This window comes from Monodelphis domestica, chromosome 1 (genome assembly GCF_027887165.1).
Source record: "Monodelphis domestica isolate mMonDom1 chromosome 1, mMonDom1.pri, whole genome shotgun sequence".
In the NCBI taxonomy this organism is placed as follows: domain Eukaryota; kingdom Metazoa; phylum Chordata; class Mammalia; order Didelphimorphia; family Didelphidae; genus Monodelphis; species Monodelphis domestica.
Genome location: NC_077227.1, coordinates 590,450,099 through 590,511,633, shown reverse-complemented (window position 1 = coordinate 590,511,633; position 61,535 = coordinate 590,450,099). Strand labels below are relative to the sequence as shown.

Sequence of the window (61,535 nt, the reverse complement as noted above, 5' to 3'; positions counted from 1 at the left end):
TTGACTTGTAGGCCATTTTCTAGAGTAGGTGAAGGGTGAAGTTACAAGGAGTTTAGAGTCACAAGGTAGTAGAATATTAAACCAATACCAACTTCACTATGTTTTTTTTTTTTAATTCAAAGATATTTTATTTTCCCAGTTACTTATAATAATAATTTTCAACATACATTTCCCAAAATTACAAGACCCATACTATCTCCTCCCCTTCCCCCATTTCGATATGGTAAGCAATTTGATCTAGACCATACATGTATTATTATGCAAAACGCACTTTCATATTGGTCATTGTTGTAAGAGCACACTCATACAAAACCAAAAACCTCAAAATAAAACCATAAATACACTGATGTGGAAGACAGTATGCTTTGATCTATCTCCATGTGACTCAATAGTTCTTTCTCTGGAGGTGAATAGCATTCTTTATTATAAGTCCTTCAGAATTGTCCTAGATCATTGTATTGCTGAAAGTAGCCAAGTCCTTCACAGTTGATCATTCTACAATATTGCTGTTACTGTGCACGATGTACTCTTGGTTCTGTTTATTTCACTCTGAAAGAGTTCATGTCAGTCTTTCCAGCTCTGTGTGAAATCATCTTGTTCATCCTTTCTTATAACACAATAGTATTCTATCACCATCATATACCACAATTTGTTCAGCCATTCCTCAATTGATGAATATCCCATCAGTTTCCAATTCTTTGCCACCACAAAAAGAGCTGTTATAAATAATTTTGAACAAGTAGGTCCTTTCACTTTTTTACTCTCTCTTTGGGATACAGACCCAGTATTATTGTGTCAAAGAGTATGCACAGTTTTGTAGCCCTTTGGGCATAGTTCACAATTGCCCTCCAGAATGGATCAGTTCACAACTCCACCAGCAATGCATTAGGTTCCAATTTTGCTACATCCCTCTCAGAACTTATCACTCTCCTTTACTGTCATATCGGCCAATCTGATAGGTGTGAGATGGTACTTCAATGTTGTTTTAATTTGCATTTCTCTAATCAAGAATGATTTAGGATATTTTTTTCATATGATTATTGATAGTTTTGATTTCTTTGTATGAAAATTGCTTGTTCATAACCTTTGACTATTTGTCAATTGGGAAATTATTTGTATTCTTATAAATTTGACTTAGTTCTCTATAGATTTGAGAAATTAGACCTTTATCAGAGAAATTCATTTTTAAAAATTTACCTGTTTGTTGTTTCCCTTCTAATATAGGTTACATTGGTTTTGTTTGCACAAAAGCTTTATAATTTAATAGAATAAAAATTATTCATTTTACATTTTATAATGCTCTATTTCATGTTTGATCATAAATTCTTCCCTTCTCGATAGATCTTCCAGGTAAACTATTTTATGTTCCCCTAAATTTAGTTATGGTATCATTCTTTATATCTAAATCATGTATCCATTTTGACTTTATCTTGATATAAGTTGGGAGATATGGGTCTATACCTAGTTTCTACCATACTGTTTTTCAGTTTTCCCAACAGTTTTTGTTAAATACTAAGTTCTTATCCCCAAAACTGGGATCTTGAGGTTTATCAAGCACTAGGTTGCTAAGGTCATTTACTTTTGGATATTGTATATCTAATCTATTCCATTGATCCCCCATCCTATTTCTTAGCCTGTACCAGATTATTTTGATGATTACTGTTTTAAAGTACAGTTTGAGATCTGGTACTGCTAGGCCACCTTCCTTCACATTTTAAAAAAAATTAATTCCCTTGATATTCTTGACATTTTGTTCTTCCAGATGAATTTTGTTATTCTTTTTTTTTTAGTTCTATAAAATAATTATTTAGTAGTTGTTTGGTATGGCACTGAATAAGTAAATTAATTTAGATAGAATTGTCATATTGATTATATTAGCTCAGGCTAATATAATTAAATGAGCATTATAATATTTTTCTAGTTGTTTAGATCTGACTTAATTTTGTGAAAAGTGTTGTAATTGTGTTCATATAATTCCTGTGTTTGTTTTGGCAAATAGATTCCCAAGTATTTTATATTGTCTACAGTGATTTTAAAATGGAATTTCTCCTGGCTAAGGAATAAAAGGATGGATAAATGGGATAAACTAGGGGTAAATGATCTCAGCAATCTAGTGTTTGATACAAACATCCCAGATTTTAGGATAAAAACTCACTGACAAAATTGGAAAATTGGGGAATGGCTGAATAAATTGTGGTATATGTTGGTGATGGAATACTACTGTGCTCAGAGGAACAATAAAGTGGAGGAATTCCATGGGGACTAGAATAGCCTCCAGGAATTGATGCAGAGTGAGAGGAGCAGAACCAGGAAAACATTGTACATAGAAACTGATACATGGTGGTACAATCAAATGTAATGGACTTCTCCATTAGTGGCAATGCAATGACCCTGAACAACTCAAAGGAACCTCTGAGAAAAACCACTATCCACATCCAGAGGAAACACTGTGGGAGTAAAACTACCAAAGAAAAACAACTGCTTGAATACATGGGTTGAAGGCATATTGTTGGGGATGTAGACTCTAAATGAACATCCTAGTGTAAACAACAACATGGAAATGGGTTCTGATCAAGGACACATGTAATACCCAATGAAATTGCATGTTGGCTGCTGGAAGAGTAGGTGGAGGGGAAGGAGGGAAATAATGTGATTATTATAACCAAGGAATAATGTTCTAAATTGACTAAATAAACTTATTCAAATAGAAAAAAAAGTAAAAAAAACTCATTGACAAAAACTGTTGGGAAAATTGGAAAACAGTATGGCAAAAATTAGGTTTAGAACAATATCTCATATCCTCTACCAAGATAAGTTCAAAATGGGTATATTTACAAGTGGGCTATTATAAGTAAATTAGGTAAATGTAGAATAGTATACCTGCCAGATCTATGGAAAGGGGAAGAGTTTAAGACCAAACAAAAGACAGAAAATATTTCAAGGTGTAAAATAAATAATTCTTATTATATTAAATTAAAAAGTTTTTGTACAAATAAAACCAATGCAACCAAAATAAGAAGGGAAGCAACAAACTGGGAAAACATTTTTATAACAAATTTCTCTGATAAAGGTCTAATTTCTCAAATATATAAATAACTAAGTAGAATTTACAAGCAACCCAGTCATTCCCCATTTGACAAATGGTCAAGGGATATGAATAGGCAGTTTTCAGATGAAGAAATCAAAACAATTCTGAGGTACCACCTTACACCTAGTAGTATTGATAGATAGTAGATTGATAAATATGACAGCAAAGGAAAATAATAAATGTTGGATGGGATCTGGCAAAATGAGAATACTAATACAAAATGAGAATACTAATACTAATACTAGTGGAATTGTGAATTGATCCAACCATTCTGGAAGGCAATTTGGAATTATACCCAAAGGGCTTTAAAAGAATGCATGTCTTTTGATCCAGCAATACCACTACTAGGTTTGTACCCTCAAGATATAAAAAAATAGGAAAGGACCTGTTTGTACAAAAATATTTATAACTGCTTTGTAGGGTGGCAAAAAATTAGAAAATGAGGGGTTGTCCTGTGACTGGGGAATGGCTGAACAAATTGTGGTATATGATGGTGATACTATTGTGCTATAAAGAATGATGAATTGTTTGATTTATATAAGAACTAGAAAGACCTACATAAACTGATGAGGAGTGAAATAAGCAGAACCAGGAGAACATTATACATAGTAACTGAAGCACTGTGGGATGATAAAATGTAATAGACTTTGCTACTAATAGCAATATATTGATTCGGGACAATTCTGAGAGACTTATGAGAAAGAATGCTATCCACAGCTAGAGAAAAAACTATTGGAGTAGAAATGCAGAAGAATCACTTGTTTGTATGGGTATATGAGTTGGGGTTTTGGTTTTAAAAAATTACTCTATTACAAAAATTAATAATGTGGAAATGGGTATTGAGTGATAATACATGTATAACCCCATGGAATTGTTTGTCAACTCCTGGAGGGGGTAAGGAAGATAGAAGGGAGACAATGTATATCATGTAATCATGGGGGGAAAAAATAAATGGAATTTATCTTTCTAACTATTGCTGCTAAACTTTGTTGGTACTATATAGAAATGCTGATAATATATGTGGATTTATTTTGTATCCTACAACTTTACTAAAGCTATTATTTCAACTAATTTTTAGTTGATTCTCTAGGATTCTTTAAGTATGTCATTATATCACATGCAAAGAGTGATAGTTTAGTTTCTTCACTGTCTTTTTTAATTCCTTCTATTTCTTTTTCTTTTCTTATTGCTAAAGCTAGCATTTCTAATACAATATTAAATAATAGTTGCAATAATAGGCATCCTTACTTCACTACTGATTTTTCTAGAAAGGCTTCTAATATTTCTATTGTAGATGATATTTGCTGACAGTTTAAAAAAACTTTTTTAAAACCCTTACCTTCTGTCTTGGAGTCAATACTGTGTATTGACAAGGCAGAAGAGTGGTAAGGGCTAGGCAATTGAACCCAAGACCTCCTATCTCTAGGCCTAGCTCTCAATCCACTGAGCTACCCAGCTGCCCCTTGTTGACAGTTTTAGATAGATATTACTTATCATTTTAAGGACTGACCCATTTATTGACTGTCTTTAAAATTTAAATCAAATTTCAGTTTCATACCTCTCTCAAAATTTACACATCACTTTAAAATATTATTTTACTTCATTCATTGATTTGTTTGTTTTTATACATCTCTTTGATCTCCTCTCTCTCATGTACTTATCAATGAGATCATTGGTACAATGGAAGAAGCCCCAGATTCAGATTCAAATGATTCAGGATTAAATCTTGCCTCTGTCATTTACTCACTGTGTGACTTTGGAGAAGATATTTTCATTCTGTGGGTCTTAGTTTCCTTATTTGCAAACTGATGGAATTGTGGAATTGGTTTAGATAGCTTCTAAGTCATATATTATTTTTATTATAGTTATTTATTTCCCCCACAAAATGCCTCCTCTGATGCCTAAACATGACATGGAAGTGACCCTGGGCTCTTGAAGGCTAGGCCAAACTCTGGCAGGTCCAACCAAGCTACTAGAGCTATTTTGAGTGTCAGTTAATAGATACTGATTAAGGGGACAGTTATGTGGCTCAGTGAATTGAGTCAGGCCCAGGGATGGAAGGTCTTGGGTTCAAATCTGGTCTCAGATACTTTCTAGCTATGTGACCCAGGGCAAGTCCCTTAATCACCATTGCCTAGTGCCTACCACTCTTCTGCCTTGGAATCATTATACAGTATTGATTCCAAGACATAAGGTAAGGGTTTAAAAAAAAATTAAAACAATAAACACTGAATTAAGCACCTACTATGTGTCAAACACTGTTTAGCACTGGATATGCAAGGAAGGGTTTTTCAAGGAGCTCATAGTTTAATGGGTGAGCTAACACATGCAAACAAGGACGTGTAAACAAGATAGATAGATAGATAGATAGATAGATAGATAGATAGATAGATAGATAGATATGAAAAATTAGAAATAATCAATGGAAGGAAGGGACTAGAAATAAAGATCATGAAATGCTTCTTATAGAAGGAAAATTTTTAGAAGGGATTTGAAGGAAGCCAGGGAAATTAGGAGTCTGAAATGAAAAAGGGAGGACTTTCTAGGTATGGAGGACCTGTGAAAATGCATGGAGTCAGGAAAATGGAGTGCCTTAGTGTGGGGTTTTCCTTAATGGACTTCCCTGACCAGCAGGGTCCCACAAGGGAAGGGGCTCACCTTTGTGATGGGACCCGAGGAGAGGTAGGAACCGAGAACCAGGGTGGAAATGAAAGACACCGACAAATCAGTGATTGGATAGGGCAGGCAACCCCTATGATTTTCCTTAAGGCGGAAAATGAGGATAATGGAATACAAGGTGGTTGAGGAGATTAAGATAGAGAATGCAGGCCGAGATGGTTCCAGCCTCGGGGAAGGAGAAGGTCAAGAAGAGAGAGACATAGTCATTGAGGAGCCCAGTGGAGCTCCATGGAAGGGAGAAAGGCCAAGAGGAAGTTCATGGGATTGCCTCTGAATTTATTCATGTCCTGCTTGGGCGGTACTCCCAAGGACGTAGTAACCACATCACAAAGTATAGACAATTAAGATTGGGTGGCAAGGTAGAGGGAACACCTTTGGGCGTGTAGATTGCAAACAGTGCTTTCCCGGGGAATTGACTCCGAGCATGCTAATGAGTTTGTCTTAGCCAAGGGCCACATGGCCAGTTCAAGGTTACATTCACAAGCCTCATTGGTATAACCTTATGCTTGGAGACACAGTAATCATACAGTCATCTATATTTCATAGATGTGAATATGCTTGGGATGCTACACTTGTTTCAGCAATAACAAGATCTGTGCCACCAGATCCCAGAATACTGGGAAGCAGGGTGGTAATATAAAGTCTAAGACAGAAAAAGGAAGTAGAGAAAGCTAATTATGAAGCACTTTGAATTAAAATAAGAATTTTGATATGAATTTCAAATGTTATTATCTTTTCCTGAAATCCATCCCTCTTCCTAACTTCTCTATTACTATTGACTTTGCCACTATTCTTGAATTACAAAACTTCCCATTCTTGCTATCTCCTCATATTACCTTCACCCCACATATCCAACTGATTGCCAAATCTTATCCTCTTTACCTCCACATCTCTTGAACCAATCACCATCTCTCTACTCACATAGCTAACCCCTTTTCTTGTTCCCCTTCATCACTTTTCATTTGGACAACTGAAATAGTCTCCTACCTCAAGTCTCTCAACTTCAATCCATTCTCCATACACCTGACAAAGTGATTTCCCTAAAGCACAGGTCTGTTGATATTACTCCCCCATTCAATAAATTCCAGTGACTCTCTTGTGACACTGGGATGAAGTGTTATTTCATCATTATGTCATTCTTTTTTAATTTATTTTTCTTTAAACTCAATACTGAAGATAATTATTAATACATTAGAACATGGATATAATTTTTAAAATAGCTAGTATTTAGATCATGCCAACTATGTGCCAGACACTGTGCTAAATGTTTTACAAATATTATCTCATTTTGTCCTAGCAACAACCTTAGGAGATAGGTACCATTATTATCTCCATTTTAGAATTGAGGAAACTGAGGCAAACAGAAGTTGAAAGATTTACCTAGGGTCATACAGCTTGTATGTGTCTGAGACTGGATTTGAGATTTTTCCATCTACAGGCCCAGTGCTTTATCCACAGTTTGATTCACTTAGCAGCTGTGTGTGTGTGTGTGTGTGTGTGTGTGTGTGTGTGTGTGTGTGTGTTTTTCTGAAAAAGGTGCATGATTCAAAAGAGAGGGCAATAGAGTGACCATTGCCCTAAAAACCACAGTAAGTTTTAAAATAAAAGTTTACAAAATTAAATTCATTTGAATTTTAGAGCTAGAAAATTTTAGTGCAACCTTTGCCATTGTATGTCCATCAATGCTCTTTCTCAAACTTGATTCTTTATCTGTTATTCAGCACCAGTCTGAATCCTAGACCTTTCCTTCTACCAGCTCTCAACTTAGATCTGATTTTGACTCTGCTTTCCTGACTTTTTCTGCTCTAATTCACTTAATACCTTTCCGGTTCCTAGTGTTGACTTATTGTACTGTTTCCTACTTTTATTTGCTATAGAAGTGCCAGGTTTCCTACAGGCTTATTCTCATTATCTTTACCTTCACTTTCAAAACAAAGAAGGATTTAATCAGCATCATAAACCCTGACAGAATTAGCATGGCTTATATTCTCTCTGAACCCTTCAATTTTTATCAAAGCCAAACTGGTCTCAATCACATCTTTTTCTCTTTGCCATATCTATTTTACTGATGGACTAAAACTATGGAAAGAAAAATTATGGACCTTTACCTAACAGGAGTTAGGATAGAAGACTATAAGTGAAAGAATTCTTTGAGAAAAAGCCAAGCTGGCTCAGGTTCTTTGGGGGATCTGATACAAGGAATAAAGTGAACAATTTTTGAGACAATATCTCCACCAATATTGATGCCTACCTGAAAGCAGGACCATTGCTGCTTATTCACAGGAATCCTGAAGGGGTGACAATGTAAGGAATAACTAGGTTTTCAAAACTCTGAAGTGGTTTTCCTGTAAAGTTCTTCATTTAGCAAACACCTCCATAGAACTAGCTGATATCAAGTTTAAAATGGAGTCACCAGAATTTCTGTGAGACAATAAAGGTTCTTGAATAGACCTATTTGTATTGACCATCAGTCCTCCATAAGAAGGGAATAACTTTAACTATAAATGGAAAAGTATATCAGATACTTTCCTTCTTGTGAAGAGGGAAGATACAATTTTTAAGGATGGTGGAAAGCTAAGAGTGATATGAGCTGTTGTCAATTCAGTATGATGATATCTAGTATGATTGCATGGTTGGAAATTCTCTAGATATAATATTGCTTATATGAAAGACTGGCAGATGGATTGTGAAAATTGAAGTCTTCATGACAAGATTTCTGCTTATTGATTATGGAAACTTCATGCATATGCCAGTGTAAAAGAGAAGAAAAGGGGGGATTCTTTCTCTCTTTAAAATGGAAAGGGGTGAGTAGGTTGTGTCCCAACTGGAAAGATGTAACTCCAGTGAGAGGTTGAAAGAAAATGTGGTGAAACAGAAAGGTTGAGGAAAAGATGGCAGTATCTCCTCCTTAGGATTAGTTGACACCAGGGCTTGACGCAGTCTTAGAGAGGCAGGAAGAACTTCTCTGACTCTCTCCCCAAAGGATAATTTAACTATCTATTTCCTTGAGCACTGTATTGACACAAACTGGAAGGAAAGATGTCAGGTTTCCTTGCCAGCAGTTCAGAGCAAAGGGTTTTTGATGGAGAGTTGTGACAACCCAAGTCTGGTTTGCCACAGACGTGGACAAGATTCAGCTCTGTATCTTGTCTCTAATATGTCTAATCCCTTCTTTTATTATAAAAATAGGCCCAACTCCAAATCTGAACTTAACTAAGGATTTTATTGAAAAGGAAGAGGAATGGTAGGGTTTGAGGAAATAAGGGAGAAAGGGTGGTGGGAGAGGTTGCCCTGCAAAACTATATATCCACAGTAGTTGGACTTCAAGGGTTCAGGCTTGAGGTTTCTGGCTCTCAGTCCCCTTCTTAACTGACTGCTTCTTATTCATCTCTACACTATTATAATTTAACCTAAACTCTATAGTCAATTCAAGGAAAGGCAAGAGAGAGTGAGAGAGACCCAGAGGGAAGTGAGCAGATTGGTTCTGGTCAAAGAGTTCAATCAAAATCTTTCTGAGTCTCATGCAGTTGTAATCCAATGAAAGAGGGATCGTGGGAGGATATCCAGATGGAAGCAGGTACACCAAAAAATAGGAAAAACAGGCTCTTTTCCCTTTTGTGGCTTCAGATCTTCTCAGTCACATAGGAAAAGCTCCTCTCTGTTTTCCTTCCAAGGCTGGAAGTGTTGAGCTGGTCAGAATCCTCCCTCAGCTCACAGTTCTCTCCCAGAATCCTTTGCTCACTCCCCCCCAGCTGACACTCAGGCTAGCTTGTCCATTAAACAGGGTTCTGTTCAGAAACTCATCTCTTTTCCATCCTTTACACCAGAGATAAATTAAAACAGCCAAAGAAGTGATTTATTTATTTGTCACTGCTTGAACTTTTCAGTGTATTCAAGGTGCCCCAGGTTTTTGGATGGACCACTATGATTCCTTATATCAAATGATGGCACCAAGTCATTATTTTGTCTTCATTGATACTAGTTCTTTCCCTCCCCAAATCATATACTTATTTTTGACTGTGGAAAATTTCTATGAACAAGATATGTAGGATAAAATTTCATTTGGAAAGTTACTCCTACTGATACTATTAGATCCATTTTCTTACAAGAACGACTTCAGTGGTTTTTTATATGATAGTGTACAGATAGTGGTGAGCCATCTTTTTTTTAATGCCTTAAATGTAATATCAGTAGCAGAGGTTCACAGAAAACATATTTGGTAGTACAGAAAATCTATAAGGGCATATAAGCATAAAATATAATGATGATAGATGCCTACAGATCCTAAAATGCTGTAAATCCTTCATAGTCATGGGTGTCCGCTATTGCCAAACAGGCTTCACTTGTCTTGAGTCTGCACCCTTCTCCATATTTTTTTATATGCTACAGGGTCTCTATATCCCCTCACTCAAACTTTCATTTCTACAGTTTCATAGAGTTGGCTCTCTTACTGCTCCAAAGTTATTGAAGCACAGTTTTTTAATCAAGGAAATACACTGATTGGGGTTCCAGTATTAGATCACAATTCAAAGTAGTTTACAATATAAAAATTTCAAAGAGAAACTCTCTCTCTCTCTCTCTCTCTCTCTCTCTCTCTCTCTCTCACACACACACACACACACACACACACACACACACACACACACACACACACACACACATGATTTTCCTCAAACCTGGGGTAATGTTTGCAGGACCCCCAGGTGAGAGGGTTCCCTGCTGCAACATGTAAAATTGAGTTCATGAAGTCATTAAAAAAAAACAAAACAAACAACTCCCCCCTCAAAAAAACCCCCAAAACTCTATTGGCACACTGCACACTCCAAATAGCAGTGCTCTAAGCAGAAACTGAGAGTTCATTCCACTGAAAAGAAGCATGGCCTAGAGAGTGAAGTTCTCTCTCTAGAATCAGGAAGACCTCAATTAAAATTGCACTCATGAGGGGGCAGCTGGGTAGCTCAGTGGATTGAGAGCCAGGCCTAGAGATGGGAGGTCCTAGGTTCAAATCTGGCCTCAGACACTTCCCAGCTGTGTGACCCTGGGCAAGTCACTTGACCCCCATTGCCTAGCCCTTACCACTCTTCTGCCTTGGAGCCAATGCACAGTATTGACTCTAAGACAGAAGGTAAGGGTTTAAAAAAAAAATTGCACTCATGCATATCTATTCAACCATGGGAGAATTGTTTACCTTCTGTAAATTTCAGGTTCTTCATCATAATCATAAAGATGATTATAAGAGCTGTTGTAGGGCTCAAATGAAATAATTTATGTAAAGTACTTTATCAACTTTAAAGGGGTATATAAATGTCGATTATTCTCATTATCACCTTCCCAAATCTGAAAAAAAAAATTAAGGTCTCATTTAGTTCCAGTTTAGTGAATCTGATCTTCATGTACCTCTCTAACCAACGGAGGATAAGAGGCAGTGTGTGCTGAACTTTCATTATCAAGTCATTGTGAGTCTGATAGTCAGTATAGAATCAGTATAGAACTTCAGCTATCTGGTCTTCCTACCCTCACCCCTACTAATAGCATGATGGACCCAGAAGGGGAGATAGACGGACTCATGAATCCATTTTGCCATTTTCTCCTACAATCCCTGGCATGCTTCCTTCATAGGCCTAGTTAAGGGAGAAATAGAATTTGAAGGGATACAAATTCCCGAGACAAAGTGAACAATTTTAAAAGTCAGCGGTGTCCAAAAAAATTGAAAAACACTTTGAATTTCCAGAAGGGTAGAAGATTTACTTTTTAGAGATTTGCTCCATCTTCTTTGTCCCTTAGATGAACATGTAACTAAATAGTGTCTGGGAATATGGCAATATAAGTACTCCTCCTTTGCAATGTACTGGGTCTATTCTGTTGGTGTCTGAGCTCAGTACCTTCTGGGTTACACAGTTTGGGGGGGGGGATGAGGAATAGATACCCAATACCCATTAGAGAATGTAGTGGTAGTGACCCTTAAGGGAATATGTTGTTGGTCTGATTAGATATTGAAGTGGGTCTAGGTTCTAGTATGATATTTAATGAACCCTAGAAAGGTTTTTGCCAGTGTAATTCTAGGTAGTCCAATTCAGATGATATTGGCTAGATCCTCCATTAATTGATCCATGAAAGCTGATGTGTTCTAGTGGAGATTACAAAAAAACTCTAGCAGTTATTAGAAAAATCCACATTAGTGCCCCATGGAGTTTATACATCCATTGATTAAGAATTTCTGAATAGAAGGTACCATAGAATTCTATGGAAATACACACACACAAACACACACATGCATGCGCACACATCCATAGAAGACTTGTATAAACTGATATGGGCAGTTAAATGGTAGATAGAGGGTAGTGCCTGAATTCAGGAAGATCTGCATTTAAATGCAACCTAAGACACTTATTACTGTGTCACTTATTACCTGAACAAGTCACTTCCCCCTGTTTTTCTCAGTTTCTTGATCTGTAAAATGAGCTGAAGAAGGAAGTGACTTTGTATCTTTGCCAAGAAAACTCCAAAAGGGGATTTGAAAAGTTGGAGAAATTTATTATTTTATTTAAGCAAGGTTTTTTCAATTAACAAGTGTCAGAAAAACAATTTTCCCAATGACCACAACAATGTAAAGGAAAACAACTATGAAAAACTTCAGAATTCTAATTAATATGGTTACTAATCATGACTTCAGAAGACTACTGATGAAGCAGGATTTCTGCCTATTGGCAGAGGAGTGATATACTGGAGGCTTAAGATAAGATAAAGCGCTTTCAGATATGGTCAATGTGTTGATATGTTTTGTTTTACCATACTTCTTAGAAAGTTGGTTTCTTTTGGTGGTTCAGATAAATTAATTGAGAGAGATAGAGAAGCAAGAGACAAAATAAAAGAGCACCAATAAAGCATTAAAACTATAGTGGAAGGGGGCAATTAGGTGACTTAGTGGATTAAGAGACAGGCCTAGAGAATTCAGTTCCTTGGTTCAAATCTGGTCTCAGATACTTTCTTGCTGTGTGACCCTGGGCAAGTCACTTAACCCTGGTCTAGCCCTGATTGCTCTTCTGCTTTGGAATCAATGTACTATATTGATTCTGAGATGGAAGGTAAGGATTTTTTTAAAAAATATAGCAGAAAACAAAAAAGGAACTTCAAAAGAGGGAAAACAGTACAATTTTACTACTACTTTATTTAGTATCATATACCCTTAAAAAACAAATCATGTAATGGAAGTTCCCCTGGTTCATCGATGCACAATCCTTTTCTGTTGTTGCCCCTAAAAGACTGTTACTGTAGGATAAATTCATCAACTTAACTAATGTCAATAAGCTTAATAATTTTATTGCAGGTTATTCATAGTGAAGGTAGTACTGGATAATGCTCATTATACAGTACCTGCAAAGATATCATAGCCTCTTTCATGCCATTCAGTTATATAAGTCATTCAAAGGGATAGCTTCAATGGAATTTTAAGGATAGCAGAAGATAAAGATTTCAGCATTGTGAAAAACAGGAAACTAGCCAGTTAAAACTGGAGCTCTCATTGTAGTCTCAAGCTTGATACTGCAAACTTTAGCAGGTTACATAATGTGCTCTTTAAGCAAATAGCAAAGGAACTTTAAGATAGAGCCCTAGTCAAGAGCTTTTTCTTAAACTACTCATGATTTTCTAAGCATTGTGCTAAGTCCTGGAGATAAAAAGGAAGGGGGAAAAAAACAATAAAACCAGTCTCTGCTTTAAAAATATCTCACAGCCTAATGAAAGAGACAACATGTAAAAACTATAATATTTATATGGTGCTTTAACCTCTGCAGAGTGCTTTGCAAATACTATCTCATTTTATCCTCACAACAAACCTGGGAGATAGGTGCTATTATTATCTTCATTTTATAGATGAAGAAACTGAGGCAGACAGTGAATCTAAGAAGGAAGGCATTAAGGTTAAAGACTGGAAAGGGCTTCTTTCAGAAGGTAAGACTTAAGCTGAGAGTTGAAGGAAGTCAGGAAAGCTAAGAAGTAGAGGTAAGGAAGGAAAGAGTTCCAGGCATAAAGGACAGCCAATATAAGAATGCTAGAAAGTTGGGAAAGGGGACAGGTCATAAAGACTGAGAGCTTTAAAAATGAAACAAAAGATTTTCTACTTGATCCTGAAAGTAGTAGAGATTCATTGGTGTTTGCTGAACAGGGAGTGACCTAGTCAGACCTGAGCTTTAGAAAAATCTTTTTGAATGGAGGACAAACTGTACAACAGGAAGAAACTTGGGTCAGGGAGACCAACAAAAAAGTAGTATTTCAATCATGAAGGGATTAGGATTTACACGAGAGTCATAGCAGTGTTAGAGGCCTGAAGGTCAAATTGAGGAGGCTTGGCAACAGACTGTATGTAGAGAATGAGAGCCAGAGGAAGGGGTTGCAGATTACATCTATGTTGTAGGCCTGGGGAACAGGAGAATGGATAATGGTGCCTTCAGTAGTAATAGGGAAATTAAGAAGCAAGAAGAGATAATCAATACAGTTTCAGATATGTTGAATTTGTGATGTCTATGGAAAACCAGTTTGAAATATCCAATAAGTATTTGATATTAAAGTAAAGGCTAAGAGAGAAACATGGGCTAGAATAAATATATCTGAAAATCATCTATATAGACATAATAATTACATACAGGTTCAGTGTCTCAGGTCCTTATATATAAAATGAAGGCGTTAGACTTGATGGTTTTAAGTCTATGATCTTCCCAAGTACACATCTAAAATACTATAATTATTAGGTTTTATTTTTATTTTGGTGATTTTTGTTTTCTTCCTTTTAAAAAATATATGTTTTCTTATGGGCTACATCAAAATTCCCAGATATCTCCTTTCCTTTCTCCTCTTTCAACACCAGAGAAGATATCATGACTATCTATCTATCTATCTATCTATCTATCTATCTATCTATCTATCTACCTATATATATATATAAACTACATCTTTCATATTTCTATTTATCAGTTCTTTCTCTGGAGGTAGACATTCACAATTTATTCTTTTTTCTGGGTTACACATGTATTCTCATGCAAAACATTTTGATATTGTTCATTTTTGTAAGAGGTATTTGTACATTGATGAACCAGGGGAACTTCCATTACATGATTTGTTTTTTAAGGGTATATGTATTTGTAAGAGAATAATCATATAAAACCAAAACCCCCAAATAAAAACCCAAATAAACTAAAGTGAAAAATAGCATGCTTTGATCTGCATTTCAACTCCATCAGTTCTTTCTTTCATAAGTCCCTCGGTATTGTCCTGGACCATTGTATTGCTAAGAGTATCTAAGTCCTCAGTTGATCATTCCACTATATTGCTATTACTGTGTACAATGTTCTCCAGATTCTGCTTATTTCATTCTGCATCAGTTTATGTAGGTCCTTCCAGGAAATCATCTTGTTTATCAGTACTTATAGCAAATAATATTCCATCACCATCATGTCCACAGTTTTTTTCAGCCCTTGCCCAATTGACAGACAATCTCTTAATTTCCAATTCTTTGCCACTTCAAAAAGGGCTACTAATATTTTTATACAAGTAGATCCTTTCTGCTTAAAAAAAAATCTCTTTGGGATACAGAGCTAGTAGTGGTATTATAGGAGTAAAGGATATACAGAGTTTTATAACCCTTTGGCTGTAGTTCCAAATTGCCCTCCAGAAAGGGTTGGATCAGTTCACAACTCTACCAACAATGCATTAGTGTCCTGATTGGTCACATCCTTTCCAACATTTATCACTTTCCTTTACTTTCATATTTTAAAAGTTATTCTTGGGGGCAGCTGGGTAGCTCAGTGGATTGAGAACCACTCCTAGAGATGGGAGGTCCTAGGTTCAAATCTGGCTTCAGCCACTTCCCAGCTGTGTGACCCTGGGCAAGTCACTTGACCCCCATTGCCTAGCCCTTACCACTCTTCTGCCTTGGAGCCAATACACAGTATTGACTCCAAGACGGAAGGTAAGGGTTTTATTAAAAAAAAAAGTTATTCTTTAAACATTAGTTCTGTGGTTGTATATAATGTTCTCTTGGTTTTACTTGTTTTGCTTTTCATAAATTTCATGTAGGTTTTTCCATGTTTTTTTAACCTACTCATCATGCCACAACTTATTCAACCATTCCCTAATTGATGGACATACCATCAATTTTTCCTACCTTGAAAAGAGCTGCTATTGTGACATATAAGTTCTTTACCCCATTTTTCCTGATCTTCTTGGGAAACAGATCCAACAGAGGTATCACTGGGCCTATGATATACAGTTTTATAACTCTCTAGGCAAAACAGATTTTTCTCCAAAATAGTTGAATTAGTTCACTGTCCCATCAATAATGAATTATTATATCCATTTTCCTACATCCCCTGCAATATTTATGATTTTGCCCTTTTATCATTTTGGTACAATATGATGGATCTCAGAATTGTTTTGATTTCCATTTTTCTAATCAGTTAATGATTTTGAGCATTTTCTTAGTATATTCATATATGGCTTTTATTTCTTCATCCAAAAACTTTCTATTCACATCTTTTGATCATTTCTCAATTGGGGAACTTTTCATATTCTTATAAATTTGAAAAGATTTATATGTGTTTTAGATATGAGACCTCTAAGAAACTGAAATTTCAACCTACTTTTCTGCTTTTCTTCTAATCGTGGCAAATTAATTTTATTTGTACAGAACTTTTCAAGTTAATGTAATCAAAATTATCCATTTAACATCTCACAATGCTTTCTATTTCTTGTTTATTCATAAATTCCCCTCCTATCTGCAAATATGATAATTTGTTCTCTGTTCTAATTTTTTTATAGTTCCCTTTATGTCTAGGTTGTGTATTCATTTTGATCTTATTTTAGTAAGTGGTATAAGATATTGGTTTATACCTAATTTCTGCCAAACTGCTTTGCATTTTTTTCCAACAATTTTTACCAAATAGTCAATTTTTATCCCTCAGACTTGGATCTGTGCTTTTTTCAAATTCAAAGTTGTTATAATCTTTTACAATTGTTTGTTATATGTCTTTTCTGTTCCACTGATCTACCTTTCTATTTCTTAGTACCAGATAGTTTTGGTAATTACTACTTTTTAATGCAGTTTAAAATCTGATATTTTTAGACCTTTAGATTTTTTTCATTAATTCCTTTGATGTTCTTGACCTTTGTTCTTCCAAATTAATTTTATTATTTTTTTCTAGTTCAGTAAAATAATCTTTTTGGCAACTTAATTGGAAAAGCATTGAATACTTTAGTTTAGATTAGATTGTCATTTTAATTATGTTGACTTTGTCCACCCACAAACAATTAATATTTCTCCAGTTATTTAAACCTGACTTTATTTGTGTAAAAAAAGGTTTTATGATTATGATCATATAGTTCCAAGGTTTGTTTTGGCAGGTCTATGGCTATTATTCTGTCTATGGTTATTTTCAATGGCCTATTTCTGTATATATCTTCTTACATGTCTTTGTTAGTGATATAGAGAAATGTTGATAATTTATGTGGGCTTATTTTGTATCCTACTATGTCACTAAAATTATTGATAGTTTCAACTAACTTTTTAGTTCTATTTCGTATAATCATCATATCAACTGCAAAAAAGAAATAACTGTATTAACTCTTTGCCCATTCTGATTCCTTCTATTTCTTTTTCTTCTTTTATTGCTATGGCTAGCATTTCTAATACAATACTAATGATAATGAGCATTCTTATTTCACTCCTAATCTTACTGGGAAGGTTTCTAATTTGTCCCTGTTACAAGTAATTCTTCCTGATGGTCTTAGGTAGACAGTTTTCATTTTTTAAAAATAGGTTTTTCCTATGCTTTCCAGTATTTTTAATGGGAATGGGTGTTGTATCTTGTCAAAAGTTTTTTCATGGTCCATTTATTTAGTCATATGATTTCTTTACTTTTGTTATTGATATAATTAATGATGTTGATAATTTTCCTTATACTGAATCCTCCCTGAATACCTTGCATATCTCCTATTTGGTCACAATGTATAATCTTTGTGATATATTGCTATGATGTTCTAACTAGTATTTTATTTAGGTTTTTTTTAACCATATTCATTAATGAAATTGGTTGATAACTTTTTCTGTTTTTGTTCTTCCCGGTTTTGGAATCACTTGTTTCATCTAAGGAATTTGGTAAGGACTCTTTTAACTATTATTTTGAATAATTAAAAAAAAATTTTAAATACTGGAATTAGTTGCTTTGTTATATGTATACATATACACATATATACATACATATACATATATACATATATATACATATTAAAACCCTTACCTTCCATTTTAAAATCAATACTGTGTTTTGCTTCCAAAGCAGAAGAGTGGTAAAGGGTAGACAATGGGGGTTAGGTGACTTACCCAGGGTAACACAGCTAGGAAATGTCTGAGGCCAGATTTGACCCTAGGACCTCCTGTCTCTAGGCCTGGCTCTCAGTCCATTGAACCACCCAGCTGCCCTTGTTTTGTTATATTTTTAATCTATCAGCTCTTCTACCCAGAAAGAAAAATCCCAGACTACTCTAATGAATACCATTTAATTTTCTTTGAAGTACTTAATTCACCTCCTAGATCCCCCTTCCTCTTCTGATACAGATCCACATCCATGACGTCAGTGCAACACAATGTCACATCACCTCAGTCCTCCTTCCGGTGGTCAAAGAAGGAAGCTATCTTTTGTTCCTCACATCCACTGAGGCTGGGACATGGACATCTGCTTGCTGATATTAAGGGGAAATCTGAGCAGCTGGCTAAATATTTGACTAGCAGCAGCAGGAAGTAATAAGAAGCTACAGAGTAACTCCTGATCTAAGCCAGATAGTCATTTACTCAGCAAGCCTTGGCAGAGACGGTTCTCAATTATAGCTAGAAGTGAGTGTGACCCAGTGGAACATGTTGCCAGGCTTGGAGGGAAGAGCCTCATCTCAGGATACCACATGAATTACCTCAGCCACCCAGACATCCAAATCACTCCACCTATGTGGAGGACTGTTAACTGAGCATCTGAACTTCCTCTCCCAGGACTAGAATCCCTAACCAGGCAAATGTTTCAATATGTGTTGAGATGGAAACTTTGAGCTCAAAGTAAGAACTACTGAACAAGAGTAAGAACTTTTCAGAAATTCATTCTCCAAATGTGGAATGCACTCCCTCTCCTCCTCTATCTCCTAAGCTTTCTTTAAACCCTACCCAGGTCTCTTCCTTTAAAAAGCCCTCTATTCTGCTAGCCCTCTCCTGCTCCCAAATATTATCATCTGTTCAGTTTGTTTATAGTTTGTGCTCATCTGCATGTATCAAAACCGACAGGATTCAACAAAATAACATTAAAGAAAAGACATTAGCTACTTACTAGCTGTGTGACCCTGGGAAAGTCACAACCCTGTTGCTTCAGTTTCTTCTTCTATAAAATGAACTGAGCAAGTAAATGGCGAGTCATTCTAATATCTTGTCAAGAAAACCCCAAACAGGACTAATAGACAAAGCAACAACGTGAGACTGTTCTGTCCGACTTGTAGCTGAAACCTTCTTTGTGTTGTCTCCCTGTTAGAATGTAATCTCCTTTAGAGCAGGGAGTATCTGACTTCAATTTGTGTCTCCAGTGTCTATCCCAGTACCTTCCATGTAGTAAATGCTTAAAAACTGTTTTATTCATTCATCCACCAGCACCTTTCCCTGCCAGCATAATGTAAACTCCTAGAGATTAGAGGCTGTTTCCTTTGGGTGTTTAGCACAGAGGCCATGGCACATAGAAGAGTGAGGGAATAAGCATTTGTTAGACTTCTACACTGAGCCAGGCACCGTGCTAAGGGCTTTATAAATATGATCTCATTTAATATTACTTCAACTGATCCTCCCAACAACCCTGTGAGGTAGGTGCCATTATCTTCGTTTTTTAGTTGAGGATACTGAGACAGCCAGATTCTAGACAGTGTCTGATGCTAAATTTGAACCCAGGTCTTTTTGACTTTAAGCCAACTACCCCCGTTCTCTATGCTATTAGCTGCCCAATTGCTTTGTTAAGCACCTATGTGCTTAATTATTGCTCATTGAATGAAGGAACTCTTGATACCTGAAATCACAGAAATACTTGCAGATGCTACTGTGAGCTGTATCCCTTCCCCCCTGCCACAATATTTATTTGAGGTCTTAAAAAAAAAAGACATGACATTTAAAAAAATACACCTTATATTCCCATATCACGTTGAACCTTCTACTGTGACAAAGGAAATGTTAGTATACTAGGACAAGAAAGGGATCAAGTCAGACAGTTCCTATAATGTTCCTTCCCTAGTTCTCCACTACTCTACCAAGAATATGTCTTAAAACCTTTGCGCTTCAGAACCATGACTGTCCATTGCAGTTAATCCAACTTTTAGTGGTGTTGCCATTTCCTTTATCCAAGTACTTGTGTATATTATTTTCTAGAGTCTATTTTCTTCAGTTCTGTGAAGTTAACTAGGTATTGAGCTGGGAATGCTTCTTAAGAAGAGACAACAGAAATATAATTGCCTCCAAATATTTGAAGGGCTCTTGTGTAGAAGCAGCAATAGACTTATTCATTTGGCCTCAGAGGGCAGAACTGGATGCAGCCATGAAAGTTACAGAGGTAGAGTTAGACACAACAGAAGGGGACATGTCCATGCAATTAGGGGTGTTTCAAAGTCCAACGATACCCGTGGAAGAGTGAGTTTTCTATCACTTGAGGTCTTCAAAGTGAGGTTGAATGACCACTTGTAAGACAATGCAAAAGGGATTCCTGTGCAAATACAATTTGGACTAGATAATTTCCAAGATCTTCTCCAGCTCTGGGATTTTGTAAACCAGATCCCACTCAGATATTTTAAATCCACACATTTATAGCAGCTCTCTTTGTGGTGGCAAAGAACTAGAAATTGAGGGGATGCTTATCATTTGAGGAATGGCTAAATAAAATTGTGGACCAAGATTTTGATGGAATACTACTGTGCTATATGAAATGATGAGCAGATTAACTTAAAAAAAAAACACAGAAAGAGCTACATGAAATTATGGAGTGAAATGAATAGAACCAAGATAACATTGTATATGACAACAGAAATATTGTTTAAAGAATATCTTTTATATGTCTATCTCCAGAGAAAGAACTGATAAATACAAACAGAAAGACATGGCTTAATATATACATTTTAGGGGGTAAATGATACCTTCTCTTATGGGGGATAGAAGGAGGGATAATCTGGGAACTTTAATGTGACAAATAGATAAAGTGTTGGTTTTTTCTTTTTTTAAGAGCTAATCATTGGCAAGCCATTTTTCTTCTGCACAACTCTCTAGCTTCATTTTCACTAAGTTGTTCAGTGATTGCTTTGTAAGGGCAGTTGAGCCTCCAAAACATCATCTATTCTAAAAACCTATATGGAAAGAGACTTGGGCAGTACAGTCTGATGAGAGATAAGCATTGATGAAAGCCAGCTGAGAGTCAGTGTATCTTTGCTTAGTATAATCACTCCTCCCCACCCCCCCTTTCCTGGTCCTGCCTTCCTGTCTCTGACGTAGGATACTGAATGTCAAAAGGGAACCTGTTGGAGACTCCAATTAATTCTTTGTTGGAAAGGGCACTCACTGACAACTAAAAGGCAATAATAAATCCACTCATACTGCCAGTTCCATAGAACAGAGTTTCTGCAACTAACAGTTAGTGCTTCATGTTACAATGTGCTTTAAGGTAAGAGTTTTATTCTCTTAGCCATAATGCAATCCTTGTTTGTGATCCCGATCCAATATAGGAGGAGGATTTTACTTAAAATCTATGTTATGATTTTACTTACTACCTAATTTACCCTTGTCCCCAGCTTTCTGGGTATTTCCCACCTCACTCTTGCTCTTTACTCTTTTCTTGGTCTGTATCTCTGTCTTTGTCTCTTTGTGTCTCTGTTTTATGTTGTATCTCTAGGGCAGCTTTTCTGAAGCCTGATCTCTGCATATGAATGAAAGTTATAACTGAATTCATAGAGTTCTCTGCAAAATTTTTTTATTAATTTTATTTATTTATTTACTATTTATTAGTTTAACTGTCTTTTTTATTGGGGAAAGGATTCTGGTTCTAGCATAGAAGTTCAGGCTGTTATTGTCAGATAGTAGATAAACTGTTGGACTTGAAGTGAGGAAGACTCATGTTCAAATCTTTCCTTTGTTGGCTATTAGCTACATGACCACAGACAAGTCACTAATTCTGAGACTAGGTTACTTCATCTATTAAATTAAAAGGTTGGACTAGATGTTTTCTAAGGTTCCCTCTAGCTCTAAATCTATGATCCTGCCTCAATCAATTATAAATCAATTGATCCAGGAGGTATTCTACAAATTTAGGAATGTTTCATTTTTCCTTCATTTTCTTAGAACAGACCATATCTACATTTGAGGAAAACAAATTATTCTTTGGATCTCAGGGCAAGTCTTTTTTTTTTTTTAAAACTCCTTAATTTCTGTCTTAGTAACATCTCCAAGACAGAAGGGCAAGGGCTAGTCAACTGGGCTTAAGTGATTTTCCCAGGGTCACAGAGCAAGGAAGTGTCTGAGACCAGATTTGAACACAGGTCCCCCTGGCTCCTGGTCTGGCATTCTATCCTCCTAAACTGCTAGTTGTCTTAGGGCAAAGCTAATGCAGGTTTGAAATTGCCTTATTCATTTGGATCTCGCAAACAAATAATCATTATTTGTCCCTGACAAAACCTAACTGATCTTATTTTCATTTTAAAAGTTTCCTACATTATACTGGAGTCATTAAAGTAAAAAGACTCACAAGGAACATGAAATTTGCCCCCAGAAACTATTGAATCAGCAACTATTTAATGTGTGATTGTGAATCAGGATAGGATAATGATATGAGATCTTAAAAAAAAATTAAGCTAACCTTAAAATTCTGTGTTTTAGCTACATCAAGTAATAGAATCTATCTCAGAAAAGTCTGATAACCTGAGATTCTTAGCCTCTGCTTGTAGCTCTCCTTCTACCAAGTAGAAAAGCACCAGGATATAGTGAAAAGGGAACTGACCTGACAGACAGAAGCCTTGGGTTTGTGTTCTAACTCTCCTCTTAAGTAGCTGTATGACCTTTGGTAAATCATTTCCCTTCTTTTGTTCTTAGCTTTCTCACTGGTAGAGTGGAAGTGGAAAAGGATGTGCTAGATTTGATGACTGCTGAAATCCTCTCCAATGCTCAATTCTATGATGAATTTTATGATCTAATCTGTAACTGATCTTGATCTCTCATTCTCCTTAGTATGAGGATTAGTCTATTGCTTACCAAGATGGACTCTGAGATCCAAGAAGAACAAATGGCAATTATTAAGGAGAATTTGTAAAAACAAATTCAGAGTTTAGATTAATTAAATATTTAAAAGTTAAATATATAAAAATAAACTGATGGGCTTGAAATCCATTACATTTTGGATAGATATCTAATAGAGAAATTTGGCAGAATTAGGCTTCTTTCCATTCTCACAAAGGAAATGGGAGACCTGTCATTCTGATAGAATTAATTAGATTCTGGTGTCAGGGTTGGGCAGGAAAGCCAACAACAGACTTGACTTTCTACCATGTTCTAGGCTATCGTCTGTACTTCTTGCCGATGGCTGAAAGAGGGGAGAGAGTCTCGAAAACTGGTTTTGGTGGTGGTGTTTGTGGCACTTCTTCTGGACAACATGTTACTGACTGTGGTGGGTATGTTCTGGGGTCATCTGTGGGCAGGATGAAGTTGTTCTGTCATTTCATCTATCTATGTTGGTCACTTCTCTCACCACAGGAATACTGGTCCAGAGATTTTTGTGGTTTAAGAGGGAAGGATGAAGACTGGTGCTTCTTAAGCATGCCAAGTGGAGGCAGCCAGCAACAGGGTAGATGGGTGTCAAGGGAACTTCAGAGAACAGAATGATGAGGATAAAGAAAAGCCCAGGACTAAGCAAAATCCATCCTTTTATTCCTCTTTCATCATTCTTCCAAATTATCCTGGAGGTTTATACTCTCTCCCTTCCCCATCCCGGAGCTGCCTCTAACTTAAATATAGGCTTCTCTTGGAGATTATCTATCCTGTCCTCTAGTTTTCCCAGATTCTATTCCATCAAATTCATTTGACTAGCTTTGTTTCCCCACTCCAGATTATAACCAAATAATCTAGCTTCCATGAAATAAGAAATGCTACTATGTTGTCATTTCTGGGTAACATACTTTTTAACAGTGGTCTCCTGGACAATTTATTAAAACATCTTATCTAAGTCTGAAGGAGCGACTCTATAGGTTTTTAGGCACAACGGGAACCAGAATATTTTCAGGTAGGCAGATTTTCTTGCAGGCACCCTTTCAAATCTCATCATGTTGATCTACTTTACATACACAAGTAGCCCTCTCTTACAGCTTTTCATGTATGTCAGATAGTGGCAGAATCACAACCTATCCTGTCATCTGTCACCTACCCTGTCACCTACTATCTGTCCTTACTTGTATTCTAGTGCCCATCATACCAACCTTCCTTTATGCAACTGAATTCAAAGGTGCCAACGTGTCAGAAAGTTTTCCCTTTGGCAGCAGTACTCCAGAGATTCACCAAAATGCAGACTTTTCCTCCATCTTTTCCTACTTTGATAATACAACTGTGGTGATTGAAGAAAGCACACACAAAGGAAAAAAAAGGATAAATGATACCTTTGGCACCCTGCCTCCACAAGTCATTAGACCTAGCGTTGCCCCTAGGAACAATTGTCTGCAAGGTACCGAGTTCCTGGAGGAGGAGAATCTACGAGTTGGACTTCTGTTTGCCTCAAAAGCCATAATGCAACTTCTGGTCAACCCATTTGTGGGGCTCCTCACAAACAGGTATTTTAATAGGGACTGCAACATCCCAAAGTGGTTGGGAGCTTGGGCAGGAAATAGATATCATTTATTTCAATCGAGACTTTTTTTTTTAAGTTAGAGGGAGGATTTGGGGAACTTTAGCATTTCTGATCCTAAGGAGCAAAGAGAACTTTTGAATAATTATAATAACAAAATGAAATATTTAAGTCTTAAGCCTGAATCCAAGATCTGATTACAGTATCCAAGGCCTTTATGCCTCCCAAGCTCCTAATCTGGTCTGAACCAAGAAAGGAGGCACAGGATGTGCCTGAATCATGTCAAGTGGGACCTTTAAACAACAGGGGTTGGGAATGGAAGGGATTTCGCTGTCATGATTTCCATGAAGTGCTACATTTCTAAATACACATGCATGTATATATATATATATATATATACAGACAGATGTGTGTATACATGTACATGTATGTATGTATATATATGCCATCTTGTCATGCTCTCCTTTCTGAGAGAGGGATTACAAAATCTGAGGATGTTCTTTATGCACTTTTCCATACTCATGCATTCATGTTACAGGAAGGATTAGCATGTCCTTTTGTGTATGTATGTGGGAGACTATCTGGTACATGAATCTAGATCCATGACCAAATTTAGCTAAATCGCCATATAAATACAAATACTTCCCTTATCATCACCCTTACTCTTTTTTATTTTAGATGTATGTGTATACATGTGTGTATTTCCCTATAAAATATGCAAACTCACTTCAACCTGAAATTATTGTTTTTGCTTCCCTTTTAGGATTGGCTATCACATCCCTATGTTTGCTGGCTTTGTCATCATGTTTCTCTCTACAGTCAGTAAGTCCTGGCCGTCTCTTCTCTGGCGACCTTCAGTTCTATTTTGTGAACCCCAAATAATAAGGCAGGGTCTAATTACCTCAAAGCAGAATCAGGAATTTTAAGTTGAGGTTCTGGAATATACATCTGAAGTTTTTGTTTGGTGAGGGGAGATGAAGCAGGCGAAGGGCAGGAAGAGAAAAGCAAAGGTTCCCCACATCTGCACACCCATTTTGGCAATGTAGCATTGTTGGAATTTGGTAAGAGTTGCCCAACCCTGGAACAAAGGAGAGACACAGTGGGTGATGGCAAGTGGGAATGGAAAGTAGGGAGGAGCAACTGAAACTCTGTTACCTCTGACTTGGGAAGTCATGATTACTTCTGAAATGTGGAACATATGTCATCAGCTGTCTGTGTGTGCTCATATCTCTCCATCTATATGATGCCTTGGGAGGGGATAGCATAAGACTATTATATCTTTGGAAAGGGCAAATTACAGGTTTATATTTAAAGTGAACATTGATGAACAGAGAATGGAATTATAACTAATGGTAAATTTCTAAAGAGTGTATCAACAGTCAGAATAAAATTGGAAAAGTCTTAGGCAACTGAAGTATGATAAAAAATGAAAGAGAGAGGCAAATAACCTCTTAGAAACAAATGTCATATTTCTAATAAAAGGGAGATTCAAGGAACATAAATAATGAAATGAAAATAATGCTAAGGATCAAAGAAGGGATGATTGATTTAAAAAAAAAAAACACCTCTCATCTTCCATCTGAGGATCACTACTGTGTATTAGTTCTAAGGCAGAAGGTAAGGGTTAGGCAATGTGGGTTAGTTGATTTACCCAGGCTCACACAGCTAGGGAAGTGTCTGAGGCCAGATTTGACCCCAGGACCTTCCATCTCAATCTTCCATTGAGAGGTTCTCCATCTACTGAGTCATCTAGCTGCTCTCTGGGAGATTAATTTGTGACCAGTGCTATCAAAGGGCAACTGAGATGGTTGTTTATAAGCTCAAAAAGTGAATAGGCATAGCAAATTGAAAGCTGGGTTTGGAGCCCAGAAAAACCTATCTTATATGCATCCCAGTTGAGCAATCCTGGGCAAGTCTCTTAACCTTTGTGAGTCTGTTTTCTAATATGCATAATAGAGTTAATGATAATAACAATACTACACAGGATTATATTAAGGATTAAAGGAAATAATGTATGTAAATCCCTTTGTAACTTTAAAAGCACTATACAAATGTGAGTTAATATTAGTTCTTCTATACCTAATCTACTTTTTCCTTTCTCTTTTTCCTATCTCAGCTTTCTATACTATTTTATCTCCTATTTTCCTATTTTGTCCTCTCTCAATAATCAACTTTCACAAACATTCCTTGTTCACCTACATGTGGATCACTTTACCATTTTTACATCTTTGTATATCTAGCACCTAGCACTGTTTTATCCACTCTTCCTTCCTTCCTTCCTTCCTTCCTTCCTTCCTTCCTTCCTTCCTTCCTTCCTTCCTTCCTTCCTTCCTTCCTTCCTTCCTTCCTTCCTTCCTTCCTTCCTTCCTTCCTTCCTTCCTTCCTTCCTTCCTTCTTCCCTCCCTCCCTCCCTCCTTCCCTCTCTCCCTCCCTCCCTCCCTCTCTCCCTCCCTCTCTCCCTCCCTCCCTCCCTCTCTCTCTCTCTCTCTCTCTCTCTCTCTCTCTCTCTCTCTCTCTCTCTCTCTCTCTCTCTCTCTCTCTCTTTCTTTCTTCCTTCCTTCCTTTCTTTTCTTTTGTAGGGACCTGTACTTTCATTGGCATATGCTCTCCTGTTGTAGAAATTACTTTTGTTAATACAAATTGATGTCACCCATAATTTATAGTCTTAGATCTTTAACTGAGGTACTGAAAGGCTAATTTAACCATGTCCAAATAGCCAATATGTATCAGAAGCTGAACTTGAACCCAGATATTCTTAACACCAACACTGGGCACTGTCTTACATATTAGGTGTTTAATAGATATTTGTTGATTTCATCTAGCATCTACTGTGCCCTCAAAGCATAGTACTTACGATTAGAGAAAACAATGTATTATTAAGTCTCAGATTCACCTGGGTCGATTTTGAGTTTGGAGCTCTTATTTGTGTGTGTGTGTGTTTTAATTACCTTCTGTCTTAGTATCAATTCTAAGATAGAAGAGTAGCAAAGGCTATTTATTTGTACTATTGATCCCTGAAGTTCTTTCTTTCTTTGATTTTTCAATGCATTAACATATTTAGTCTGAGCAAAGAGATAGACTTGGAGGCTGCAAGAAGGTTCATTCCCTAGTAGGCAATTGGGCTGACAACTCTGCCAGATGTTAAGTGATAACAGTAAAATGATAAGGTTAAGGGAACTTTTCACCTAGAAGATACAACTTAATCTGAGCTTTAAAAGATGAGTAAGGGGCAGCTGGGTGGCTCAGTGGATTGAGAGTCAGGCCTAGAGACAGGAGGTCCCAGGTTCAAATGTGACCTCAGACACTTCCCAGCTGTGTGACCCTGGGCAAGTCACTTAACCCCCATTGCCTAGTCCTTACCACTTTTCGCCTTGGAGCCAATACACAGTATAGACTCCAAGACAGAAGGGAAGGGTTTAAAAAAAAAAAAAGATGAGTAAGATTTGAAATGGGTAGAGAAGGGGAACAGGGCATTCAAGGGAGGTCAAGGATGAGAGTGAATAAAAGAACTAAAGCTATGATGATGCTTAGGCTTTAAGTAATTTCTATAATAATAATAATAGCAGTAATAATGAATAAGTTAAGCATAGTGAAGAGATAGGTTAAAAATACAAAAATACTTTGTGAACAAGTAGACCTAATTTCACTAAGCAATAATAATGATTAAAAATAAGTATCTGTTTAACATCAACCATAAGACAATAACATTTAAGCATTTACTATGTGCCAGGCACTGTGCTAAGCATTTAGGATACAAAAAAAAGTGAAATTAAATTATCAAATATCGATCAAACACCTACAGGGTGCAGACACTGCTAAATGCTGGAAATATAAAGAAAGGCAAAAAACAGTCCCTGCTCTCAGGGATCTCATAGTTTAATGGGGAAGGCAGCATATAAACAACAAAATCTATACTGGAGAAATGGAAGATGATCTCAGAAGGAAGGCACTAGCATTAAAGGGAACTGAGTAAGGCTTCTTGATAAAGGTGAGATTTTAGCTGAGAAATGAAGGAGAAGCAAGGGGGTAGAAACAATGAGTGAGAGAATTCCAGACTTTCAGGAACAGTCAATGAAAATGCCCAGTCAAGAGATGGAAAGTCTTTCTAGAGGAATAGCAAGGAGGCTAGTGTCATCACATCAAAGAGAAGGTAAAGTGAAGTAAGGTATAAGAAGCCTGGAAAGATAGATTATGAAGAGTTTTGAAAAACTTAATAAAGGCTCTTATATTCAATCTTTGAAGTAATAAATAGGGAGCAACTAGTGCTCCAGTGGGTGGGTGGGGAGTATAACTCATGGTTTAGGAAGATCAGTTTGATAGTTGAGTAGACGATGGACTAGAGCTAAGAAATGCTTGAGGTAAAAAATGACAACATTATAGGTATGACTTGATGAGGACCTTCCTCAGGGTTGTGGCAGTGCCAGAGGACAGAAGGAGAAGTATAAGAGAAATGTATAAGAGAAGGTAGAAGTGACAGCACTTGCCAACAGACTGGATTTGAAAGTTGAGATTGACTCAATGATGATTCCTAGGTTGGCAAAATGCAAAACCTCTGTCTTTGCTCTAAATGAGCTCACATTCAAATGTAACTGAAAACAGTTAATCTCCAGATGCTTATGAAATAGCTCAGATCCCAGACCAAAATCACAAACTACACAGATGACATCCACATAGATTCAAACAATAAGTTGCTGACAAAGAAGCTTAAGTCAAATGGCTTAGTTATGCAGATTTATTTGTGGAAATGGAAGGGTTTGTGAGAGTGATTTAAGATTGTGTCATTGCCACCAGAAACTGAAAAAAATGATATCCTGATGGGACCCAGACTTGATGATTGATGCAGATTGTACAATGAAATGATGGGCACTGTGTAACATATCACTGCAGGTCATAAAAATGTTGTATCTACTGGATATCTATAAAAATATGATCAGATGACTAGAATTATACACCAGAAATTTGTTATCCTCTGTAAGTTAACAGACAACAAATGCCCTCACTACAAATACAAACCTCCAAATATCTTTGGGAATTCAATAAATTGGACAGAAACCATATCATTATTATAGACAAAACTGTTGTCTGTAACCACTCAGACATAATACTGATCCATTAAAAAATTAAGACCATTTAAAAAAGATGTCACCAAACTACATGGAATGAAAATATCTTGAATATATAAACCTTGCTAAATAAATTAAAACCATATTGGAATAGGATGAAGCATATGCCATCCCTTCCAGATTATCAGAAAAGGCATTATGCGAGTTTACAAAAAAATTTACATCCCAATAATCTCATTCAATTACAGCTGATCCCCCTGTGCATTAGTCCATATAGTGTTTCATTGAAAAAGACAGGAGACTAGGGATTCAAACTTGGCCTCAGCTACTTCCTAGCTGTGTGACTGGGCAGATCACTTAACTCCAACTAACTAAACCATTTTTGCTCTTCTGCTTAAAACCAATGCCTGTATCAACCCTAAGGCAGAAGGTATGGATTAAAAAAAGAAGAAAAAGAAAAAGAAGAATAAAAGAATATCAGCATGTCTTCAGACCATTTCTCTCTGAATGTCATCAAAAAGATGAGAATGAGATAATAATAGTTTGCACACACATTTCAATATATTTTATCTTTATAATTTAATTTCATATTTTCTAAATTTCCTCTGCCTTTGCCTGTGCATTAGTCCATATAGTGTTTCATTGAAAAAGACAGGAGACTAGGGATTCAAACTTGGCCTCAGCTACTTCCTAGCTGTGTGACTGGGCAGATCACTTAACTCCAACTAACTAAACCATTTTTGCTCTTCTGCCTAAAACCAATGCCTGTATCAACCCTAAGGCAGAAGGTATGGATTAAAAAAAGAAGAAAAAGAAAAAGAAGAATAAAAGAATATCAACACGTCTTCAGACCATTTCTCTCTGAATGTCATCAAAAAGATGAGAATGAGATAATAATAGTTTGCACACACATTTCAATATATTTTATCTTTATAATTTAATTTCATATTTTCTAAATTTCCTCTGCCTTTGCCCTCCCACACAACTGTTATAATTAAGTTGGTTTTATTTTGTAAGAGGGAGAAGAGGAAACAAATTTAAACAAAGCTAGAAAAAAATCTGTTTAACAATGATATTTAATTAACTAATTAAATTGTTATATAGTATAAATTATTAATAATTTAATAATAATACCAATGGACCTCCATCTCTGATAAGGATCAGGGAAAGGTAGCTTCTCATGTCTCATTTTTGGGAACAAATTTATTCTTTATAAAGTCACAACCTTCAGTTTCAGTTTTTTTATGGCGTTTGTCCTTTCTATTTACATTGTTATTCTTTTCCTGGATCTCCTTATTTCATTTTACATATCTTTCTATAATTCTCTTTTTTTGTTATGTTTATTATCCTATTACACTATTGTTTTTTAAATTGTATTTAATTTTTTTATTAGCAAAAACCTACACTCCCCATAGCCCTGCTCCTAATTGAAAACAAAACACATTACCAACATCTATTGTCAAGTAAAAGAGATTTTCTCATTGATCATGTCTAAAACAAGAAAATTGACTCATTTTTCATTCTGAGTTCACCCCTGTATCAGAAGGTGATCAGTCCATTTCATTTATTAGTCCTCTGGAATCATCTACTATAGTTTGTTTAGCCATTTTCCAATTAATAACTATCATCTTTGGTTCTATTTCTTTACCATCTTAAAAAGTATGGTTTTAAATTTTTTGGTGCAGATGTGGATTTTCTTTTTGTCAGCTACCTTTTAGGTATATCCATCACAATAAAATCTCTGGGTCAAGTGTTATAACCACATGATTTATTTTATTTTCATAATTCCAAGTTTCTTTCCAGAATAGTTTTTAAAAAATTTCTCCTTTATTGCTATGAACTTGATGAGCATTAACAAAAATAAACATTTCCACATTCAAAAAAAACCAGAAAAAAGGACCCACATGAAATTATGAATCTCCATTACATACAGCTTTTCAAATGTATGTATTTCAAATTTTACATGATAATTCCAATACTTCTTGGCTTATCTGGGTCCCATTCTGCATTTTCTTTTACCTTCTTATTTAAATTTTAAAGGATTCATCAGTGTTGTTTTCTTTCTTTTTGATAGGATTATCATCAGTCCTACTTCTTTATTCAACAAGGAACTAATAAACAAACAAACAAACAAAATTTCCCTCCTTCCCCAAGCCCTCAAGAAGACAGGCTTATACACAGGTGTGCCAATAATATCTCAGTTCCCATAAGTCACAAGCCCTCAATCATTAGCTATTCCCATCTCTGTTTTCTTTATTAATTTGCAGTATATTTTTATTTATTTTTAAAAAATATATTTTAAATTATTTATTTTTTAAATAAAATATATATTTATTAAACTTTTAGGAAATCTTATTTTAAGAAATTTATTCATTTTTGTTTGTGTTCGTGGTTTAGATCATTCTTTTATATGATCCTTATTTCTCTAGTAATTTTAGTTACCAAGAGATTTTTAGTTCATTTCATCTTCATAACTATGTGGAGGTAAAAAAAAATAAGTGATTTCCATTTTATAGATGAAGAAACCAAAGCTGGGGCAGCGAGGTAGCCCAGTGTATTGTGAGTGCCAGGCCTAGAATCAGGAGGATTTGGGCTCAAATCTGACCTCAGACACTTCCTAGCTGTGTGACCTTGAGCAAGTCATTTAACCCTAATGGCCTAGCCACTCTTCTGTCTTAGCATTGATGCTGAGATTGAAAGTAAGGGTTATTTTATTTTATTTTTTAGAGAAAAAGAAACCAAGCCAGAAAAGTTACATAATTATTAAATGGTAAATCTGGAATTTTAATTCAGATCTTCTGATTTCACAATCAGTGCTCTTTTAATTGGTTCCTCTTTGACAGGAAGAATTAAACAAAGGCCAGACAGGCCATTGTCATGGTATCTTATTATATGTGTCACATAAGATAACCCATCATCCTACTTTATTCTAGAATTTTTTTCATGTGAATAGATCTCCCTTATATTAGGGTGGAAGCTTCCTGTGTTCCTGATCTGTCTTATGGCACAAGGCTGCTCACCAAAAAAAAAAAAAAATCTCCTTTGGTCTAACTGTTTAAAAGCTCCTCCATTATAGACCAAGGATGGGAATGAAGGCCATGTGATGTAGTGATTTTTCTTCTAATGGCTCAAGGACTTGGATCCATTTGCTGATTTGGTCATTCTTGATCTTTCTTTTCTGCCCAGTGTTTGCTTTTTCAGGCACCTACACACTACTCTTTTTAGCCCGAACCCTTCAAGGCATTGGATCCTCTTTTTCATCTGTTGCAGGTAAATGCTAAACCTTCCTCATTCATCTTCAAGCTTCTTTTCCTCTCTTTTTTTTTCTTATCCTATAATCTCCTTTTCTCTTTCCCCTCACATCTTTTTTCCAACTATGGAATTCAGATCCCTATAGACCAGCAGTAGGAGAGAAATGAGAGCCCGGGATTTCCATATATTTCCTGGTAATCTCATATATAAAAAAGAGACTGGAGATAGACCAAGATCTAGCTTTGAATTAATTCTGGCTCTGCTATATATTAGCTGTGTGATCGAGGGGAGTCAGGACCTGCTAGGGCCCCAGTTTCCTAATCTGTAAAATGACTTGGTGGAGCTAGATGATTTCTGAGATCCTTGCTAGCTTTAAATAAATCCTTTGATCCAAAAGAAGTCTTGATTCTGAAAAAGTATTACCTGAGGGGAAGGTATTAGGAATGGCATACTAGAATTCCTTTTTTTCTAATTTTAATTGATAGGATTAACTTGAGGCAAGATCATGAAATTCCCTTTCATCAGACCTAATCTTCTCTTGCCTTACTCCAACCCATCCACTTTTGCATTTCAACTTTCAATATCTATCCCCTGCCTCTGTGGTTCTCTCCCTAAAACTTCCCCTGTCCCACAACTTCCCAGATGCTAGGAACCTGCTCTCTTATCCTTTTTGTTTCTTTATCTCCAGGACTTGGAATGCTGGCCAGCGTATACACAGATGATTATGAAAGAGGGAGTGCTATGGGCATTGCCCTGGGTGGTCTGGCTTTGGGAGTGTTAGGTAAATACTTCTTTATTTCCAAAAGTTGATCAGAAAGTTTAAACCTGGTTGGGACCTAAGGATATATTGATGGAGTCAATTATTCCAGGTGAGGGCTTGTCAGGCTTGGCATGGATAGGTAAGATAGAAGCGGTAGTCTTCCCCTTACCCAATAATATTTGAATTAGTTTTCTCAGTTATATAGAAGCAGAGAAATAGAATTATTATTTTTACATGAGAACAAACAAGTGAATTTATTAATTTTTTTTTTCAAAAACGTAGTTTTTTATGAAATGTCAGATGTGGTCAAAACACTGTCTTTTGGATTCTAAATATAGAACCTGGAAAAATTTTAAGTACTAGATTTTTTTCTGAATTGCCTAGAAAACTATAACAATTTCATATGTTCCCACTTCATTAATTTCACTGTAGGCGACCCAATCCAGTCAAAATGTTGAGAATAAAAACATTAGCCCTTCTTATGAGAGATATTTTCTATTTTAATTTAAATATTTCCACTTCATCTTTCACAACTTCCTTATCCTTACTTCTTTTTAAACAAACAAAAGATAAATCATGAATTACTGACTTAATAAGTATATATATATATATATATATATATATATATATATATATTATGTCATTGTAGACAAGTGATGTGTACTTTTTAATCAAGCAGAAGAAACCAGAAATGACTTAAAATACTGAAAAAATGGGGCATTCTTGTTGTACTATTATTTCTGGAATGATTACTGGCAGTCATCACTTTGGAAATCGAATAATGCTAAAAATACCTATATTTTAGAGACTATAATGGAAAGGATCAGTTAACTCATGAAAATAAACCAAGAAAGAATTGAACTTTTGCTATTTGCAATGTAAACATATAGATTCTTCTAATTTTGTATATTAGCATAGAATTCTTTTTTTTTTTTAAGAACAGCCCTGTAACCCAGGATCTCTTCTCAAAGTTCTTCCTTCTAAACAAGGAAATGTCTCACCAAATGATAACACAGCTACTTAGTTACCTGACTGACCTTGGCTAAGTTTTTTTTCCCCCATCTCTGAAACTCAGTTTCTTCATTTGTAAAATGAGGGAGTTGGACTTGATGCTTGTCAAGGTACCTTCCTGATCTAAATCTATAATCTTCTGATTCTATGTTTACCCAGGTCCGACTTCTCCTTCTGCTTATTATCCACACACACCCCTTTTTTACCCAGAATTCCTTCTAGCTAATTTATTAAATAATTTCCTCTTGTGGGACCTGAATTAGGAGACCTAGGTTAAGTTACGACTCTATTCTTTATTAGCTGAATGACCTTGAGAAAATAACCTAACCTTCCTGAGTCTTGATTATCTCATCTGTAAAATGAAGAATTTGGGAGATGAGTTCTAAGGTAACTTTATAGTAGCGGTACCAAACTCAAATAGAAATGGGGAGTTAATGTAGTTTTAAATCTATGCTTCATTATGTTTTTAGTTAGTTTATTAAATATTTCCTAATTACATTTTAATTTGTTTTGAGGGGACTGCAGTATTTTAGCCTCCATATGGACTTTATCTTTAACATCTCTGCTTTATAGCAGTGGTAGTCTACAGTGTAGAAAATAAGCTTTCTTTGAAGATCTGCTATGTGACCAATACTATGAAATATAAGTCAACAGTCTCTGCCTCCAGGATCTGCCTCAAGTATAGCAGGGATGTTGAGAGGGAGAGATCTGTTAAGTGGTAAGTCCTTTGCCATCCAGTCTTTGTTGTCCCTGATTGTTGTCCCTTTTTCTTTCAGTGGGGGCTCCCTTTGGAAGCCTGATGTATGAGTTTGTTGGCAAACCTGCTCCCTTCCTTATTTTGGCTTTGCTGGCCCTGATGGATGGAGGTGAGTAGTGATCCATCCATAAAGGTGATGGGTAGGAAACATTTTATGTCATGGTGCTAGTTATGACCTGTAAGAAGTCACTACTGATACATTTTGACAAAGTGCTTGACTAGAGTCATCCAGGGAAGAAGGAAGTAGGTCATAGAAATTGCTATTGACTGGAGTGTCTGCTGACAGTTTCAAGAAAAATGCACATATTGGATTTTCTTTCTCCTTTTTAGCTCTACAGCTCTGTATTCTACAGCCCTCCAAGATCTGCCCTGAGGTGAGTGCTACTTGTATTATTGTTGCTATTCTTCATCTCATTCTCATCTGTGTATGGAGCTCAGAATCATCCTGAGACAAGTGACTGTTCTATTATTATTTTACATTTAACATTCTGTGAACAAGTTCACAGGGACATAAGAAAATCGATTTTTTTTTCAAGGATGACTAAAAATATTCGTATTGCATGGTGTAATTGAAAGAAATCTGGCTCTAGAGTCAAAGGACTTGGGTTCAAATCCTGCCTCTGTCAATACCTGCATGAAATTAGACAAGGCACCTAAACTCCTTGGCCCTTACCTTATCCATCTTTAAAATGAAGGGAGCTGAACTAGATGGCCTCCAAGGTCCTTTCCAGTTCTGGGCCTCTGGGCCTCCAGAACTACTGGAATGTAGTAAACGTATCTTCTTTAGGTCCACTAACAACGTCTTTGTGACAATTCTGGTAGCAGACAGGATGGCATTATTGTTACTATTAGAAATAGTAATAGTTCATATTGATATATACTCTGTAGTTTATAAAGTGCTTTCCCCATAACACCCTTGTCAAATTAGTAATGTAATTATATTAATCAATCAATTAACTTTTATTAAGTGCCTACTATGTGCCAACAGGCAGCCAAATGGCACAGGCTGGGCTAGGAATTAGGAAAATTCATATTTCTGAGTTCAAAACTGGTTTCAGACATGCACTAGTTGTGTGACCCTGGACAGGTCATTTCCCCCTCTTTGCCTCAGTGTTCTCATCTATAAAATGAGCTGGAGAAGGAAATGGCAAACTACTTTAATATCTTTTCTAAGAATGCCCAAATGGGCTCACAAAGCATTGGACATAACTGAAATGACTGAACAACTACAATAGCAATAACTCTGTGTCAGGCACTGAGCTAACTTCTAGGATAACCAGGATTAAAACGAAACAATCTCCACCTACATTATCATCTTGTTTCTAGATAATGAAACTAAGGCTTATAGTCAGAAGGCTAATAAAATCCTTACAATCCAGATCTGACTATGTATCCAGTGCTATCACCAATCAGTGACTTGTTTTTGCTACCAACTCTTCATTATTCATTCATTGTAGGAGATATATTGGTAGTCGATGTGCTGCGAAGATCATACTAACTCAATCACTGTAGTTCTTGTGTGAAATCTCAGGTGAATAGGATGAGAGGAAACAGAGAGCACTGATCCTTGGTCCATAAGGAAGGTGATATTGACGGACAGATGGCTTTTTTGTTTTGATTTGTTTACATCTGGGTCAGTCTTAGATGAGAAAAAAGGGGACTAAAAGGTTGTGTCAATCTGAGGGTTACAGAAAGCCATTACTGAATGAGACAGGTTTGAAAGAGAATGCCTTGACTTTGCTGAGAACTCTAGACCAGCACATACAGGTATTACAACAGCATATGGACCTGTGTCATAACTCTGAGATGTCTGTTATCAATACTATTGTTCCTGGAATTAGGGAAACTAGAGAGAGACTGAGAGACAGAGTCAGAGACAGAGAGTCAGGCAGAGATCAGTTCTCAGGTGGAAAAATTTAGCAGGGGCTAGGGTCTCATCCCTACCTCTATCCTTATTCTTCACTTAAGCTAGATAGCTCTCCAAAGTTTTGTCTATTGTGTCTGGAAACCTCTTGATCTCTTGAGAAGGTGCCAACTTTAAGGAAACAGAATTTTTTTTTTTTTAGGATTCCAGGGTTTATAGCAAATAGTACAAAAAAACAAGGTGTTTGGGTAAGGTAGTACCAGTGTACTAGGGAATGGAGATGGGACAAGCATCCAAAATCCATGTTTCATAATAGAAGAGTAAACTGAGGGGCAGCTAGTTGTGTGACCCTGGGCAAGTCATTTAACCCTCATTGCCTAGCCCTTACCATTCTTCTATCTTGAAACTGATATTTAGTATTGATTCTAAGCCAGAAAGTAAGGATTAAGGAGGGGGGGGGGAATAAACTCACTCCCTGCAAAGACCCCCAGAATTGGAATAGGTTCATTTGGCAAGTTAATTTACATACTCTGCTCCTCACCTTGGGGCTGGATCCAGGGTAAAACTATTCTCCAGCTTTTGCCCGAGTTGTGCCCAGCACATAAAAGTGTTCCAGAGCGATTAATCAAGCTGTGTCTGGTAGGGACTGGCTTTTGCATGACTAATAGTTTGATGAGTATCAGTTCTTCCACATGGCCAGAGGACACCTGCTAAGCAAAGAAGGATATCTTGGAAAAAGCACTGGATAGGGAGTCGAAAGGCCTGGCTTTCCATTTGAGCTCTGTCAATTATTAGCCACATGACTTTGGAGAAGTCACTTTTTTCTAACCCTCACCTCACTTTAAAATGAGAGTTGGGCTAGTTGATCTTTAAATTCCCTTCCTGCTCACACATTCTATGATTCACGAGTGGCAAGTTGGAATGTCCTGAGGGCACAATAGCATGATTAAAATCCAAACTAGTTCCCTCACAGGATTCTAAGAAGCAAAGAATTGTTCAGTTCGGGTATCACTATCTACGCTCTTGGGATCTCAGAAAGTCAGAAATTTAGATCCCAGCTCAGTGTAAATGAAGAGATTTCATTGTTTAGAGGTCAAAGAACTTGAGTAGCTGAATCCTCCCGTGCCCTTCACACTGCCCTCTGGATAACAGTAATTCACACACACATACACACATATATGTTATCGTACACTTTTCCTACATTAATTCATTTTAACCATACAACAACCTGCTGAGGCAGCCATTATGGGTTTTCTTACTCTTATAGGTAAGAAAGGCTTAAAAGAATGAAAAAAAAACTCCAACCATTTAAGCACTTTCTATGTGCCAACCAATGTGCTCATTGAGGACATTGGGGATGCAAATATGAAACAAAGACAATCTTTGCTCTCAAAGATCTTACATTCTTTTTTTTTTTTGAACTTTACTTTCCATCTTAGAGTCTATACTGGGTATTGGTTCCAAGGCAGAAGAGTGGTAAGGGCTAGGCAATGGGGGTCAAGTGACTTGCCCAGGGTCACACAGCTGGGAAGTGTCTGAGGTCAGATTTGAACCATCTCTAGGCCTGTCCAGCTGCCCCCAAGATCTAACATTCTAATTGAAAGTGAAAACACAAATAAGACCTGGGTGGTCTAGGAGAGGCATTTTGTTTGGAAAGTCAATTGAGCTGAGGGTAACAAGTAAAGATGTAGGAGTGGGTAGACACACCCTAGGTAGGAACAATGGCAGGATTGATTGATTTGATTTTGTCTATAGAAAAGGAAAGCATGTGGGAGGGGTAGTGTATATGAGCTAAGATAGAAGATAGCTGGGCGTAGGGTGGGGTAGGATTGCATAGAAAAACCAGGTCTACCACTACCCAAGGTGAGCCATTGTAAGGCACTCACCAATCAGAACCTCTCAGTGGTGATACAACTATTAAACTGGTAGATATCAAAGAAGGTGTACCAGATATTCAGGGAGGACTAGTACCTCTGGTGAGAGCTTGCCAAGCCCTTTTCAGGGCTGCTTATCTGCTTTTGGCATCTGTCTTTCACCCAACTCTCACCTGTGGCTCTAAAAAACTATAGAATGGATAGCAGCCACTCCCTAGTAAAGCATCTTGGTAGAGAGACAGGCTAGACCAGGCTGAGGGTGACCCATGAGCCACAAACTTGTGGATGAGTTAAGGGGATGTATACACCAAGCATAGGAAGATTTCCCACCACAGTGGGGAAATCCACAGAATGGGTGGAGAAGAACAATTTGTTCCCATGTCCATGAAGGCAGCTGAAGCAGGCTCTGTGGGGAACTTAGAGCTTTGTCAGACACCAAAGGGGCCTACACATCCTGGGTCATGGACAGTCATCCTGACTTGTTTTGCCACTGGATGTGGATGATTCTGGAAGAGAAAGAGAGACTGAGGACTTTGTGCAACTCTGCCTCACTTAATTCCCATTCAAGTGCAAGTCAGCAAGACATCACTAGTGATATCATTGGCCTTTTTTAAAAAAAAAAAACAAATAAACCAACCCCACAAACAACAGCAATATCCAAGGCAGGGTTTGTACCTAGGTCTATGAAATAATAACACTAATATCTAGTATTTACATAATACTTTAAGGTTGAAAAGCAATTTACAAATGTTATCTCATTTTATGCTCACAATCCCCTTGGGAGGTAAGTGCTATTATTTTGCTCATTTTACAGATGAGGAAATGAGACAAACTTGTCACTTGCAGCTAGTTTCTGAGATTGGATTTGAACTCAGATCTTCCCTACTCCTGCTCTAGGGCTCTGTCCATTGCACCACCTAGCTACTTGTAGGCAGCCACTATTTTTTCAAGAATTTGGCACTAAATATTCAGGAGCTTTGGATTCTTTTCCTGGCTATCACTAACTAGCTGTGTGACCTATTAGATTATAAATTTTTTGAGATTTAAAAATGTTTCAGGGCTGGGACTTTAAAAATCTTGAAAAAAGTGAGGAGGAAGCCTGGTGTCTTGGTCATAATAGCAATCTACTAAACATTCATTGATTAAATGAATAAAAAGATGAATGAATGACCCTTTACCCCCTCTAAGACAGTTTGTTCACTGGTTAAGACAGGAATAATACAGTCTTCATACAAAGAAGATAATAGATGATTAAATGTTTTGAAAAAAAAAAGATGCTATATAATTGGAAGGAATTTTTATTTTCTTTGTCCCCCCAGAGTTCCAAAGGCACCCCAATCTTAACTCTTCTGAGAGATCCTTACATCCTGGTGGCTGCAGGTAACCTTCCTAGTGATTATATATAGGGAATTAGGGCTTTGACTGGGGCAGCTGGGTAGCTCATCAGGACTGTCTCTGCAGGTTCCCTCTGTTTTGCCAACATGGGAGTGGCCATACTGGAGCCCACACTGCCCATATGGATGCTACAGACCATGTGTTCCCCCAAGTGGCAATTGGGTAAGTATCAGGCCCTCGAGCCGTCTCAGTAGTAGCGTTGAAGGAGTGGTGAGGAGGATGAATCCTTTTCTTGACTTCGACATTTCCTAAATGTCTCGGAGATCAGTCTCACTAGCTGGACTTCTAGAGATGCATGATCTCCTTTGATGGGATGGTAGAACTGTATTGCTCTGCACCGAATTCCCTCCTATGACTGATATAAGTGAGCTAAGTACGTATGGAGGGAAGGAAGATGGAAAGAAAAGTAGGACACATCTGGGCTTCCATTTTGGATTTTTGGAAAAGCAACCAAAAATGAAATGGTTCCTAGTTGTTGGAAAGAATAAGAATTTGTTCTAAAATGAGGACAAGCCTCAGGAAATTTGTGTGTGTGTATGTACACATATTTGTGTACATAATCAGCCTATTATTTCTTTTCCTTTACCTCTACTTTAATCACTAAGTAATCCTACCCTCTCCCCTAACCACCACTCCTGCTTTATGTAATGGCACCTACATGGCATAGTGGATAGTGCACTGGACTTAGCATCAGGAAGACATGAGATCAAATCCTGCCTCAGATACTTTCTAGTTGTGTGACCCTGGATATGTCACTTAACTCTCATAGAGCCTCAGTTTGCAATATAAGATGGAGATAAATAATAGTACCTTCCTTATAGGATTGTTGTGAGGATCAAATGAAGTAATATGTGTCAGGTACTTTTCAAAAATGTTATACTAAATATGTTAGCTGTTTGCAGGCACCTAGGTGGCTCAGTGGATAGTGAACCAGACCTGGAAACAGATCTTGGGTTCAAATCTGGTCTCAGATACTTCCTAGCTGTGTGACCCTAGACAAATCATTTAAGCCCAATTGCCTACCCTACCCTTCTTCTGTCTTAGAATCAATACACAATGTTGATTCTAAGATGGAAGGTAAGGGTTTGAAAAATAAAAATGTTAGAATTTCTTAGGCTTAGATCTTCAGGTGACTCTCCTATAACTTCTTTGATTTTTAATTGTTTTTTTCTAAGTTCATCTTGGCTATGCAAGAATGCCAAGGGAAAAGGGATAGGAGCTGGAGAGGGGGGTGATTTAGCCTAGTGTGGAACTCTCTTCTTCCTTAAGAGAGACTCTGGTTTTAGGTGTAGTAGCTCCAATTTCTCCATGCCCTTGGTACTTTGAGTGCCTTTCAAGAAGAAGCCTCTGGAACCTAGTTTGGGTCAGAAGTGGGGCTCCAGTGTTTTCCAGGAAGTCCAAGGCAGAGGAACAGGGAAGGCTACGTGTCAATTAGTCATTGCTGCTGAGAGTGGAGGGTGGTGGCAATGGGCAGGGGAAAAGCTGATAAAGATAGGATGTTTGCTTAGTGTCCAATATAAAGTTCTAAATTTAATTTCCTGGGGGGACAATGTGAGGCTGACTCCCATTTATACCTGCCACTTACCCCTCAATTAAATTTCCCTCACCAGAAGCTAGCTCTGGCCATAACTGTTAATCAAGTTAGGCCCTATTCAGAAGGTACCATTTGTGCAGATAATATCCCCCTTGGCTCTTCTGGCTCCTGGTGGAGGTGAGTGACAGAGGCAAACAGTACTCAATTCTGGCCACCTTGCTTAGGGATGAGTCATGGAAAGGACAGAGAAGGCATTAAGAAAAATCATGTGGTCATAGATATATTTATTTAATATTTAATTATTTAATTCAGGCTATTTAAACCAAATCCCTTTATTTTACAGATGAGGAAACTAAGGAGCAGAGAGTTAAGGAGACTTTCCCTAGGTCACAGAGGAAGTAAGCATCAGAGGTAGAATTTTAATCCAGATCCTGAGTCCTCTTATTCTAGGCTGCCACATAGAATTCTAGAGGTACAAGGAACCTCAGCGATCCTCTTATATAACCCCTTCATCTTCCAGAGGAAGACACTAAGCCCCAGAGAGGGAAAGTCTCTTGTTCAAGGTGAGGGAGTAACAGAACCAGAATTAGAACCTAGGAACTCCTGATCATCAGTCCAAACTTTTCCCCACTATGTCACAATGTTTTGGGGCTTTTGGACTCTGCAATCGTTCTGTTGAATGAAAAGGACTTTGGTATATTTGCAGATCACCAAAGAATAACGCTTTTACCTCTTATAAACCCTTTCTCTAACATTTAATACTGGGCTTGGAGTAAGGAAGACCCAAGTTCAAATCTAACTCAGATATTTAACTAGTTGTGTGACTCTGGGCAAGTCATTTAACCATGTTTGGTTCAGGTTTCTCATTTGTCAAATGAGCTGGAGAAGGAAATAATAAACTATTGTAGTATTTTTGCTAAGAAAATCCCAAATGGAGTCACAAAGAGTTTCCAACATAACTAAAAAGCACACTAAAAAGCAATCTCCTACTGTTACAAAGGATTTGCTATACAACCTAGCCTGGCTGTGACTAAGTGCACCCTCCTACTCTGGTTCCTCTTTAATCACTGAATGCTGGTCTAAAGGGAATGGACAATACATTGCAAAATTTCACGAACTCTGTTTAATGGGTAGGCCTCAGGTTTAGGAAGTAGGATAAAGTAATTATAGAGATGTCAGAAATGTATCAGAAAAGATACCAGAAGGTTTCCAGGAAGTAGCTTCACCCGAGGCCTCGTACAGACAACAGGAGAGCTATTGCCTTTATTATAAAGGGTAATTATTATAGACCAACAGTATCAGCTAAAACAGCTGTCATCTCACATAGACAAACCATGCCAGAAGCCCTTTGCTTCCTGTCTATTGAAAGTGTATATTAAAAATAAATAAATCTTACCCAGTAACTTGTGAAACATTTATCTCTGGCCTAAATATAATTTGAGTGGTTAATTATCTTTTTAAGAATGGCAACATAGCTTCCTTTTGTCCCAGAGAGAAGTAAGAAATGGGGTGTTAGATATAGAAGAGAGAATCAGGCTTCTAATTTGGCCTGCCTATTTATTTCTGATATTGTTGGTCTGAAAGGACTTAATTTGCATTTAGGTTCTCTCTACTTCTCTTTCTCCTTTCCTTCCTCCATTGCTCTTTCCCTCCTTCTATTACCCACCCCCTCCCATATATATATGATGTGTGTATGGGAAAGGAGGGAGACAGGGAAGGGGAGAGAAAGAGAAATGGAGAGAGAGAGAGAGAGAGAGAGAGAGAGAGAGAGAGAGAGAGACAGAGACAGAGACAGAGACAGAGAGAGAGAGACAGACAGAGAGACAGACAGAGAGAGAGAAAAAGAGAGAAAGAGAGAGAGAGAGAAAGAGAGAGAGACAGAGAGAAAGAGAGAGAGAGACAGACAGACAGACAGAGAGAGAAAGAGAAAGAGAGAGAGACAGAGAGAGAGAAAAAAGGGAGAAAGAGAGAAAGAGAGAGAGAGAGAGACAGAGAGAGAGAGAGAAAGAAAGAAAGAGAGAGAGAGCAAAAGCACATTGGATCCAATAAAGGTTATTTGACATCCAAGCATGGGTTACTGCTTTTCCCATTCTTGAATTCCAAGATTAAGCCTTTCTCTGGGTGTTGCTGCTGCTGCTGCTGCCCTTTTGGATGAACCCAGATGGTGAGAAAACTGGAGAGAGAAGTGTCATTTGTTCAATGACAGTTTTTGTTTAGTATGACTTCCCTATCACTTCTAGATCTCAGGGCTTTGTGTAGTAGAGAAAAAGTTCTGTATGGCTGTCTTAAAGAGCAAAGGATAGGACAGAATCATGCTTCTTTTGAGGGGAGAAGTTCCTAAAAGGACAAAATGAGAAAGTCCAAAGAAATGCTTTTCTCCCTATAGGTCTAGCCTTTCTGCCTGCCAGTGTGTCCTATCTCATTGGCACCAACCTTTTTGGAGTGTTGGCCAACAAGATGGGTCGGTAAGTAATCTGGAGAGATGAGGAGGATGTGGAAAGGTAAGACAGAAGTTTTAGCATCTCTTAAGGAAATTATGGAGTCACACAAAGTTAGAACTGAAAAGGACAATGTAAAGAAAAGTAGCTTCCAAACAATTTTTTTTTGGTTCAGTTGTTTTTCAGTCATGTTCAACATTTCATGACCCCGTTTGGGGTTTTCTTGGCAAAAATATTGGAGTCGTTGTCAAGAAACCTCCAAATAGGGTCATGAAGACTTAGACATGACTGAACAACAACAACAACAACAACAACAACAAAAAACCCAAATTGGGTCACAGAAAGTCAGACACAACTCAAAAATGACTGAACAAACAAATGACACAAAGTCAGGAAATAATCAGCAAATGACAAAAAGGAGTAGTGTAGTCAGTTTATAGAGTGTCAAAAAGGAAAAGTACATGATGGGTTAAGCTGGGTCTGGGGAGGGTTTATTGTGCTGGGCTTTGAAGAGTGATTAGAATTTAAAACAATGAAGGGAGAGGGAGGGCATTTCACATAGACAAAATGACCTGAGTTAAAGCTCAAGAGCCATGAAAGAGAAAGAGAGAAGAGCACCCTTCTTTCCATCGTGTGAAACAATATCCACATCTAGCCAAGTATTGCTTTGTCTGTTTAGACAGGAAGTAGTTTTTGGAAATGGTACCCAGATAGTGTCCTTGCTAGCCATCCTTGGGAGTAACAAGGTTGGGGGTTGGGGCTGAAAGGGAATTATGTTTCCCTAAAGTAGTTTCTTGTTTCCTTTTAATAGATGGCTATGTTCTCTGATTGGGATGTTGGTAGTAGGTATCAGCCTACTCTGTGTGAGTATAACTAGGAATCTTTGGGTTAGACCCTGGGGGCCCTACTTCAAAATCAATTCTTTTGGAAAACAAAGCGATATATATATATACTTCTTTTGCCCCCTGGTAGAAAGACCTTTACTGAGACAAAGGCTTTATTCAGAGTCTTGTAAAATTAAAAATGAATGAATACTCCAAGAATTTAAATTTAGAGGATTTTAATAACAAAGTGAGAGAGAAAGGAGTTCCCTCAGCCAAGTGAGCAGAGCAGAGAGCCAAAGACCCAGACCTGCCATGCTGGAGCCAAAGCAAAAGCCTCAAAGCCCCACAGTGTGGGTTTCAGCAAATTTATAAACTAACCCACACCAGGGCACAACACAGGGACACAAGATAAGGGACCCCTGGAAAGAGTAAAGAATGCTGGGAAATGAAGTCCCCCATCCACAATATTTTTTAAAACACACAGTCTGGGCAAGAGGTGATGACACAGGTTGAAATTGGCTGTGTGGCCACAGATTATAATTCTGTAACAATTCAGTATGAGTGAGGGAAGAGCCAGGATGACTGAGAATCAGTTTAGTATAGTGTGGGGCCCAAGCATTAATGATGTTTCAGGCTTTGGTAACTTCTCAGAGGAGACATGCTTACATGAGGTGGTGCAGTGGAGAGAGTAGCAGGCCTCAAATTAGGAAGATTCATCTTTCTAGTTCAAATCCAGCCTCAGACTCTTAGTTGTGTGACCGTGGGCAAGACACTTATTCTAAGTCTAGTGCTCTATCTACTGTACCACCTAGCTACCCCTCTACTAATATATAGTAAACTAAATATCCAAGAAGAGGCATGCCAAGTCATCCTTTATTCAGGCTCTTCTGAGAATAGGAGAATGGGGACAATAGCCCTTTCTACCTCCAAGGAGTCCCTGGGGACAACATTCCACATGGATCAGAGAAATGAGAAAATGATTGTTCTTTTTTAAGGAATCCCTCATTAAAATACAAGCATATATGATAACAAGTTATCAGTCTTTAATACTTTACTTATGAGTTAATGTCATCAGAGATTAGTCTATTCTCAGAAGAATGGGACAAAGGGAATACAGAGAACTAGTACTGGGCAGTTTTGTGAGTGGTTTGAGTTAAGGGTTCTAAATTTTTTATGTGTCATGGTGACTTTTGGCAATCCAGTGAAACCTATGGGTTCCTTTTCCTAATAATATTTTTAAATCATAAAATAAAACACACAGGATTACAAAAGAAGCCAGTTATATTGAAATAAGATGTAATTTTTTTCCAGTTCAAGTTTGTGCAACTCCTAAAATCAATCCATGGATCCCAGGCTATAGGTCATAGACATGGTACATGAAAGTCAAGTTTCACCTGTTTGACCATTTTTCCCAGGGCCACTTTTATTGTACCATGAAATAATTTTTTATCCCATCTTTGGCATGTATTGCCCTAGGTTATTGGTCCCTGTTCTGTGTGGTTCTCTTGGTTAAAGATTTATGACCTCCCCCCTACACACACACACATACACACACACACACACACACACACACACAAATAATTAAGCACTTTATGAAAATGTTTTTATAGTAAAAATGGAGAATAAGGAGGTGTTTGAAGGCATGGATGTGGGAAAAGTATGGTACAGAGCTGTCTAGTCCCTTTATATAACCCTTTGGATAATAATCATAAGGTGTAACATCCTCAATACTTTCCACTTTTGTTTTTTCCTAAAGGTTCCTCTTGCTCAGAATATTCTCGGTCTCATTGGTCCCAATGGGGGACTAGGCTTTGCTATTGGTAAGAACTTCCTTTTGGAGAAGGAAGTCAAGCATGTATTTCTTCCTCCATCCTATTCCCCTTCCCTCTCCTTTCTACTGCAGCCTTTTGGGCCTGGAATTTTCACTTTGATATTAGGTTCTGGGTTAAGAGGCTTCTCTGATCCTTGCTCTAATTTAAGAGGACAGTGAATGAGGGAGAAAAAAGAGATGAGTTAAAAGCAATAGTCGGGAGTTGCTGTTTAGGAAATACCTTGTAATTTTCTCCTATGGGGGAAGAGGTAGAAGAGAGGAGGAAGGAAAGAACTGAGTAAGAAATGAGATGGAATAGAGGCAGCATTAAAAAGAGAGATCCCAAGGAAGGAAATGGAAGAACATATAGGCAAAATGCAAAAGAAAGAATTCTGGGTAGGGCAGAATCTAGCAGGTCAGGAGGGATGATAGTGACTTACTCTACTGTTTGTTTGGGCCACAGGCATGGTGGATTCCTCCATGATGCCCATCATGGGACACCTGGTGGACCTTCGCCATACATCTGTATATGGGAGTGTCTATGCCATTGCTGATGTGGCTTTCTGTATGGGATTTGCTATTGGTATGTACCAATAATACCCTAGACCTGGTTTCCCCAAAGCTCCCACCTGTCATCCATTTCCTCATCACCACTTCCACCAGTCAGTCAGTTTTAAATTGAGGTAGAGTATCCAAAGCACTCTCTCTTTCTCATGGCTAACTCTCAATCCTAGGACCTTTGACAAGTAGGGCCACTTCATTTCTGTATCCTTCCTTCTTCCCAACAGTGCCCAGTCTGTTTCCAGTTTATCTAATGGATATATAATAAATGCTTGATTTAACCCTTGCAGGTCCATCTACTGGGGGTGCCATCGTCCATTCGATTGGTTTTCCCTGGCTTATGGTCATCATTGGAGTCATCAACATTGCCTATGCCCCACTCTGCTACTACCTTCGAAGCCCCCCAGCCAAGGAAGAAAAGATTGTAAGAGACTGATTCTAACTATTGTTTAAAGAACAGATCTTTTTGTCTTTCTTCCTTTCTCTCTCTTTGGTCTCTCTTTTCCTCATGTTTTTCTGCCTCCCTTCTATTTTATTTTCTCCCCTCTTCTCTCATTCCCTCCCCCTTCATAATAATTATGAGGAAAGGTATCATTGGTTAGTGGGTAGAGGGTTGGGCTTGTATTAAGGAAGTTTTGAGTTCAAGCTCTGAACTCTGACACCTGCTAGTTATGAGTGATCCTGAACAATCCATTTTAATTTCTGAGTTTCCCCTATGACTTGTGACAGCAATTTACCTAGGAGTAGCTGAGATGTAATGGTATATGGAGTTTCCATATCTGGGAATCTACACTGATGAAACCACAGGTCCACAATAATTATTATGACAATAATGATTCACCTTTTTGTTGAAGGTTTCTGCCTTTCTTTTCAAAGTTCATCTTATTTCCTCTTTCCCTTTCTCTATTCTTCCCTGTGGGTGCCCAGAGCAAAGAAGCACAATTCAAGGACACCCAAGACTGATTGATAATCATGAATTTCATGAAGCTTGAGTGGGTGTTTTTGTTGTTATCATGTCCAATTCTTTTTGATCCCATTTGTTATTTTCCTTAGCAAAGATACTAGAGTGGTTTGCCATTTCTTTTTCCTTTACAGATGAAGACCTGAGGCAAATAGGGTTAAGTGACTTGCCTAGAGTCCGTGGCAGAAATTTATCACACCAGTACAGAACTCCAAGTTAGATAATAGGTTTATTGAGAGGAAGCCCACCTCACAATAAAGCCGGACCCTGGTCCCATCAGAACCAGAGACCCCAAGCCTTTGAAGATGGCCTTTTTTATAGAGAGAAATTTTATGACATAGTGATACAAAAAAAGAAAAAGATGCTCTATCTTTCACATATGTGGTTTTTAATTAGTGACAGAAGTACTAATTAAGCTAGTGAATGCAAAAGATCACTTTGGGCAGTAACTTAAGTCTATTATTATTGCTGGCCCTCTGCCTCCTGTGTGACCTGTCTTGAGCTTGCACCCAAAGCAGGCCTCCACTCCTTTACCCAAGGAAGACCTTCTCCTCCTTCCTGAAGGTCTTGAGCTTGTACCCAATAGGGTATGGTGGGCTTGGGAGTAACTTTTGGTTATAGGTTTAAGGTCAAAAGATGTAAACAAGATTTGATACCACCCTGAACTATAACTTTTGTAGTTAATTCATATGAAGCAAACTATATTATTTGACTATTAACTCAAAACTAATAATTGTATTATGAAAATAATCATAAAGGCAAATACTATTATAATTATTAAAGGAGTTTCACACTCACAGCTAATAAGGTCACTCAGTAATAAGTGTGTGAGGCTGGGTTTGCACTCAGGAACATGTACTGTGGCCACTGTGCCACCTTGGCTCACTGAGAGGGTGTAAAGAAGCCTAAAAATGAGCATCTTGCGCCCTTTGAAGTTCTGATGTGAAAACTCACTTTGCAAAGACTTTGGGGCAAGTTGGAGGGTGGGTGGAAAGTAAGGTCTATGACAAAGTGATAGGATTTCTCCTTTCTCTTACCACAGGCAATTTTGAACCAGGAATGTCCTATGGAGACTAAGATCCATGGAATCCAGAAGTCCCAAAGGGCATTTCCCCTAAGTGAGGGCAGTGAAGAGGAAATGGAGAGCGAGGAGTAGTGGGAGGAAAGGAGACTCCTGCTTTGGGGATCTGGTGGGCATTGCTCCATATAGATGTCTCACCCTTCCCCTTTCCTCTGCTACAGACCTAAATGCCTTCTAATACTCTGTCCTGGGACTTTTCTTCCCTTCTATCCCCACCTGGGAAGGAAAAGAACTTAGGCTTGTGGGTTCGATGAAGACAAATGCCTTATTCTGCAGATACTTTGCTTGGCTCATTTTTCCTGCCAGGGTTAGGGAGGTGATTTCTACCTTATAATGCAGGCTATTAAAAAGCTGATTAGTATAAGGAGTGTAATCCTTTGCTAAAGGTTGTTGGAGGAGGGTGCAGGGAAAATATTAATTATAAGGAGGAACCCAGAAAGCACAGCGTGCCTCTGTTCTAGTTGGGTTACCAACCTATAGTGTATGTGACTTTGCTTTTCATATATAGTAAATTCCAGTTGTATTCAAGGCATTGACATGATAGTTCCAGATGCATTAAAAACAGATGAACAAACCAACCTTTACCTTCCACCTTAGAATCAGTACTATGTATTGGTTCCAAGGTAGAAAAGTGGTAAGGGCTAGGCAAGGAAGGAGGGTTAAATGACTTGTCCAAGGTCTCACACCCCTGGGAAGTATCTGAGACCAGATTTGAACCTCAGACCTCCTGTCTCTAGGCCTGACTCTCCACCCACTACCCCTATTTCTTTGTTTTTAAGGGAATGGGGAAATGTTACAAAATCTCTATCTCCAAAAATCCTGGGACTATTGGTATCTAGCTATTTTACTCCAGAGGGGCCTCAACTTCTCAGCAAGCATTCAGGAGAGCAAGACACTGGATATAGGACAGGTTTTATTTAACTCAAACTAAAAAAACATATAATGGGCTCCTACTAGAGCTCTTCATTTGGCTACCTACTATCTCTCTCATTGTTGGCAAGTTAGTACTCTCTCTGGGCCTCTCTAAAATGAAGGGTATGGATTAGGTGACCTCTGAAGCTTTTATATCTCCAAATCTACAATTTTAGGACCCGAAGGGTATGCTAAATCTTATCTTATCACCCCTGAGATAATCCCTAGAGTTGGAGCAGCTTGGAAATTGAGAATTTGAGTTAAGGCCAGAACAAAGACTTTGTTCTCTGACTGTTCACAAAGAGAATTCATCCCCTGGCCGGGGACACTGGGAGGAGACTGGGATGGCCAGTCCTGTTTATTGTCATGCAGTCCGGAGGCATTCCAGTGGGATGGATGCCTTCCCTCCTAGGATCTGGAGGCAGCTGCTCTTCTCCTTGAATATGCTCCCTGCTAGGTCTTTTCTGGTTAGGTTGAGAAGGCTGTTCCTAGGTCTTACTGTATATCTCCTAATAATAACTAGCTAGTATTTATATAGTGCCTACCATGTGCCAGGCACAGTGCTAAGCACTTTATAAATATTACATCCTAATCACGAGTTTATTTTATTTTTTCTTCTGCTTCTAAGCTTGTAGTTGTAAAATAAGTTTTACCGCCATGCAAGTAGCATTGTTATCCCGGAGGCTTCCCAGTGCAAGCCCTTCAGACTTTCCCTGTTTTCAGAGAGAACAGAGGATTTAAAGCTGGACAGGCTCACAGCAGTCACCTTGTCAAAGCTCCTCATTTTTACCAAGAAGAAGTTTGAAGTGACTTGCCCAAGGTCACATAAATAAGCTGATGCTGGGATGAGAATCCAAGTCTTTTGGCTTCAGATATGGTGCTCTTTCCATTAGACAATGTTTGCTTCTTGTTCTTGCTTTTCCCCTGAATTCTATACGCTAAAGGTATTGACTATAGTTATCTTGAAAAGTTAAAAAAGTATACCTGGAAACCTACATTGGTGCAACAGAGTATATGATGGGTGGGTGGCTCAGTGGATTGAGAGTCAGGCCCAGAGATGGGAGGTCACAGGTTCAAATCTAGCCTCAGGCACTTCCTGGCTGTGTGACCCTGGGCAAGTCACTTGACCCCCATTGCCTAGCCCTTACCACTCTTCTGCCTTGGAACCAATACACAGTATTTATTCCAAGTTGGGAGGGAAGGGTTAAAAAAAAACAAAAATGGAGTATATGATGAGAAATTTTTCATGCTTGTTAATGAATCTACTTACCACAGAATACTCTTTAAGCTCTATATAGAGAAAAACTGTGTGTATGAATGTAATCATTATTAAGACTTTATTCCATCAACTTCTACAGCATTTATTGAACACTTGCCATATTTAAGGTTAAAAGTGCTAAGGCATAAGCCATGACTCCTGCTCCCAAACAGCAGACAATCTAATTGAAAATGCAGGCCAGGGATACATTTTTTTAAATAGCATATTTTAAGTGATAATAATAATACTAGCTAACATTTATAGAGTGCTCTAAGGTTGTAAAGGAATGACGTGTGTTCTCTTATTTGATTCCCACAATAACTGTGAGGTAGGTGTATGATTATCTCCATTTTACAGACAAGTGAACATGGAGAGTAAGTGATTTGGCCAGGGGTCACACAGCTAGTGTCTGAGGCAATATTCTACCCTGGTCTTTCTGACCCCAAGTCTATCCTTTTCTTGGCTTTGCCAGGCTATTTCTCACCAGTACCCAATTACCCTTAATTATACTATTATTGACAAATGGTTAGTATATACCAATAAATAATCCAAAAGGGGTTCAGAGATAGATACTATAATTATGTGGAGGGATTACTATGGATTGGAGCATCCAAAGAAAGCTTTATTGAGGCAGCTGGGTTTGAAGAGAGGATAAGATGAAATACACAAGGATGAGGAGGACATTTCAGGCAAGAATGGGTAAAGATGGAGCAGCTCAGTGACTCTGTGGATAGTCAGGAGGACCTGGGTTCTAATTTGACCTCAGACACTCCTAATTGGGTAAGTCACTTAGCCCCAAATGCCTAACCCTTACCTCTTGTCTGCTTTAGAATCCATTGATTCTAAAACTGAAGGCAAGATTTTGTTTTTGTTTTCTTAAAGAATGAATAAAGATGGGGAGGTAGGAATATAAATGGCAAATTTAGTAAGCAATTAGGAGACAAATTTTGTTGGAGCAGAGGGTTTATGTAGGGAAGTATCAGGAAATAAGATGGGAGAGATTAAGTAAGGACTAGATTAGAGAGGGATTTGAATGCTAGACTCAGGTTTAGATTTTATCTTGTGAGTGATAAGAGTGCCACTGAGGATTTTTCAAATGATAGAATTAGAGTTTAGTTTGTTTCTTAGAAATTAGTATGCTTCTTAGAAATAATCTAGTACATTAACAGTCATATGAAAAAATGCTCTGTCAATAATAAAAAACACAAAACAATTTTGAAGTTTTACCTCCTACTCAGAAAATTAGGAAACATGTCAAAAGATGGATATTAACAGTGTTGAAGGAGGCTTGTGGAATGACAGGTATACTAATGCATAGTTGGTGGACCTATGAATTAGTACAACCATTAGGAATTTTTGCAAATAGAATGACTAAAATGTCATATGCTTTGGCAGATTATATACCAAGAGAACTCGGAACAAAGTAGGTGCTCATAAATTGGGGAATGGCTAAGCAAATTATGGCAAGTGAAAATAATGGAATATTACTATGCTATAAGAAAAGATGAACATGATGAGTATAGAGAAACATGGAAAGATCTATATGAACTGTTGTAGAGTGAAGTAGGCGGTGTCATAAAACAATATACACAATGATTACAATCATGTAAATGGAAAGAAGCAACAACACCAAAAAAAAATTGATAAATGAAAATTGTGAAATTATATAGAATGTTTGGCCCCTAAAAAGAGATATAAGAAGTCACCTTTACATGAACCTTTCCAGAAATATGAGTATCCATGGGTATAGAACAATGAATATAAATCATTTTTATTGTTTTGTTCTTATTATTGTATTAGTTAGTTTTTTGAAATGTTTTCCTCTAGTTCTCTTTTTCTTATAAAATTATTTGTGATAATGATGACTTTCAGAGAGGGGGAGAGGGAAGGATATAAGGGGTAGGATCAAGGCAATGTAAAGCAAAAGATATTAATAAAAATCTATTTAAGAAAAATCTATTCCATTTGTCTTATTTTATAGATCAGTAGATGTTAGAAGTCATTTTAAAGATAAGAAGATAAATGTCTTGCCTATGGTCACACTGGTAGCAGGCAGTGATGCTGGGCTAAGAACTCACACCCTCCAATTCTTAATCCATCACTTATTCCCATAGATAGATGCTGGACAATTCTTGCAGTCCTGATCAATAGCCTGCACATTGCACAAATTCTTTCTCAGCTGCTTCTCTAATCTTTGCTTAAGTCTCAGAAATCTTTTACAGATGATAACACATCAGAGACTCACCCAATTGTTGTCCAGCTCTCTTTCCTGACTAAATTCTTAGCAGTAGGACAACATATTTCCCTCTCTCTGCCCTTCCTCCCCTTTTTGACTTAGTCTGTGATTTCATTAATAGGGGAAAATTCTAACAAAAAACTCCCTCCACCAATGTAGATTGATAACTGAAGTATAGTTTATAATTATAAAGGGTTTCCTTGATTATTGAAATTTTCTCAGCAATCAAGTCAGTCTGAGTCAAAGGTAGAACAGAAAACCAGGTCTTCTAGATTCTAAGGTGAGAAATCCAGGGTTAGATTTCTGATAACTCATCTGGGAGCAGAAAGGAAACTAGGGAAAAATTTGCGTAATGAATCCACTATATCCCATGTTGTTGTTATTGTTCCATCATTTCAGACTCTTCATGATCCTATTTGGGGTTTTCTTGGCAAAGATACCAGAGTGGTTTGTCATTTACTTCTCCAGCTCATTTTACAGATGAGGAAACTGAGGTAAACAGAGTGAAATGCCTTGCTCAGGGTCACACAAGCTAGTGGGTAGTATCTGAGACCAGGTTTGAACTCAGAAAGATGAGTCTTCTTGATTCCAGGCTAGGCTCTCTGTCCACTGTGCCACCTAGCAGCCCATTTTACCCTCTAGCTCTCGTCCTCCTTTGTAGTTGTGCTTTCAAGTGCTAAATTGTATGTTCATTATTAACTTGGCCTAATCGACAAACTAGATTGAGACAAAGTAGCAGGATGGATGGATGGTATTTGCGCCAGACTTTAGAAGAAATTCAAGGGTCAAATTTGGGACTTGGCCAAGGTGTCTGTGCCAGAGGACTAGAGATGACCAATCTGGTATGACTTCCTCTCACCAGAAGAGATCTCTAGGAGGCCCAGAGAACTAGAGTGGTGACTCTCAGGTGCATGCTGAGCCAGCTAATCTAATCTCCAAGAAAAAAAAAATTGATTTAGTATCACTTCCACAAATGTTAAGTAGAAATATGAGGTCTGAGCTATGGCTAATTAAATTGATTGGGGTTGAAGACCTTGGCTTCATAGCTACTATGCTCCAATTGGGCAATGAAATGTTGCCTCTGGGCCAAGAAGAGGATTCAAAACTAAACAAAAGCAAATATATTCTATAAAACCATGGTGTGGCCCCCATACCTAGATTACTTTAAGAAAGCATTGGCTATTGAGCTGCAGAAGTTTCACAGAAAGATTGATAAAATGACCAAAAGAATTAGTTCCTGGTAGAGAGAAGGGAAAAGTTGCCTCCAGAGACCATTAAAAAGATTGTTCCATTTTGGAAGACAAAGACTCAGGATTAGTCATCCAATCCTACAATCTCTTTATTTGCATAGGGTTTTATGGTTTGCAAAGCACATAGAAGCATAGCTCTGAAGCTGAGAGGGACCTCAGAGGCCATCTAGTTAGCCCCTCTCATTTTACAGATGAGAAAACTGAGGTCTATGAAAATTAAAGACTTGAAGAAAGTTAAAGGAAGTAAACCACAGGGGTAGGATTGGAAGCCAGAACCTTTGACTCCAGAGTATGGGCTATCATGAAAGGTTTCCTATAGCAGGTGACTGTGTCCCCTTCTTTTGTTATCTCTGTGACTCCTGTCAATATGGAATCTAGAAACCCCCCAAGTTTAGGGGGTTTTACCCTGTATTACTTTCAGGATCAAATAGAAACTCCTTCCTTTAACATTTAATTTAATATTTTATAATATTAATTCTTATTAATAATTTAATAATAAATAAATTATAAAAAATAAAATAATAATTTAATAAATCTTAATTTAACCTTTTTTTTCTACCTTTTCACTCTTTTTTCACTTTATTCCCTTCCACAGGTAGAGATGATTGAATGAATAAACATTGTTTAATTATATGTTTTGATCAGACACTATTTAATCTGGAAACACAAATACAAAATGGAGAGGTTCTTACTCTTACACATGCTATTGTCCATCCATGCTGGCCTATTTGTTACTCCTCTCTTATGAAGAGAAAATCTCCCATTTCCATACCTTTGCTCTTATTATGCACCTATTATTAAATTATTAAATTGACTATTAAATAAAAATAAAACTTGATATTAAAGTTTTAAAATATTCCTCCTTTTGATCTTCAGTAGGATCTTTGGCTTCCTTGAAGATTTAGTGCAAATGTATGTGATGCTCCATCTACTAATACCTCTCACACTAAGGTTACTTTCCAAATATTCTGGATGTCTCTTATTATGAATCTATTTTATGCCCATTATCTTCCCACATTAGATGTAAGCTCTTTAAAAGAAGGGATTGACTTTGTTTTTCTTTGCCTCCCCAGTATATAATACAGTATCTACCATATAGTAAACACTTAATTGTGGCACCTTAAGTGACAAAGTGGAAAAAATGTTGGGTTTGGAGTCAGGAAAATTCATCTCCTTGAGTTAAAATGTGGCCTCAGACACTTCCTAGCTGTGTGACCCTGGGCAAGTCACTTAACCTTGTTTGCCTCCATTGCCTCCTCGGCAAAATGAGCTGGAGAAGGAAAGAGCAAACCACTCTAGTATATTTGCCAAGAAAACCCCTACATGGGGTCACAATGAGTCAAACAAGACTGAAATACAACCAAACAATAAAAATAATAAATACTCATTGATCAATTGAAATTGGTACTATTTATTAGTACTAATTCCAATTCCTATTACTAGCAATTAGAATTAATTAGTACTAATTCTAAACTATTATACAGATGGGGAAAATGAGATTCAGAGATGTCAAATAGGGGCAGTTGGGTAGTTCAGTGGATTGAGAGCCAGGCCTAGAGATGGGAGGTCCTGGATTCAAATCTGACCTCAGACACTATAACTCTAGCCAAATCACATAATCCCCATTGCCTCACCCTTATCGCTCTTCTGCCTTGGAACCAATATACAGTATTGATTATAAAGGGTTTTAGGAAAAAAAATAGAGGTTAAATAACAAATGGTATCTTACATACTGTGATATCAGAGGCAGGATTCAAACTCAGGGGTCCCCAACTCTAACACCAGTACTTCTGTGCCCCCCCAAAGAAAACAGGCAGAAACTGACCAGGAATCTCAGTTCACCCAGACAAGCAGATGCTACTTTTCACGTGATTCTCTCTCGAGTCATCATTTCCCCCTTCTGATGGGAGAGGAGAAGTAGACATCCCCCCTGCCTCCTTTCTATTTTCTCTACTCAAATCCCAGGGAGGACTGAGTCACTTAAAGCCCAGCTCACTGTCCTGTAACCTGGAGATGGGGAGACTCTCCGAAGAAGGCGGTTCCCCAACTCAGGCAGCCAAATCTTCCAAGCAGCCCCAGTCTCTGAAACTCACCCACCTGGCTGGGGGCAGCCACCGTCCCTTCTTAAGAATGAACTACTTGACGATGATGGGGGCAGCTGGGTAGCTCAGTGGATTGAGAGCTAGCCCTAGAGATGGGAGGTCCTGGGTTCAAATCTGGCCTCAGACACTTCCCAGCTGTGTGACCCTGGGCAAGTCACTTGACCCCCATTGCCTAGCCCTTACCACTCTTCTGCCTTGGAGCCAATACACAGTATTGACTCCAAGACGGAAGGTAAGGGTTTTAAAAAAAAAAAAAGAATGAACTACTTGATGATGAAGGGAAGCCAGAAGGTATAAATTCATGTCATCCCTGAGGCTGGTGTCAAAAGGGCATTCGTGGCCTTCCACAACCCTGTGTAGGAAGCGGCCTTTAGGATTATTTGCAGAAAGTTCTGAATCTCTATCGTATACCTGAAAGAGTCTCAGTGAAGAGTTAGAGACAAGCCGCTGGTCCCCATATGCCGGAGGACTGACGGGATGTGGTTTTCTTATATTGGTCATCCTCACAAGGTGTTCTGGGAGCTTCTGGAGATGCCTGAGACCTCCCATGGCTTCTGCGAGGCCAAAATTCTCTTTGTAATAATATTAGCTGTTTTAATTTTGGATATGGTGAATGTCAAGAGATGCAGCACACATAAATAAAAGCTCTTGGGGGAGAGGAACCTTTTTACAGCAGGTATTTCCAATTTTGCTACTTCACCTTAAAATGATAGTCTTTTGGGACTCCAGAATACATTTAAATCATGAATTTGGAATCCTTAATCTTTTTTTTTAAACTCTTACCTTCTGTCTTGGAATCAATACTGTGTATTGGCTCCAAGGCAGAACAGTGGTAAGGGCTAGGCAATGGGGGTCAAGTGACTTGCCCAGGGTCACACAGCTGGGAAGTGTCTGAGGCCAGATTTGAACCCAGGACCTCCCATCTCTAGGCCTGGCTCTCAATCCACTGAGCTACCCAGCTGCCCCCATCCTTAATAATTTTTAAGAATGTAAAGAGATCCTGAAACTAAAAAAAGCTGAAAACTGTTCTCTTAAGTCGTAACGCCCCATAAATTATGCCCATGGGTTCTGAGCCTCACCAGTAATGTACCTACATGACTTGCTTATTTCACAGATCTGTGATCTCATCAATGTGCCCCCCACCCCCCCCAGCGTGATTATAAATCTATTCATGCCAACCCATTGTGAATTACTCTGGCCCATTCTGCTTGTAAATCTGCCTCAGGGCACTCACCCAAAATTCTGGCAGGCCTTTCTGTCCCTCTCTTGATGCTGCCTAGATAAAGATGCAGCAGGCAGGTTATCCATTGGATATCTGCCCCTCTTGCTCAATGATCAGATGACTCAAGCTGGAAAGCATGTGGAGAAGGGGTGTCTAGGATGGTGAAGGGCTTTGAGATCATGGCCTATGAAAATCAGTTGAAAGAAATACCAATAGAGGACAGTTAGGAAGCTCAGTGGATTTAGAGATGGGAAGTCCTGGATTCAAAGCTGACCTCAGATATTTCCTAGCTGAGTGACCCTAAGTAAGTCACTTAATCTTTGCCAATGATCCCCGACTGCTTTTCTGCCTTGGAACCAATACACAGTATTAATTTTAAAACAGAAAGTAAGCATTTTTTTAAAAAGAAAGAAATATCAATGATTTACCTGGAAGAGAAAATTCTTAGTCATGACATGTCTGAACCATCTTCAAGAATTTGAAGGACAATCATGCGTAAGAGAAATTATATTCACAGAAATCCAGAATTAGAAGGGAGCTCAGAAGCCTTCCTGCCCAACTCCTATCCCTACAAGAATCCTCATTTTAGGCTCCTTCCAGGCTTTTTTGTCACTTCCAGTGAGAGAGGGAACTTACTACCCTCTGGGTTAGTCTGCTGCACTTTAGGAATTTGTCTCTAATTCTCTTTCCTCAAATCAAATCGAAATGGTCCTACTTCCACCTTCTGGGCCAAAAAGAACAAGTCTATAGCCTGCTTCACATGATAGTCTAGCAAACAGCTGAAGGCATTATACATACCCCTTTCTTATCTCAACTAGGAGAAAAGGGTGGGAGTTTCAGGGAGGCTGAGCTGGGCTTGGTCCAAAGAAAATCTTATCCATTAAAAAGGTGAAATGGGTTGGCCTGGAGGTTAGTGCCTCAGCCTCAATGGAGTTCTTCAAGCCAAGAGAACTATATAATAATACTAATAACCATAATAGCAATTCTATAATGCTTTAAGGTTTGTAAATGCTTTATAAAGATATTATTTTATTTTATCCTCACAATAACCCTGAAAAGTACAGACTATTACAATCCCCATTTTAAAAATAATGGTACAACCTAGTATCACACAGCTAATATTTGTCAGAGGCTGGGTTTGAACTCAGGCCTTTCTGACTCCAGATTCTATGTTTTATCCACTGCACCACCTAGTGGCCATTAAAAAAAATTAAAACCCTTCCCTTCAGTCTTGGAGTCAATACTGTGCATTGGTTCCAAGGCAGAAGAATGATAAGGATTAAGTGACTTTCCCAGGGTCACCCAGCTAGGAAGTGTCTGAGGCCAGATTTGAACAGTCCGAGGATTAACTTTTAAAAAAAAAATCATATCCCTCTCTGGGAAAGCTAACTGGCATTGTGGATAGATCACCAGGCTTGATACTCATCTTCTTGAGTTGAAGAAGCACACCAACTGTGTGAGCCTGGGCAAATAATTTCATCCTCTTTGCCTCACTTTCCTCCTCCAATAAGGAGTTGGAGAAGGAAATCCCCCCCCCCCCCCCCAGTGTTGTTGCCAAGAAAATCCCAAACGGAGTCACAGAAAGTTGGACATGACTGAAATTGACTGAACAACAAATATCTCTCGGCACCCTGGTGAAATGTATGGGCCTCTTCTCAGAATGTTTTAAATAAAATAAACTATATAGGATTAAGAGGAAAACAATTATATCGACATACCATTAGAAACATACTAGGGGGCAGCTGGGTAGCTCAGTGGATTGAGAACCAGGCCTAGAGATGGGAGGTCCTAGGTTCAAATCTGGCCTCAGCCACTTCCTAGCTGTGTGACCCTGGGCAAGTCACTTGACCCCCATTGCCTAGCCCTTACCACTCTTCTGCCTTGGAGCCAATACACAGTATTGACTCCAAGACAGAAGGTAAGAGTTTAAAAAAAAAAAAAGAAACATACTAAAAGAAAAAAAACAACCTCCCAGAGCCCCAGCTTAAGAACCTGTGGCTTAGTTGGTCTCCAAGTCCTTTTTATAGAGCCAGTAGGGTGTTACTGTTAGATGGGTCAGAGGGTGTACACAGTTTTATCAGCCTTTGGGCATAGTTCCAAATTGCCCTCCAAAATGATTGGATCAGTTCACAGCTACACCAGCAACTCATGAGTGTCCCAATTTTGCCACATCCCCTCCAGCATGCATCACTTTCCCTTACTTAATCCATCTTAACTAGAGTACTTGCCCTCTTTTTAAAAAATTATATTCCAACTATTGTGCTAAAAGGAATAATAAAGTGGAGGAGTTCCATGGAGACTGGAACAACCTCCAGGAAGTGATGCAGAGCGAAAGGAGCAGAACCAGGAAAACATCGTACACAGAGACTGATACATTGTGGTACAATCGAAGGTGATGGACTTCTCCATTAGTATCAATGCAATTACCCTAAACAATCTGCAGGGATCTAAAAAATCCACAAGCAGAGGATAAACTGTGGGAGTAAAAACACGGAGGAAAAGCAACTGTTTGACTACAGGGGTGGAGGGGATATGACTGAGGAGAGACTCTAAATGAACACTCTAATGCAAATACCAACAACAGGGAAATGGGTTCGAGTCAAGAACACATGTGATACCCAGTGGAATCGTGCGTCGGCTATGGGAGAAGTGGTGGGAGGGGGAGGGGAAGAAAAGATAATGATCATTGTTTCCAATGAATAATGTTTGTAAATAACTAAATAAAATA

General features: G+C 37.9%; 1 protein-coding gene across 2 annotated transcripts; it reads left to right on the top strand.

The window, feature by feature from the left end:
* The first annotated feature begins 21,324 nt into the window (after positions 1–21,324).
* SLC18A1 (solute carrier family 18 member A1) lies at positions 21,325–53,953 on the top strand. 2 transcript variants are annotated; one of them, XM_016433115.2, is made up of 16 exons: positions 21,325–21,483; positions 23,365–23,475; positions 24,265–24,628; positions 25,406–25,464; positions 32,892–32,975; positions 33,646–33,738; positions 35,505–35,594; positions 35,816–35,859; positions 40,543–40,603; positions 40,685–40,780; positions 44,539–44,617; positions 45,402–45,453; positions 47,171–47,234; positions 47,688–47,807; positions 48,076–48,209; positions 49,789–53,953. In XM_016433115.2, exons 2-16 carry the CDS (start codon positions 23,388–23,390, stop codon positions 49,900–49,902), a joined length of 1,542 nt encoding a protein of 513 aa, XP_016288601.2. In that variant the 5' UTR covers positions 21,325–21,483; positions 23,365–23,387; the 3' UTR covers positions 49,903–53,953. The 2 variants fall into 2 exon arrangements, with proteins under 2 accessions (XP_016288601.2, XP_007476497.2); XM_007476435.3 differs by having other exon boundaries at positions 23,365–23,479; positions 49,789–53,952.
* The last annotated feature ends 7,582 nt before the right edge of the window (positions 53,954–61,535 follow it).

Coding starts and splice junctions, on each gene's coding strand:
- SLC18A1 (XM_007476435.3), top strand. Junction 23,480..24,264: donor CATGTTACTGACTGTGGTGG/GTATGTTCTGGG, acceptor CTTGTATTCTAG/TGCCCATCATACCAACCTTC. Junction 32,976..33,645: donor CTCTTTTTCATCTGTTGCAG/GTAAATGCTAAA, acceptor CTTTATCTCCAG/GACTTGGAATGCTGGCCAGC.